The sequence below is a fragment of the Alosa alosa genome, chromosome 11 (assembly GCF_017589495.1).
Source record: "Alosa alosa isolate M-15738 ecotype Scorff River chromosome 11, AALO_Geno_1.1, whole genome shotgun sequence".
Taxonomy (NCBI): domain Eukaryota; kingdom Metazoa; phylum Chordata; class Actinopteri; order Clupeiformes; family Clupeidae; genus Alosa; species Alosa alosa.
This window is the reverse complement of record NC_063199.1, coordinates 27528372-27589319: the sequence shown is the minus strand read 5'-3', so window position 1 is coordinate 27589319 and position 60948 is coordinate 27528372. Positions and strand designations below refer to the sequence as shown.

Genomic DNA, 60948 nt, shown 5'->3' with positions numbered 1-60948 from the left:
TAACAGTGTCTGTCTCGGTCGTGACGCATCTGCCATCAGTCCTTCGGCTTCCTCTTAGGGCGAGGAGAAACAGTACATGAGGGGAACTAACCCACCATGACCCCTTCGGTGCGCACGTCAATGTCCTGTTCAAACCGCTATATCAGCAAGGGGTCAACAAACATATAAAATTGATTGTTGTTTTTTTCCCCCCTTTAAATCTTGTATTAAAATAACAAGAGAAAATGTTTTCATTATTTAAAAAGAACACAAAAGCAAAGCCGACCGTGAAGTGCTTCAACAGCACTAAAAGATACATTTAGACTGAATAAAAAATAAAAAAAGAGATTGATACGCCACAATATATTGGGCCTAGCAATGATGGCAGGTGTCAGGTTGAAGTAGCAAAGCTACACGAATCTTACAGAAAACAAGAGAAGGCAGGGACCCTAAACACTAAAGCTGGCTCAGTAGTCCCAACAGTTGTCATCTCCTGCCCAACCCACCCTGGCCCCGCCCATCCTTAACTCTGGAAGGCTTCTGCGATTCTACACACCAGCTTTGTGTGAATGCTAAGCCACCAGTCAACAAAGTACTTTACCAGCACAGGGCTAAGAATTCAAAGGAGAGAAAAGATAAAAGATAAAGAAAAAAAGACAAAAAAAAACAAACAGAGGACTCATAAATACAAGGTGGTCCCAGACCACCTTCTACACAATCGTTCTCTTAAATATGGGTGATATAGAGAAAACCGCATGTACACTGAAATCAATAACTGAAACTTGCAAAAGGAGAAGACAGCCCACTACTGTATCAGGGTGCAGAGCAGAGGCCCTGAAATGTCTGCTCAAAATTGTCAAAATTATATATATATATATATATATATATATATATATATATATATATATATATATATATATATATACACACACACTATATAAACACACAGTATATGAAAAGCAGAGATGTCTGGAAAAATATGTTCATTCAAGTTGATACAAATTTTAAGGGAGAGACAGTATTTTAAGATCAGAGAGAAAGAAAGAGATAGAGAGAAAGAAAGAAAGAAAGAAAGAGACAGAGATGGAGAATCAGAGTGAGAGAAGAAGAGAGGCACAATCTTTCACCCATCTCACAGAGGTTGTGATTCACCTGGTTGAGGACTGCCCACGCCCAAAATGAGAAGAGAAACTCTAAAAAGGTGGTACTGCATACGAAGCTTTGAAATGATAGAAGTGAGCTCTTGTAGATATCTCATGTTTTTGTTATGTACAGAGGGACACTTGGCAGGGTCCAAACATGAGTGGAATGTGGCTCAGACTATTCCAGCTCCCAGTAAGCTAAAAGGGACAGTGAGCAAGGTGACGCCTTTGGGTGAAAGAACGTAAAACAGATGTGAATGGAGCAACCTTGACACCGAGACTTCTTGAGGGCAAAAAATGTGTGTAGTCACAGTCTTTTGTCATTCTGCTTCTGAGTGAGTGAGAGGGGTGGGGGTGACCACGACCACTAAAGAAGTTACAAACTAACAAACGATAAACTTAAGCAAACCAGTATAGGAGGGGCAATCCTGAAAAGCATGGGCATGCCAACAGGAGATCATGGCTGAAAAAAGGGGTGAAACTGAGGCAAGCAATTAAAAGTGAATGAGAGAGAGGGAGAGAGAGAGAAAGAGAGAGTCACTGTTGTGGGCTGATGAACTTAAAAATGAGGGTTCGTTTAGAGCAATGTCAATACACAGAAAAGGTTCATGGTAAAATGAGGATCCAAGACAATCATGTCTTGATTGTAGTCACTCCCCGTCCCCCCTTCCCATGGTGGACATCAACAGAGGGGTCCAAAGGTCCTATCAAGATGTGCCAGCGCTCCCCCCACCCCAAATCCCCAATTCCCCTGTTCTTTCCTAACCGATAGCTGGCAGTGGCAGACACGTAGAGTGGCAATGAGGATGAAAGCTTGACGCGTTCAGATGTCAGAGGAAGAAACCTCGTGTCAGGGTGGTGTCGGAGGTTTGGTGTGGTCAGGTGTGGTGGCGGGGGGACGGGGGTGAGTACACGGGAGTTCACCAGGCCTCTGTGTAGCGAACGTCCACCTCCTTCAGGTTCGGAAGTTTGGCCTGCAAAGGACAAAACAAAACCTCACGTCACACATATCTGATGTTTTCAAAACGGCGTGACCAGCGCAAATGACATGAAATCGGCCTTTTTCCCCATTCTGATTTGGGCCGCTTTTACATGTGGTCCTACATCAGATACAGGTATGCTTTTTAGCAATGTGACAGCAGTCTGAATAGTTATATCGGAATTCATGCGACCTTTACGTCAATAACATCACCTTATAGGATCACTCGGTGGAAATGGAAGAGTGCTATGGAGGTAGTCAGTCAGACTAGTCAGTCAGGCTAGCTGCATGCTGTGCGTGTGTTTGGTGATGTTTTGTGCATGTGTGTCAGTTCAGTAAAAACAATGTGGATTTAAGCAAAAAATGAGCATTAAGACTTGTGGTGTGAACCTTGACTCATCGTCTTGTAGAGGTCTAGAGTCTTGTCTAGTCACACACACAGGTTTTGTTCTCACACACCAGGTTACACTCACCTTCAGGTCCTCATAAGTGTCAGCAGTTAGTTTGGTGCTGTTCATGTTGAGACTGCACAAGCTCTTCATGGCTAAAAGAAACACATGACCACCATATTCATGAGCACTGTACAGACCATAACTCCAAAGGCCTAACCGTGACAATAAAATGAGCATGTGAACACCAGTCTAGTGGAAGTCTGTGTTGGAACTCGTGTTTGAGGTTGTCTGTGGTAGAAAATACTTACAGCTCAGGGCCAGTAGGCCTGCATCAGTAACCGGTGTCTCACACAGATTCAGCACTTGCAGACATGCCAGGTGCTCTGACAACAACCGCAGTCCTGCATCCCCAAACTGAAAGACAAGAGAGGATCTAGATTGAATGGGCTACGGTAAATTTGGTTGAAAACAAAATGCAAAATTCTACAATATGAACCTGACAGCCGATTAGTAGTTATTGCTGCACGTCCTTGTCGTACGTAAGGGATAATGTATAGAACGCCGGTCATTATGGGGAAAATAAGTCCCGACAGGGCGAACCGGACCCCGACGTGCCAGCGGAGGGGTCTTATTTCGCCCTGAAGGGACTTATTTTCCCATAATGACCGGCGTTCTATATATTATCCCGCTTATTATATGGCTCCTTGCCAAAACGAAAAAATAAACTCCACGATATGTCTCTTTACACTTATTTGTTACCATTTCGTTGTGGCTTTTGCTGAGAAACAAATAGTTCGCAACACACGCTGAACTTGAATCAAACATTCTTTAGAACACAGCTGATCAACCGTCTGCTTTCACTTTTGAATGAAGTTCCAATGCAAGAAGTGACCGGAATACTTGCGGAGTGATATGATCAGCAGCACAAAACCCGTTGCCATTGACAGCGGTAATTATATATGTTTGCAGCGGTAATTACATGAATTTATTTTACCGTAGAACGTTGGGAAATCCCATTCAAGTCAATGGAGCGTTCTACTAGCATTGTGAAGAGCCATATAATAATGTACCTTAATAGTTTCCCTTTTTGCAAGTTGCCTTGGATTAAAAGCGTCAGCTAAATGACTAAATGTACAAGTGAATGGAGCACCCTGACAGCTCCATACCTGAGTGGACCAGAGGTTGAGCTGCTTGAGGGAGGGCAGCTTGATGAGCTGCTCAGCACAGGCACTGGTGACATTGGTGAAGGCCAGACTCAGGTTCTCCAGGTTCCCAAAGGAGCCCGAACTCAACAGACGGGCCAGATCAGCGTCCTGACAGGAGGGAAGGCAACGATGGAGGGGTGAATTAAAAACAAGCAAACACACAAACAAACAAACAATAGCAATGGTGCGGAAACAGGAAGAGAGAGAGGAGGGAGAGGAAGAGAGGGAGAGAGAGAACAGAAGAGAGGGAGAGAGATTCACAGGAAGATCAATCAACCAGAGCTTTTCAGGGACTGCTGTTAGCCATGTTACAAGGGACTGTATCCTAGCAACACCTCTCCCTGAGGGGAAGTCTACTTCAAAGCAACAATTAAAAGGGTCTGGAGATGGCTCTAATCATGCATTCACAAGTCGCAACAATAACGTGCGCACCGTCACAGGATTCAGCATGCACTGGGTGCACTACATCTGCTGTGTAATCAAATGAACCTCTTCATCCACACACTGTATGTAGGCTAAGCATATACATTTGACCTCACGCACACACCTACTGCCAAAAGAGAAAGAGAAAGAGTGGAGTCACTCACTGTGGACTTTGAGGGCAGTGTGAGACGAGTTGGACCTCCTTTTCTTTGCTGAGGAGGAAAAGAGAGGAAACAACAAAATGAAAAACAGAAGGAGAAACCATGAAAAAAATGGCGTCTGGAAAACAGTACTGCAATGTCATGATCAAACAGGAGGTGGTAGCAGAGAACGGGAAGAGTCTGAGGTCATTTAAGTGGGCCATGGTGAGCAGCCTCGCCGCAACATCCTGACGCAACACACAGCCCTTTCAGGCTGAGAGAATGCCTTTTGAGAATATAAAACAATGTTTCTGTGTGTAGCAGTAAGCAGAGCATGATCGGACATTTTCACAAGGCTCCGTCTGTGCCAAATACAGCTGTACTGATGTGCAGGAAGACTGACTTTTATTGAAGTCTTGTAAATCTTTTGCGTGTGTGTGTGTGTGTGTGTGTGTGTGTGTGTGTGTGAGACTCACCAGCTCCTTCAGCTCTCTCTGTCGGTCACATAGCTGCTCGTACATGCGCAGGCCAACCTGGGTGCTCTCCAGGGTGGAGATGATCTGCAGCTGTGTGTCCTTGTTCTCAATGATGTTGTACTCAAGCATCAAGCACAGGATCTGAGGAACGCATGCACACCCACATACACGCGCGCACACACACACACACACATGAGCACTGTGTATGACAAGCACCAAAAGCCTCCACAAATGTAATTTGTTTAAAAAAACAAACTCGTACAAATGTTTTCCTTCTATATAAGGCCTGAAGCAATAAACTAATTCTCAAAAGGACCCACAAAGTCAAATAAAACATGTCAGCAAAAGCCCCTCCTCACTCTTTGAGGTTTGTTCATATTACTATAAAGCTCACACCCAACTTAAGAACTCTTCCCCCAAAGAATCAGACTCAATTTTTTTTTTGTCTCCATCTTCAATAATGTTCGTGTCTGTTTCATTTTGACGTTTTATTCTGCATCAGAATGCAGCCATTTTTCTGCAAATGTCATCTAATTTTCTAACGCAAGAGGCTTCACACACACACACACACACACACACACACACACACACCCTCCACCATGGTCTGGTTGCCTCGCAGGGCCAGTAGCATGCAGGGTCCCAGCTTGTTCTCAGCCAGGGAGAGCAGGAACTTCTTGGTCTTATAGCAGGACCCCATGAGGATGTGCACCTGAGTATAACAGCCACATAGAGAGAGAGAGAAACGGAGAAAGAGAGACAGGACATCAGGGACCAGAGGGATGGGCAGAATCCCTAGCCAGAGCCCAAGAGGACTGCGCTGGAACTAGGCCAGCCATCCCACACTACGGCCCACGGGAGGGACTCAGAGGAACAGTCTCATGAATGCATTCTGGTCATTCATTAGGAAGATTCCTCAGATTCTCACTATGCACAAACACCAATACTGAGTACATTCCCTGGTTCCCTTTCCAAATATGTATTTATAAAGTCATATATAGAGAACATATTGAGTTTTCTTTGCATGCAGATAAAAACCAATGAAGACCCAACATCTTGAAGGGGAACATCTCCATATGATGATGTACATCACTGGAATGCCTCATTGTAAAAAACTTTATTGATTTAAAAAAAAAAATCAATGCTTCAATGCTTTTTAAAGCATTTTATGGGTCCCATAAGTTCTATAGACGGTCCCCACAAATACACACCATGCTGGCAAACAGCTCTCCGTCATCATCACAGGCCACACCGCCTGGACTGTACAGCTGGAACCAGCCATCTTTCCCCGAGCGAACGCTCAGGAGGCAGGAGTGAACCTGTAAAGCAAAACACACACACACACACACACTATTTTAGTATCCACCAAGAGGCATAGAGATATTGTCACATTTACCATACAATGTCCTCCAGATTTTTTGGCATAAAAAATCATCTTTGTCATTGAGAGATTTGATAAATGACCAAAGAGGACAAATCCAACCTTGAAGGGAAGCAAATGCATTCTGAGAAGAAGGAATCTCTCATAAAGAAATAAATACCCCTAGCAAATCTTATACAAATTGTAAGTTCATGTCATTTATCAACATGGAAAATACAAGACAATACGCTAAATTTAAATAAATGGAAAGTGTGTTGACCCAAGTCAGGAACTTGGTTAAAAATGCCCACATTTACAGTTAAAACAATAATTAAAAGGTTGTAATCAACTGGAAATTATGACAAACTTGCTTGGAAAAATACCCAAAAAGGCCCCCATGCACAGTCAGGAGGATGGTAAGGGCAAAAAAAAATCAGAATCACTAATGGAGAGTTCCAGAAAAGAGCATCATCTTGGGGTCACCAAGTCTCCAAAAAAATACCTCAGTGCTAATAGATTAATTAGAGGGCATGCAAGGTAAAAGGCCTTTCCTGTCATTTACTGGTAATTACAAATGTAAATGACAGGAGTTATTGAGTGCTGGAATGGACTTTGTCTGGAATTGTGTTCAATTGTCAGATGAAATGAAAATTGCACTCTTTGGCAAGAAACACTCTAGGAGTGTTTGGGATGCATTGAAGAATGACTTTACTGACAAGAATGCCATGCCTAATGAGAATTATGGTGGAGGGGTTTGTGGGGCTGTTTTTATTCCAAAGGCCCTGGGAACCTTGTTAAGGTGCGTGGTAGGACCTCACAGAACCTGAACATTTTCAATGAAAATCTGTCAATCTCTGCCAAGACATTAAAAAAGTGGGCCATGATTGGATCATTCATTAGATCAATGAACCAAAACACATGTCCAGATCAAAGCAAAAATGGTTTCGGCCTGAACAAAAGGATCTCCGGCTACAGTACGTCTATATTATTTTGGATTCCTTTCCTATTATGAAGTGGTTATTTCTTCCACCGTACCCATAGTTGCTGAGTGTACATGTCGTCATGATTTTCAAGAATCAGAATTACGCTCACTAATTCCACAGATTTTCAACAGTTTTCCCGGGGACCCCTGCATAGCCATTGTTAACTGACCTACAGTAGCAACAGTAGGGCAATTCCACGGAAAATTTACTTTTTGTCACATCCATGTGTCACACGCCAGTGAAATTCCTTGGCATTTGTATGATGTGAATGATAATTCATTTTTTGTGCATTTTTTCTCATGTACATTCTTCAGCCAAAAATAGCAAATGCTCAAATTTCATGTAATCATTCACATCATACCATCACATTTTATTGCCGTTTTAGATGTTACAAAAAACATAATTTTCCATGGAATTGCCCAGTAACAGGAATGTAGGACATGACAAAGGATATGGTCGTGCGATTTGCAGATTGATGGTGTAATGCAGACGCATTTCGCACTTTGCACGTTTCGATTTCGTTTTTCTGTTGACGTAGAACAAATTAGATTACGGAATTCATAACAAAACTGAAATGGGACTAATGTAGATGTAGCCTCAGTCCCCTGATCTTAACTCCATAGAAAAACAGTGGGGTGAGTAAAAGAGGTGAATGTTCACGTGAGGACCTAGGAATCTAGATGGAGAGATTTTGTAGAGAGGCATGGTCTCAAGTCCCTTGCCTTGTATCATAGAATATTACAAGCTGTTTTATTGGCAAATGGAGGCTTAAAGTATAACATGCAGGGGTGCCAATCATTTTTGTTAAAGATATTTATTTCTTTATGAAGTAATTTTGTTTCTCAGAATAAATTTGCTTCGCCATGAGGGTTGGATTTTCCCTCGGGTTCCCTCTTGTTCTGATTGTGAGATTACAATAAATTACCAAAATATGCTTTTATACCAGTTTTTTGACTACTTTAGCAGGGGTGCCAATAATTGTGGAGGGCACTGTACATGTGCTGCACCTATGAGGGAAAAAAAAAAACACACTAGCATGAACTCACCTCTTGTCGTGGGTCCTCTGCAAACCTCTGAATGACGTGTTTCAGCTCCCTGTTGACACAGGCAGCAAGTCAAACAGAGCAACACCAATACGACACCTGAACACACACACACACACACACACACTCTCTGCTGATTTCCCCGTTAATGTTAGTGAGGGATATACAGATGGAGGTCCAATGAAAGACACTTACTTTGTGAATTTGGCATGTGCAAGGGCCCTGTAGAGGAAACAGAGAAACTACAGGTGAGATTCAGGTGAGATTAAATACACAAACAATGGAATAAACGCCATGACGGGGGTAAATGCAGACACAACTGTGCGAGTCAAATAATTTGTTTGTGTGTTTGAGACTTTAGCTTCAGGCCAACATGTTGTGACAGCCCTGTGTGTGTGTGTGTGCCCGTGTTTATGTGCCACACAGCGCTGAGCTGGGCACGTCCATGTTGTTGTTGGAAGCAGGCGAGTTCCCACCAGTGGCAACACCTGAGAACAGGTGAGCCCTTAATGAGGCCTCGGCCTCAGCAGCCAATTAGAGGGGCCGCCCGGGGGCCAAGTGCCCCTCTCCCGGCCCCTCCCCCGCCCCTGCAACGGTCCCCATCTGCAGGACACATGCGTCAGCACACTCCCTCAAGAGCACTGGCAAGATGCATCACGTAGACGCTTGGACCACATGTATCGAAAAACACAAACACACACACACACACACAAACAAAACACACACACGTACAGGTGGGCATGCCACCGGTCTGCAAGAACAAGATGACATGGGTATGGAGGACACAACACTGAAGAGAGAAAAACTAATAACAAGGCAGAAAAGGAAAGGGGGTATGAAGACATTTGGAAGACAGTGGGGAGAGAGTGGTAGTTGCTGAAACCAAGGCAGTAAAAATAGGACAGAGCCAAGGTAGCGTGAGGGGGAGTGGGGGGGGGAGAGATGACGAGATGAAGAGACGAAAAGGAGGTGGAATAATTGCTGTGAAAATAGGACAGATGTAATGGAAGAAAAGGAGATGGAGAGAGGGATGGAGGGATGTGCACTTACTCTTTGGGGAAGGGGATGGGCTGCAGCAGACTAGCCAGGGCTGGTCTCCAGTCATCGTAGTCAGACCTGAGGAAAGAAAAACAAACTCTTAGCAAGTGACTGAGTGAAGGAGAAAAAAAAAAGAGAGGGGGGCTGAATGTGACTGTGTCTGAATGCAAATCCTGTTTAGTATTTACATGATGAATACATAAGAATTAAACACACACAGACCTACTGTTACACCAGAAGAACTAACTCAGAAATTACAATGTTGAGGTCAGAACAGAACTCAAGGGAGAACCGAACACTGAAATGAGACCCAGCTAAGGCCCTAGATATCAGGCAGAAACGGGCTTTAAGTAGGAGCAAGTTACAGCCTTATGACGCACCCAAATATTCCAAACAGATGTGACTCCGATGAGGCCACACTCAAACAAGCCGCAAGGACCCCACACACACACACACTAAGATTCCTCTCGTATCAAGCAAACAGCTGCTTACAGCTGTTCTGTGAAGCCTAAAGAAATCTATGTAAACACACAAATGCATACATACACATGCCGCACCACAACACACCACAGCACAGCATTGCAACAGATCACAGCTCTGTACACACGTCCCTCAGTATTTATAGGTCTGCTCGCCATCAGATAATCTGCTACGGTTTCCTGTTAATCACTGTTCTGAGGAAAAAAGGACTTCACTGTGACATTTACAGAGAAAGTGGAAACTTGGGGCAAGGGAAAGAAAACGAGTTGAACTCAAGAGTAGCGCTCAACTCAGTGCACAGTCATCTGGTCAGACAGACAGACAGACAGACAGACAGACAGACAGACAGACAGACAGACAGACAATCTGACATGGGTGGTGGGGGTTAGATGCACAGTGTCTTGAGGTTGAGGGCATCAGTGACACAGTAAAAAGGTATATAAACCCATAATCAAGCAGACACAGACAGACAGACAGACAGCTGAAAACAGAAACATTGGGTTCCAATTTTAAAATGATGATCAAAGTGCAGTCAGGCAATGACAAAACTGTCTTGCATATGAACTAAAGCTACCGTGTGATTTCTGGGAGCCTTGAGCTGACATACCGAAGTTTGCCCTTAATATCCAGCTCATGGTTTTAAATGAGCTAATAGAGACAGACAGACAGACAGACAGAAAGCTGAACCCAAACATACAGACAATACTCTTGTCACTTGGTTGCGGTTTTGAACATTTTCTGCGCGAAAACGAGGCTGAGGTGGAAAAGCCAATGTAGCGCTACATTCTATTCCAGGGTCACTTACAATTTAAGATGCTTTGATCACCATCCTGATGGCTTGGACGAAAAACCTTGAGTCTTTACCAGTAATGTTCACGATGATGGATGTCGAAAAGTGGACTAATAAAGTCAATCGGATCCTGATATCAGTATAAAAGGATATTAATAAGATAGCCCTCTATCAACCACATAAAAGGTAAGAGAGTAATTGGTGTGCCATCTCAGCTAAACCTCATGGTCCAACTATGGATGGACATCAATCAGCAGTGGATTGCCAAAATAAAGCTGGATTGCTCAAAATAAATGGACAGCTTTGGATGTCTGTGTCTTTGGGAGACGATGAAAAGATAGTTGTTGGTTGCATCGCTGGTAAGAACTACAGTCTGGTACACAGCAGTAAGCTATTACTCCCTTCACTCACAGCAACTTTCTCCCACCACAGCCTCATTGTTGTGCAGAAAATATTCAAAATGGCGACCATGTCGTGACATAAGCATATTGGGGGGGGGTCGCGTGGACAGACTCACAGCATCTTGAGGATGAGGGCGAAGCAGCCGAGTGTGCGGTCGGCCTGCGCGGGCAGCTGGATGGCCAGGGCGCTGAGCGCAGGGCTGACCATCAGGCAGTCGATGAGGTTGGGCTCGCTGTCCCCGCCAGCCGGGCCGCGTCGCAGCGCTGCGTTGGCCGCGTTGTTGCTCCGCTCCAGCTCCACCAGCACCTCGCTCGAGTTGGCGATGGGCGGAGCCGGGGGCAGGGGCAGGGGAGGTGGCGGAGGCGAGAGCGTGGGGGCCGGGGGCAAGAGAGCGCCCGGAGGAGGGGTGGGCGGCTCCTGTCGCAGCAGGCGCAGGGGCATCGGGGGCTTCCGCTCACTCTGGGGTTGGCAGCCGTTACGGATCTCCTTCAGGCTGGGGGAGTTGTCACGGCTACGGAGAATTAGATGGGGGGGGAGGGGGGGACATGAAATGACACTCTGCATAAACATCATTATAATCATCATTATAGGTCTCAGTTACACCTGAAAGAAGATGACTAATAAAGGTAACAGAGACCAATTACCTTTGACAATGCACCAGAGAGAGAGAGAGCAAAGAAGACTGCACTGCTGGAGATGGGAAATGGAGAGAGCAACAGAGGGAGACAAAAGGAGAGGAGGAGAGGACGAAAGAGAGACAGTCAAGGGGGAGAGAGAGAGAGAGAGAGAGAGAGAGAGAGAGAGAGAGAGAGAGAGAGAGAGAGAGAGAGAGACAGAGACAGAGAGTAAGAGACAAAAGCATAAAGAGGGGGAGAAAGAGACATGGATAGGGAAGGAGAGACAGAGGGAGAGGAGTAAGGAGGAGGAAGGAGAGAGCAAGAGAGGGGGAGGAAGGAGCGAGTGAGCGAAAGAGAGACTGATCCCCTGGGTCAGAGGTGACAAAGAGCCGAATGGAAACTATGAAATTAAGCCTCCCGCCACAGCGGGGTGGCAGAGACCCCCCAGGGCTGCAGACAGACGACAAAAACACTCTATCGCTCCACTCTGCGCCATGAGGTGCTCTCCGTGCGGCAAATGCTGCTCAGTACATAGAACCTTGAGCAACCTCCCAAAACCCAGAAGCGGCTAATTACGACCTTTGCGCAATATACACCCAAGTGAAGAGGAACGGAATTAGCACCAATTGGTGGACTGGGGCACATGTAGAGCTAGATAAATGAGCCTGAGGGCTGGTAGGTGACGTCTGTGTGTGTGTGTGTGCGTGTGTGTGTGCCTGTGCCTGTGTGTGTGTGTGTAGCCTAGCCTAGCCTAGCGGGGGAGAGATCTACTGTGAAGAGCTGGTTTCCTGAAGCCGGAGGTGGTGAAGGGGTAACGTGCTGAGGGGACTTTGAGGCGTGTGGTTGATAGGGTTGTGAACTTTATGGGTCGACAGAAGGAGAAGAGACTTAACTGACCAAAAGCACTGTACTGCGCAATTAAGAACTTCCTATTTTGCAATGGTTCTTGATTCAATGCTTATTGATATAAACACCCATAATTTATTACCAGCTGATGCATTTTGGTATGGACACCATACTCTGCTTATCACATAACCACTTGCCCATAATTTATATCAAAATGTCAAAGAATAATCAGATATTGAACAAACTGTCACAGCACGGTTTTCTTAATCTATGCCACGGCAGGGGGTTATAGGGATATGAAGTCTTCACTGGATCATTTTTACAGTTTTTCTCGATCGCTTTAATGCTTGCGTCAACTCTGACATCACACTGTCAAAACACAGGTCTAAACAGAATCACTCTGGCCACAATGACATGTTTCGCTTGCAAAAGACTAACACTCTCAAAACATTTAAAACACGCAGCAAAAGCTAATTTTGACTTCAAGCAACACAACTTGTAGTGAAATCACTGTTTGACTGTTTGTAGTCAATCATTACGCACTGCACAACAAAATGCAAAAGACTGTTCTCAAAATTAGGAGTTTCAGCCTTTTCTTTTTGAAGTTTGCCATTTCTTTTTCATTTTTGAATTAAAAAGAATTGCATTCATTCCTCGCTAGATGTAACTGCCATTGACATGTAAGACCTACAGTAAGCACCTAGACAAGACAAATGTCATTGAGCTACAACTTGTAATTTTTCAATGACATAGACCTAGACATGTCAGCTTTTGTACTGTTTTCTTCACCAAATAGGCAATACAGTACTTCCTCTAAATGTGCCTTAGATCCATACTTGCAAAATAGCAACACAGAACAGACATGGTATTTCTTATGGATAATGAACGATTGCTAATTGAAGAATTGTGCAAAGGAGATTCACACTGACATTACAAGTTAATTAGTTTGCAAGCAATATCTATTAGCTTCACAGAGTTAATCCAATGGAGTATGGAGTCTTTGTAAGAGAACTGTGTTAAATGATTTGAAAAAGGATGTGAAACATGAGTTAAACCAACGAAAATGTGTTCATTTACAAGAGATGACTTCTGCTCTGCTGAAAAGGTGAAGATCAAAATCAAGTGGATCCAAGTTTCATTAAGTGCATCAAAGCAATCGATAAAAAAAACTGTAATAATATGGTGAAGGATAACATGGCTCACCTGTTGATGAACTCTTCATAGCAGGAGTAAATGGCTGCCAAACACACAGCCACCAGATTGGGCAGAACGCGGGGGTGTGGGCACTGTCCTGTAGGTCCATGCATGCTGCAACACACACACACACACACACACACACAGTTATAGAAATTATCCGTTGGTGTTCAGAATCAGCCATGATCCCTGTTGCCCACTTTTTGCTGCTTTTATTGTAAACTGTAGTGAAACAGAGTGAATTGTGGGCATTGTGTGAGCATTTTGTAATGCTTGCTAATTTTTTTAATCAAAATAAAATGCTTACACATATCTTTGGCAAATGCAACAAAGGTGATGACCAACAGACTTTAAAAAGAGACAGAGATTCCATTAACGCTACATCCAGTAGATCCCTGGCTTTCTGTAGTCATAACTTACTTAAATGGGTATCTGATTTTTTTGTGGATTGCTGTACAATGTCCCTGTGCTTCACAAAAGCATTGTTAAGCAAAGTCAATGCTAAGGGAGAGAGAAATACAAAGCTAAAAAATGTGTGTGTGTTTAAGTGAAAAAGAGACAGATAAAGGGAGAGAGAGAAAGAGAGACAGAGAGAGAGTGTGTGAGTGTGTGAGTGGGTGAGTGTGTGTGTGAGTGAGTGAGTGAGTATAAAATCAAAGTCTCAATATCAGTTAATAGTGCTTGTGGTTCCAACAGCGCTTTGGGCTGGAAAGAGGGTAGAAGGGGCCGTGCTCTTCTGCAGAGCGCACTGACCTGTGGATGAACTTCTTCACCACTTCCATTCCTGCATTAAGCTCGTTCAGCGCCAGGATGTACTCCTGCGTGAACAACCGCAATCTGGGGCACTTTCCAAAGTCCTGGGGGGGGGGGGGAAGAGAGAGGAGGGGAGAGAGTGAGAAAGAAAGAAAGAAAGAAAGAAAGAAAGAAAGGGTGAGAGGGGGAGGTGAGGAAAATCAGGCAGAGAAGGGAGAGGGTGGGAGAGAAAGAGGGAGCAGGAAGGAGGAAGTGAAAGAAAGGAAGGAGGGATATAGAGGGAGAGTGGGTGAGAGTGTAACAGGTAACATAGCATACCAGAGGCCAAAATCAAACATTCACCACACTTTTAGACTGAAACAGATATTCACCTCCACATTAATGAAATGTACACAAACTCACCATGTTGTGTTTAAGGATTCTCTGCACCACAGGAGTGAACACTTCAATCACCACCATCGACCGAGGACGCTCACGACAGTGCTGGAAAACAAAGACACACACACACACACACACACACACACACACACACACAGGCAGGTTATTTTTAGCCTCAACTGAAAGCTCTTAGAAAAATTCCTCAGAACCCTCTGACGTCTACTCTTGAGTGAGTGAGTGAGTGAGTGTGTGTGTGTGTGTGTGTGTGCCAGTGAGTGTGTGTGTTACCTTGCAAAAGAATTCACACAGGTCAGGTGGTGGATGATTGTTCTCCAGGAGTGGAGCTATGGCCTGCAGAAAAACAAACACACACACATTGCATTATGACTGCTTTATTCAACTAATAAATACATCAAAATAAATTCTTTAATATAAACCCTTCACTCATTTATACACACACACACACACACACACACACACACACACTAGGTAACACACTCACTGGTGCACGCACACACACACACACAAACGGGAGAGTCATGAGCCACGTCTGATTCACTCACCACTATGATGTTCTCATGGTCCTGCGTGCTGAGGCTTGTGTTCTGAGACCGAAACAGTGACGAAACAAGAAAACACAAGGAGGGGTCAGTGTGGCCGTCTAGATCTCCAGACGAGAGGAGTCAATGCCACCCACTCTTGAGCCCTCCCTTCCTGTCCAGCGCATCACATCCTGTCTGCTTCTGCGCCATGCTAACTCATTTCCTGTCCATCTATAACACCTACATGCCCAAAAACATGCTATTTTCTCTGCTGGCTTCCCAACGGCTCAGACAACCTGGCAGAGCCTTCACCTCCTACCCTGCCTCATCTCTGGTCAGGCCGCAAAGCCACAATATGTAAAAGTGAAGGCCGAGTCCTTCGTAGCCAAGGCCTCACAGGGCCGCCCGTTTGAAGAGGATCCTTGCCTTCCGCTTTTCCCCCTCACTCTTCATCACTTGCTTTCTCCTTCTCTAATCCTTCTTGTGTCATGTGTTTTCTTGATGGAGACTCCAAACACTTGTCTCTCTCTCTCTTTCGGAGTTTCAAGTAAGCTATCCAGAAAGGATACCACCCCACATACTAATCTTTGCTGACAAAAAACAAGATCAGTAGTAACTCTCTCATTCAACTCCTGTCTTTCTCCCTCACTCACTCATGCCCATTGACCTACTTCAAAAGCTTTCTCAGTGTGAAAAAAATATCATAATACCATTAATTTCACCAAAGCATTTACAACGCGTGCGAAAACAACCATAACATTTACAATGCATGTAGAAACAAAGACTAGTGTTCTGAAAGACTCCTGCAGTGTTTCCCATACATTGACTTATTTGTGGCGGCCCATCACAATATCAACATTGACCACCACACAATGATTTTCCAGGTTGTACTAAATTGTGCTTAAATCTGGTCAGCATCATAACCACACTGTGCTAATTTGTTAAAAACTGTTGCATTCAAGTTAATTCTGCAAACCAACCACCACAAATGGAATTCAATTCTCTGGGAAACACTGTCCTGTCCTCTTACCTCAGCCAGCAGAGTGGAGATGATGTGTAGCGGCGCCTGGTGGATGGACTCGTCCTGCAGCGGGGAGGTGAGGGCCATGTCCACCAGCGCCCGGATCTCCTTTAGCACAACCTCCCACCGGCTCGGGTTGCTAAGGACCTTACGGTACTTGTAGATCTTTTTCTGGAGGAGGAAGAGGAGGAGTAGGAGGAGGAGAAAGGTGGGAGGGGTGGAGAAGAACAATGAAGGGGAAGGGGAGGAGGAAGGGGCGAAGGAAGAGAAGAACGACAAGAAGGAGCAGGGGGATGGGAAAAAGGAGCAGGAGGAGGTGGAGAAGAGCAATGAGGAGGATGAAGAAGAGGAGGAGAAAGAAGAGCAGGAACAAGAGAAGAACAAGAACAAGAAAGTAGAAGAGAAGGAGGAGGAGGAGGCAGACGGCATGTCAGCAGGGAAGGCCAGTTCAGACTAGCTGGCTTTATGCTACTCAGCTGATGAAACACTCATAATAAGCCTGGCAGTCCCCTGTAGGGTCAAGCCCAGAGACTCAGTCTAGACAGAGTCCTAACAATGAGGCTCTTCTAAGAGCCAGGTGGTCAGAGCTGGAGGAATTCTAGACCCAAGTGAAAGCGCTGTGTGGGAGCTTGCACTGGACCTTTGCTTTATTCATGTGAACCAGTGATGGGGCCACTCAGCCTCTAACCAACCAAATCTAGCTAAGCAAAAGGGGGTGATTGTATCCTTGAAAAGACTTCAGTAAGACACTTTACCACATTAAAAGGATCACATGAAGTTGAATGTCAAGACGTCTACAGGCATGGGATATTGTCCATCTCCAGCCATCTCCTTTCCTGTATGTCACTGGGTACTCACACATTCACCTTGCTAAATGTTGGAGAAAGCATTTGACACCCCAGAGAACTTAACTAGCTTGCTCAGAAACACAGCACCCCTGCCCCCACATACACACACACACAGACCAAGTCCTTATTAATACTTAAGTGAAAGTAACCTAGGAAGCCTACCTTCCACTGTAGAGAGTGAAACCACTGGTCTCGCAAGTAGCTGTTCGCTGCCTGTGATGGAGAGACAGACAGGGAGAAGAGTGAGGTGAGGGGAGGAGAGACAGGGAGGAGAGAGTAAGGGTAGGAGAGAGTGAGGTGAGAGGAGAGACAGGGAGAAATACAAAATAAGGAGAAAGAGAAAGACAGTGAGGATAAATATGAACTCATCCCAGTCTGGCTACATGACCTGGTACCGATGAGAGAATCTGTTCAAAACATCCACTCATTCACTCACTACATGCCGCATTCTCCAGTGAACACTAACTATATAGTGCTTATTCTCTATATCAGGTGTCTCCAACAGGTAGCTCGCGAGCCAGTAGCTCCCCACCTGTTTCTGAGTAGCTCTCAAAATAAGGTTCAAGGAAAATGTTTGCGAATTTGCTAACAAAGTCACTTGGTAAACCTGATAAAATTCCTATCAATTCAAATTCACAATCTACTACAAAGACAGAAGGTGAAGGAATTAAAAGGAGCGTTAAAATGCATACAAAACGTATTCAGCTGTTTTGGGTGGAGATCAGCTGTGTGAATACATGCTACTACTAATAGGTTACAAAAAAGGTTGGAGACCCCTGCTCTATATAGTGCACCATCAAGTAAATGAGTGGATGGAGTAGTAGATGGAGTAGATGGAGATGGATCAAGTGGATGGGGTGCTGCAAACACGGGGAGTGTTTGATAAGGACCAGGTACACGCGGCCTACCTGCAGCAGGACAGTCCCACCAGGGAAGCTCAGCTGGACGCAGTACTTGGGCGCGTTCTCCCAGGACAGGAGCTGCACATCCTCTATAGAGCTGTAGGACAGCACCGACTCCATGTATCCTGTGGGCTGTGAAAACAAGGGCAGGAGGTCATTCCAGGCCATCCACAATCATCAACCATTTCTCTAGAATGGGCTTTTTGCACATACAGCTCGTTTGATTCCGGTGGAGCCAGGTGTGTTTGAACCTGCCACTATTGTTTATGTAATTAGTGTCTACACAGACCCTGGTTGGGTGTTGCAGCAGGTTACGATAAAGAAGGATTTATACAAGTTAAAATGGTTATTATTGGACAAACGAGATATTCAGTAAGGAGCAGAATACAACAGAAGATGCCGTTACAACACAGCTAACGCTCCACCGGAAACAAAGCGGCCCCATTGAGAGCCTTTGGGGCAAGTAGCCCATTACTCTGTAGAAGAATGCCACATACAAGTGTCCAATGGGATTAAAAAAAAATAAAAGTTAAAATAAAACATTGAAACATTCAGTTCAGTTTGAAATCCTAATTTTTTTGTTGTCACATTGACTACACTGGAATTAAATTTTACTGAACAGTTCTAAATTAAACTAAAACTTAAATTCAATTGTATTGTTTAATTGCGTCTTGTTGAGCTGTGTTGACCTTAATGTTGTTATCCATGTGTGGTATACACTTAAACTGAAATATGGTGCTGATTGCGAAATCAGGCCCAATCACAGCATCTGCTGGCACAAGTTTAATGAAACAGGTACAGGGTATGTCGCCACTGGGGTAAATTTGTTGCTACTGATGCTAAGGATGCTAAGGATGACATCTCAGCAAAAACTACATGATCAAATGTAGGATGTCTATGTGCATTGGTCAGTTTTTTAAAAAAAAAACAGCTCTAGTGAGTATAGGAGATAGTATTGACAAGTAGGCTCAGTTGTCAACCGTCCTGCTGCCAACACCCCCAAAACACACACAGAAATAGGCACATACTGTACTTGTCACCAACTGCAAACATACACATCCACGGTCAGCATATTATCATGGCTCTCTCTCACTCATTCACACACACACACACACAGGTGCATATCCTTATTTGGCCTCTCCACCAGGAACCTTTGCACTATGTGATGACTCACCTTAACAATCTCTCTCTTCAACATACAGATGATAAAAATATGTCAAATAAATCACTATGTCAAAATGTCAGTCCTTTCATATTTCATTACATAAATCCTCTCAGTGTACAGTACACACGGAGATGCAAATATGATGCAGATAATATTTCTCTCTGGCCACCTGTAGTCTGCAGTGAGCCCACAACACTAATATTTAAACATTTATCAAGAGTGTATTTGTTAGTCTACTCTCTTTGGCATCACTAATAATGCAATGTCTGAGCGGGTGGGCGAGAGAGAGAGAGAGAGAGCGAGAGAAAGAGAAAGAGAGAGAGAAAGGGTAAGGGGGAAGGGTAGGAGGAAAGAAAGAAAGAGAGAGAGAGAGAAGAGAGAGAGAAAGAAAGAAAGAGAGAGAGAAAGAAAGAGAGAGAAAGGGTAAGGGGGAAGGGTAGGTGAGCTCGACAGGCTTCTGTTCTCTGGACACGGTCTTTGTTTCTGGTCACATGGTCTAAAATGTCGGCTCCATCCTGTGCTTCCAAACGCACCACTCCAAAGGAGGCTGTTCCCTTTTAAGTCTCCCCCTCCCTCTACTCCTCAGATACAGCTGTTCCACCTCCCCCCAGCGATCCGCATTCCAGCTCTGACTAGAGGTCTGCTGCTCATCACAGAGGCTGTGCAGCCCCACCGTCTTTTCACGAGTCATCCTTTCTGTCTCAAAGAACAAACAGACTGTCCCTTCCCTTTCTACAAGCATCTCTACTGCGCTGTTATAGGTTCATGTCGCTCTCTCTGGTGAAGAGCTGGGGAACATGTGGAGCTTCTGAGCAGACTAGTGTGGACACGGGAGTAACGCGGGAGTCCCTACTGTTCACTTACAGACCACAGTCACTCATTCTGTGGCTACAGCTACTTCTAATTACCAACAGCAATGCCACAGATACTGTGACTGAGACAGCTTACCAGTAGCTCTCCCCTACTCTGTTTCAAGGACACACGTACGCAGACAAGCATCAGACACACACACACGGGCCGCAGCTAACAGTTATTTTCATAGTTGATTAATCTGTCAATTATTTTCTTGTTTGATCAAGAAAAAAAAAACAAAGCCCAAGATTATGTTCTAAACTACGTTGTTTTGTCCACAGGTGAAATATATTTTGTTTACAACCATGGAGGAGTAAATTGAAAACATTCAAGTTTAAGAAGCTGAAATCAGAGACTTTTGAGGTTTTTTGAAGTTTACACAAACCAATTAACTGATTACCAAAATAGTGTCCGATTAATTTAATAGTTGCCAGCTAATCGATTAACTGTAACAGCCCTAAGACACACACACACACACACACACACTCAAGTAGCAAGACATGTACCAATACCAGGACTAATATGACCTCACAAACACACACACACACACACACACACAAAGGGGCCAGATGGAGAAGTACAGTAATCATGTTCATGAAAACGAGAGGAACATTCAGAGAGGAATTAAGTAAATATGTGACAAGATGGAGATGAACCATTGGAAACCATGTAAACAGGTTGTCATAGATACTATACCCTGCTTAGCAGCTTGCTTTGGAAAGACTACAGCTTCCATCCATCTCTGCAACAAGCCATTACGTACTTCTCCATCACTCTCTTTCTCTACCTCTTTCTGTTATTCTCATTCTCACTCTTTTTATTGGCCTCTGCATTCTATTGCTCTCTCTTTTCCCCCCTCTCTCTTTCGTTCACATAAAGGAGGAGCTGAATAGCACTTTTCTTTCCACATTGCTCGGTTGCTATGGAAACAAAAGAGATGAAATAGACATGTTGTTTCCAAGGCCATCCAGACGGCTTTAGTGGGGGTAGAAAAACACACACACACACACACACACACACACACACACACACACACACCTAGTGTCCAGCACAGAAACAAGGTTATCATCTGCAATATGAACGGATGCCAATAATCAATCAATTAACAAACAAGGCACCCTGCCTTCTGGGCTTCCTTCATAACAGGGACAACATCCTGACACGTGACCAGGGTGGAGCTTCTCCTCCACCCTCTCCACATGCTGGCGTCACATCAGCCTCTGCTGCTACCACTATCCAACACACGCCAGAGCAGAGGGACAGTTACCCTTTGCTCGGATTCAAACACAGTGTTTGCTATCAAACAAGAGACACACAGACACGGACACGGACACAGACACACACACACGCACGCACATATGGCTACAAAAAAGGCATGATGCTTTATCAGAAATGCACACACGTAATCTAAAAGAAACCCTCCCACACACACACACATGCATGCACACACACAGACAGGAAAGACGTAAACCACACACTAATGATAACATTTTCTGAACAGCTGTGTGAAACCCATCAGAAGTGACAGTAACACAGAGGGCCATCTCTCGTTCTTTCCCACAAGTCTCTCGACTCACTGCCTGTTTTGACCATTGCTTTGGCTTCACACTATAATTTGTATCTATCCATGTGTCTTAATTCCAGCCTCTGTTCTCTCTTCTGTGCATCTCTATTTAGCCAACAAAAAATCTTGTTGCAAAACAAAAAATGTTTACAGAAGTAATAATCAGTCCCCTCTTTACAGGGAGTATTTCATAAGTGATAATCAATCAGCTTTATGGGTAATATGGATACTTTAGACCTCAAGTTATTTACCTAAATTCCTAACCAAGACATCTGTCAAATAATAAACTTAAGAGTACGACACGTAACATATTTATACCAAAGTTACAACATCCTCTGCATCGCCCTCACCATAGTCACTCCATGATTCTATCACAAGCTTTTAGGATCCGATAGCCAATCATGTTCCAAAAGCAAAACTCTGTCACAAATGGCTTGATCTAAGGACCAAACAAGTGCTTACTAGAGACAGCTCATCACCATATTGTCAGCTACAACAGATAGCATTATCATAGTAGCCTTCCAAAAAGTTAGAAGCACATTTACGACACCGATAAATAGCAAAAGACACTACACTTGACATTTGATATGATACTGAGCACTCATCTCCCAGCCTCAGCTTGTTACATAAGGTCAGTTTTTATTGCAGGAACTCAAGGGTAGTTTTCAGGGGATTCACACCTTTGTGTGCGTCTCCTCTGCAGGAACCACTCCATGATGATCAAAACTTTCAAGACCTTTTACAGGGGGCAAAATAAGTCTCTGCTCAGGGAATTCTTTTGAGCAGCACTGAAACTGCTGTGTGGGTCCTGCAGTGATGTGAGACATAAACGAGTCGTAAACAACGTGTATGGAAGACAACAAATGCCATTTTTAAAATCTAGCAAGGTAGAGAAATTAAAGGTTGTATCAGTGATAGTGGGGATACGTCACTTCTGTTGATGTTCAAACAAAACAGAGAGCTAGCTCCCCCTCCCTCCCGTGCAATTGAAACCCTCCTGAACACGCATCTTGTCAGTTATTGGTTGAAACGCTTTATTTTGCCTTTGAGTGGTTGCCAACCCTTGTTGGTAGCAATTGTTTTTGTGTACAGATCTCGGAGCCTAGGCTGCCTACATAGATGCGTTTTTTTGACGGCCTGCTTATGGGGCAGGCAGCTAGCGTATCGTTAAGAAAGATCAGATGAATGATCATTTATGTTTGGGCCTTTTTTTGGGCCTGAAATCGCTGATACAACCTTTAATTTTAGCTTAAAACCACAACAGATACTTTCAGCCTTAAAGGTGGATAATTTAGGGACAAAGCAGTGTGGCGTATCAGTGGGATGATATTATCTGCTGCAGCTACCTTGCCATTTTAGTCAATCTAATTAGCGTTGTGATCGCGGAGCAAAGGTTGTATCAGTACCGGTACATCCTGTAAGCACTGGAGACACAACTGCTGAAAGGGCTAAATAACAGGGGATTCCTGTACATGTCCTCATTACCTGGGTAGTGTGCCGAGTTCTTGCAATGGATACCCGGCCACAGAGTCCTCATAATCAACACAGACAGGGGTTCCATTCCAAAAGGATGATCTGTGTATGTGCATGTGTATATGTTTGTAAGTTTTATACAGAGAGCAAAGCCTCTGGCTTAGCCCCGATCTTATCGGTCAAAGTGTTTTCATGAGTGTCTTGAATCTGGGTGGAAGCCCAGCGCTGGCGTTGGGTTCTGGCTGACCCGGTGCCATTGGTTTCAATGGCGGTGTAACTGACTAGAGCAGAGCCGAAGCGGCTGTCTGAGCTGAGTCAACAAGTTACTGGGAAGTCTGGTTCTCTAAACTGTCAGTGAATTGAGCGTCATGGTTACAGGCCGTCTTGTGTATTAACAAACTTACGACTATACACGTCAGGGGCTTGAAGAGGAAGCTAAACCGCATGCTCCATCAAGGTCTTCAAATAAACTTTAAACACACACATTGTTTAAAAGCTTCTGACACTGTCAAAAGATAAATGGTTCACTTAAAGCACACATACATTTCTAGGTGTAGAGTGAAAAAGAGATGGGTTTATGAAGTTTGAAAGAGGGTCTGCAAACTAATAGGGATTCCTAATCGTCCATGTTGTTCTTTTTTCTGTATTTATGTGTCCAATGTCCAACTTAGAAGAATGACACTCATCTCACCTTTCTAAAGGCCCCTTCATACTGTAGGGACTGTTTGCAGTTCCTAGAACATACAGTTCCTAGAACACCTTTTTTCGAGCATTCTGACAGCATGGAACTGGGGATTAAAGAGTTCCTCTTAATGCAATTCCTAAATTATTTGAGCTTCTAATTTTGGGTAAGGTCTTTGTATAGGAACCATGACTGATGTGCATGCCAAGGCAGCAGAAGCACCAATTATATATAAAAAAAAGTTAAATAAAAAAAAAAAAAAAAAAAAGAAAATCAGCTTCTGTTTAAATTTGCTTAACATAAAAACTGCATGAGAAGGCTGCAGAGACTGACTACGGTACAGCAACAAATGCCTTCTGGGCAGATGAGAAGAAATATTATTAACAATTTTACCATGAGTACCTGATACCATGAGTTTCTAGTTTGTCAATAAACTTCAGTAGCTACTAGCTAGTAACTAAATAGCAATGCTGTCGGTTTCATTACTTTATGTCCATGTAATAAGTAGGCTACTAATGTTAGATCTAAGAGTCCCTACTGTGTGCAAATGCAAACAGAAAAAAAGCCCTAGGAACTGTGTAGTTCTAGGGGTAGCCACTCCAGTTAGTAGTTAGTACTGTATTTTTACAAATGTGGTGTCTGAATGTGCCCTCAAAGACTTTTATTTGTAAGATTCTCAGGTCTACTGTAAGTTTTACCTCAATGACGTGCTAGCAGACCTAAAGGCAAACTTCCCTTTCGAAACCTTCATCTTCCTTTGTCTCTCACATGCATGACAAGTTGGGGAAACAGGATTACTCACACACAGTTTGGAGAGTGAGAAGAACACGGTCATCTGAAATGACGAGTATCCCCCACTAGAAATGTAACAAGTCCAGTGTTGTTTACATCATAATATATTAGAATTTCAATTAACAACTCATTTAAGTCATTATTAGTCTTTTTCCCCCATGTCAACAGTAGGGCTGTCACTTTTGTGAAAAAATCCAGTGCGATTTTTGAGACATAAGTGTTCATTGAATCGATTGTAAAATCGATTTTTTATGTCTAAAGACGTTTCCATTTTCAACTTATAGGCCAATCCACAAACAACTAACAGGCATTAGGGCCACGTAAAAGAGGGCTTGTAGACGCAAGCCAGCAATATTTCTGAGGATTTATTGGCGTTAAGTTTAGAAGCACAATGACAAACAGAAGTGCAACATTCTCGAAACCAGTAAGCAGAGTGGACTGCCATTACATCAGTGACATAACTGCAGGCTTCAACGTAGCTGTGTCTGTGTTTACGATTAGAAATGTCAAACAAATTTAGCCACGAGAACTTCGACTGCACAGTTTATGTAGCCTACCGCTTTGTTCTTCTCCATAGTTTGATATACCAAAAATCCGAAGTAGGCTACTTCCACATCGAACTCCTCAAGTTATTAGGGCCCATCACTCGTCTCTCTACATGTCGCACAGTTTGATCGCGTTGTCCTCCATTTTTTGGCAAAACCACGAGCAGCACAGCAGTTGATTGAAACAGCTGTTCCCGGTGCTAAAATTGGTGGGAATTTTCTTTTTTAGCTTTAAATGTTTACTGCACTTGAATTCTTTTTATATTCTTATATTCTTGTTTGTGAATTTTGTTACATCTATCTTTTTTTTGTTTATTTCGTTTAAAATGAATAGTGTAAATATTTGGTTAAAATCGATTCCCTATTTTAGTTTTCGAAACTTGTGTTGTTTGGTCCAATCGATTGTGCAATCGATTTTCGAACGTAAAGTGACAGCCCTAGTCAACAGTTTGGTTGCATGCAAGATGTTACTCACATATAAAGCTGTATGGATTAAGTGTGTTTTGAGCTACAAACTAAATGACATTCTGTACTGTGGTGAAACACTGGGACTACTTCAAGAATCTTCAGAGAGTTCTGCTGTTCACTGGGTGTTTGACCAGTATCACTATCACGGAGTAATCATTCTATGTTGTTTACCTTTTAATTATTACTTCTTAAACACTTTTAAACGATTGCCCTTTTATACTTACAAGGCAAGTATTACCTTGTGTGTTTTCTTTTTTATTATTTACTTTTTAAACTATTCTTTGACTTCTATGCTTTTATTATTACTGTTTGCTTTTGTTTATGTAAGGCATAATGAATTAACTCTGTGTATGAAATGTGCTATACAAATAAACTTAACTTGACTTATCAATGTGCAAATGTAGAGAATGACCAATTGGGTACGAGTCTGCATTTTTTGGCTTGACAATTACTCAACACAGTTGGCGCTGATGTACAGTCAGCCGTTTGGGACTTTTCTACGTCATGAGATGGACAGCACACCTTCCTGGGCCCCCACCCATGAGCAGAGTCTCATTTAAATGCTTCACTTAAAAGATTCTCTATACAAAAGATTGGCAGAAGGCCAGTGTTTCTTACCATAGCTTGTAGCCATGGCAACATCTCAAAGCTTGCACATACATGCACCAGTGCTGAGTACCACAGTTACTGACATGCAACTAGTGCTCCATCCAAAAGACTTGGATACAAATGTGAAATGGCGGCCAAAGAAAGAAAATATACCCTAAGGATATCCAAACACCTCAATGTGTTGTTAACCTTATTCCACTAAAATACTTTGGTGCTCATGTTACCAGTTGACAAAGACTAATTTTAAACTAGCTTAGGCATGAGCCATAGGTGGCAGTAAATCAATACAGGCCTCCTTGTGGTTTGCCACCAGGTGCCTCATCCTCACTTTGTGATCTTCAGCTTAGGCAGAGTGCTATTTTGGAGAGAAAATGACATGTGTAGAAAGAAACCCGTAAGACATCTAATATCTTTGGTAGCAAGGGATAATCACAGTCAAGACTACATAATCATTGTGACATTGTCAAGGATGTGCACGGTCAGTGCTTGTTAGGGGCAATAATTTCAAGAAACCTTTGTTTTTAATGTTTGGATTAAACCCTTGTGTGGGCAGCGTTAAAGGCATTAATGGTGTTCTTTAGTAGCTCCCAGTCTAACAGGGGAGCTACATCAGGCACGTAACTGAAGAGCTCCGTTTGCAACGCGTATGGTGCAGCACTTCGCTTCCACTATAATCAATGGAAGTAGCTACACCAGACGTATTAGAGGCGTGTACGTTTCGAAAAAATAGACCAGTCTTCTAAATTGTTTTATGCGTCGCAAATGGAGCGCTTCTGAAGTCTTCAATTACACGCCCGGCGCAGCCCCCCTGTAAGTTGCAACAAACCTGTCGAATTAGCAAGCTAATATGAACAGTCTTTACGTTGCATAACACCAAAATGGTTGGTGCACATGTAACCCAAAATTATTATCCGATTAAAAAAAATATTCTGCCTGGTTATTTATTTGAGAGACATTTTTGTAGCTCTGGCAAATATCTAGACTACCTTAACTATATAATTAAATGTGACAATAAAAGAGAACACTAAACATAAAGCACATGAACAGCATCTGTCTCATACTTCAACATAAACTGTGTTTGGCTCTTAACCAGGAACACAAATACCGTTTCCCTACAGTCCACAGAACATGAGCGATCAGAGAGGATCTTCCATCCAGTCTGGCACTGGTCAAACCTGTTCCCCTGGGTCACGGGGAAGTGGATGTCATTCCCACTGACAGGAAAACTGATAATGCAATCCCACAATCCTCTGCAGTTAGTGTGACATATCAGCAACAGTAGCTGTGGCAGCAACAACATGCTGATGAGAAAACAGACATAGGTGGGTTCTTCTTCCTGTGAACGTTAGTGGGGAGGGGGGGCTTCCCAGAGAGGAAAGGGGAGGTACTGACCATCTCCTGTCAGAGTGAACATGACTCAGAAGCTCCAAACACACCTAGTCTATGTCCACCCTCAGCCTGCAGATAACCTATGGGATAAGTAACCAACATGTACATATTACCTTTGTGATTTCCAAGTGATTAATAAAGACTAAAAAGTAAGCATACTGTGGACATGATCATTTTAAAACATACACACAGCTACATAATCATTCTTAGGGGGAAGGGGAAAAAAGTTGCTATGGTGGTAATGGCAGTGACAGGTTCAACACCGTGGTACTTCTAATATTGTGGTATGGTGGTGGTGATTTTTTTTTGTTGCAGCCCTAGTCTACTTCATGTCTCCATTCACCCTCACAGTGTTCTGAAGTCCGAAAAGACCTTCTTCTGTGACCTCAGAGTGTGTGATGTGATTATCTGAGTGTGTGTGTGTGTGTGTGTGTGTGTTAATTGCAAGAACTCACATGAAGCCACATATCACCAGGGCTGCATGTTTATAAACCATCTTAGAACGAATTTGAACTTGTGACCAATACATCTTTAAAACACCTGACTGGTCACCAGTCGTGCTGGATGACTGATCATGAGAGACTTTCTTGACCAAGATTACACAACAACACATTTTCAAAACCAGGAGTGTAAAAAAAACAAAAACATTTCAATTATTCAAAGGAAAGATGATTGATTCCTTGTGCTATTGGTTGGAGGCTTCCCACAGTAGCCAATCAACACACAAGCCAAATTCATACTATACAACATGATACAGGATACAACAGTAATGCACAACTCACAGTCGCAACTTGCGCGGTAGGCTGCACTGTACAGTAGACTTATGTACCAAGTATCAAGACGTATGCATCAAGAACTGTTTAAAGCTGCACGATTAGAGACACTTTTAAGTGACATACTCCATCTCAGATGAAGTGCTTTTTAGCGCCACTACTGGCCAGGAGTTCACTGTTGGTGCCAAAAAGAGACGGGACGTTAACCAAGTAAGCCACAGACCACACACATCTCATTATAAAACAATTTACACAGCAATACTTCACATTGTCAAGACTAATTCATGTACTATCCTTCCATAAGAAAACTTTTTAGGCTCCCTGAAACCTTAATGTGAATTCCTAGGGGGAAATGCTATGGGGGGTATAATCCATTTTCCCCCCCAACGTTTACCTGGACACTGACCATACACATTCATCAGCACACCACATGCATTGACTCAGTGATGGGACTGAAGAGTTTGCCCTGGCTCTGCTAATGCAAAGCTCTGCCCGCTGTGCCTCGGGAGGCTGCTCTCAGGGAAAGTCCTGTCTTTGGTAAACTAATAATGCAACAACCACAAATGCAGGCAGCCATGACACAAGCCAATGCATACTTTTGTCAGCTGATGCAGTGGTCCAACCACCCCCTGGCTGGACATCCCTCAGCTTGATGGTTACACAAGCTGCGGTCTTGGCCGTCCAAGCCTCTTCTACTTAATCTCTCCACTCAGTCTTTTCATCCACTTGTCCATTTGACAATCTCTCTCTGTCCATCTCTACTGCAGTCTTTCCTTTTGATCCTCTTCCCCGGTGGACTTCAAAACCAGTCTAAATCTGGCCAACTCCCCAACTATTTCACTGCCTCAGCAGTGCTTGTTCACAATATGTGAAAAACTCAAGACAATTCCAGTTTGTGGATGTTTGGTGTGGGCTAAGTGGCGCTAGCATGGAGTACATTGTTGGTTGGTTCCAAACTAAAAATGATTACCAAATAAGCCACAGCCCACAGTATCATTTTACAACTATTTGCAAGACAATACTCAACATTTACAGTACACACACACCTATACTGCCCCCCCCCACACACACACACACAAGCATGATCATACTTTAAACACATATGACAAGTTAAGCTCAGGTGGCATTAAAAGTGATTCACAACAAAACAGTGTATTTAGCAGGTTTCATGACAACACAGGAGAGAATTGTTTGACATTTGGACTCTAACTACAGCAGACACTATTCCCTGAGTGTCAAAGAGGCAGTCTGAGGATCTTAATTGGGCACAAAAAACACACACAATCATTACTAGTTTATATGAGTCTATATAACAATTTCAGTTATCTATTGACTAATAGTACTGTACAATCCCTAGTTTTACACATTGGTTGAGCTATGTTTCCAAGACCTCCAACCACTTCATGGATAAATGGGTTTTAACTCAAGCTTCAGCTCCAACTGAAAATGAGGAAACCACATGTCAGACGCACTTCCTAATCACAGGTTGCAGGCACTAGGCTGTGTTTCTAGCATGACACAAACGAAGAGTCTATTTTTACTTTCTGTATTGCGCATAATTTGTTACCCCCCCCTTCATTCTCTCTCTCTCTCTCTCTCTCTCTCACACACACCTCCCTTCCTCCAACTTCTCCCAATCTCCTCAACCAGGCAGAACCTAGTTTGGGCCTCACCTAGATGGATGACCTAGTTCTGAGCAGTCTTGGCCCGGGCTCATAGACTGTGAGGGGATCGGACCTCTGCAGAGGGCTTCAATGCAGGCTACTTACTCATGTGCACCTCACTTGACTTTATCAACAAACTCAACCACTACAGTCCATGCAACACCTGTGAGGATGTAAAATGCAACTGCAGTCATCACCCCCAGGACATTTTATAGCCTTCAATCTCCACACCGGCATACAGACACACACGCAACTTTGACCCACTTGGCTTACACAAATAAAACAAATAATCAATGCAAATGATTTTAGAGGTTAACACACATAAAAGTCAGCAACAACCCTCTAATCGTTGCTGCACGTTGTCACGCTAAAGAAAAGCAGATCCCAAGGTCCAATCAGAGTGCACTTTTGGAAGTCTGCCGGCTCGGGAGGGCCGAGGGGGAGGTTCAGAGGGGGTTTTGGCTCTCGCTCTCCTCCGTCTCACTACGCCTCTCTGTTCCAGGGCTCCACGGGCCTCAATCAAGGCCCACAGATCATAGACGGCCTACAGGAACCCGTCATGCAAGAACTGCCATGAAGTCTCAGATGCTAATTGGTCTCAGACGCTAATTAGCCAACAAATTATTAGCAGGATTATCGGGGGCAATATGGTTGCCTCACCTGTTGCTACGATGTGATATTCTTCTTCTCCATCTCTGAACACAAGCCCGGAAGAACACTCCCACAAGACTAGCTAATTTACTTTTGCCAGTACTGGTGAGGAAAAAAAAAAATGCCTCCGGGCACTCATACTTACATGGAAAGCTTTGATGTCTGTTTGTGTTGAGGGCATCAGGAAATACTTGTGTTGATTCCATCTTACGCAAATACACCTCTCCCCCTCCCCAAACACACCAACACATATGACAAAACCATGATGATTAGAGAGAAAGGGTGAGTCACCTCTTTTATATCATCAATGAGATCACTTCTGTGCCATGCCAGCAGCGTTTACCCAAAAACAACAGTCAGAAAAGGCTGGTGTCTAGGTAGGAGGGTCAACAAGTGATAAAACCCTTGCTAACCCAGCGCAAATATCTGCTTAATTTTTACAAACTGGAGGGGCTGTACCAATAAAACAGGGCCATTAATGAATTGGTAAGGGCCTCAGTGCTAAGAAAATGAAAGAAAGAAAAAACCAAGAAAGAGAAAGGAAAGTGCGTAGACGTTTGGCATACTTGCACACTTTTTAAGGTCAACCTGTCAACTTGAGAGAGAAGATGAAGAGGAGAGAGAGAGAGAGAGAGAGAGAGAGAGAGAGAGAGAGAGAGAGAGAGAGAGAAGAGAGAGAGAGAGAGAGAGAGAGAGAGAGAGAGAGAGAGAGAGAGAGAGAGAGAGAGAGAGAGAGAGAGAGAGAGAGAGAGAGAGAGATGTACATGAATATTTAAACCTGATAAACCATGAATATTTAAACCATGTATAAACATGATGTAAAAGACACCATTTCTCAATTGACCAGGTCTTATGACAAATGAACTTCAAGGAGACTTTGGTTGTGTGTCGGATATAACCCCTCTCATATCATACATCACAAAACAGTATCGACACTACAAGTGTTGAGAAAAACACTGGTGTTTCAGACAGAACAGCCCCTTAACTGTAGTAAAACAATCAGCATTAGCCATGCCTGGCTGCCTTGTAGTCTATATACTACACAAAATGACCAGATGAAGGTGTTTAAAACATACTGTTCTTTTAGATCATTATTAACAATCACTTTATCACAGGTCTGCAACTGTCCTAACGCCAACAGCATAAGGAGCACATTAAATAAGAGCTGTATGATAATATGACCTAGGGCTGAAAAAATGAATCGATTGAACAATTAGTTGTAAACTATTAAATGAATAGGCAACTATTTTGGTAAGCGTTAAACAATGTGTTTTTTTTTAACGGAAACTGCCTACTTAAAAATGTAATAGTCACTGCTTTACATACTGCTTCACATACTCTTGTATGACAGTAAACAAAATGTCTTTTGGTGTGTGGACTAAACAAGGCATTTGAGGTCATATTCTTGGGCTTTGGGAAACATTCTTTGATATTTTATTGATTAAACAACTACTCGATTAATCAAGAAAATATTAGTCAGATTAATAAACTCTTGCAGCCCTAATATGATGCTAGTCTGTCCCACGTGGTTCAGCTTTTGTTTACATGAGGTTAAGACTTTACATGAGGTTAAGACTTCTGCTTCATAATCAGAGAATATCTTCTGTCTACTGTTTAGTCAGACTTTGACTCTGGCAACATCCAAATCCATTATATGCACCCTATGCAGATACCTATACTATATCAACTGTATTTTTAACCTCTGGCCCAAATCTTTTGTTCATTTTAAATTGAATATTTATTAATGAAATAAATAACTGATAGGCCCATAGCTTTAGCATTTACACATTAAAAACTTCTCAGGGTCTACAAAGCAACCTATAGAGTGTGTATTTTATTTCAAATGAGGTTAAATCTAAAAATCATACTGCAGATGTTACAAGGTCTATGTAATGTGGCTATGTGACTGCTTTAGCTAGGAGGGACACATGTGCTGAGAGACACACTATCTCCTACTTTCTTTTCGGCGATTATGATCAAAACAATACAAACATGCTGAATGAGGTAGTCATGACCAGGAACAATAGCCAGCAGAGTGCTGCGAGGGACACAGGAAAAGAGGGCCCACACCAAAGGACAGTAAACACCCACCCAAACGAACAAAAGGGCCAATCCCATTCACATATGACTACTATCTCGCCAAGTTCTCAAGCAAATGGTGTCATTTAGACCTTTCTTGCTCTTCACATGACACAGGGTCAGATTTGTTTTCTGCACTGCACAATGTGCAGGGTTGTTTTATTCTTGTCCATGTTGCCTATTTATCAGCTTGGAACAAGAAAAATAAGAGCTGCTGGGCCTAAAATAAATTCATTTCATTTATTGCCATCATACTTTCATGTGGATTAGATATCAACTGTAGATTTAAGCCTAGTGGATTTTGAGGCAACAAGTTACTATAGCCTAGTCCAATAAAAAAGTCAATCATATTTTGGAGACTTAGTGCATATCAGATGACTACTATGTTAATAAAACAGGGGTTATCATATTTGATCAATGGCCAGCATCTGTCCGTAGGCCTACGCCTACCTGATCAGAACAATTTACATTTTGCTTTGCATGACAGAAGTCTACATGACAAAGATACAGACCTAAAAACATTGAACTGATAGGCGTTAAGGTAGACCTAAAATATAGGTATTGTGTGGTCGACCGTGCATAGCCTACCAATACAGCAGGCCCAATCCACTATCATATCTAACCAACACAGAAAATGTCTTCCAGTGGGCTGCTGCGAAAGAATTGAAGCTAAATTCGTTTAAATGAAAGCACGATAAGGACGACAGAGATAAGGTCTACACGTTGATCTCGCGTCGACGGTCGGGCCTACTTCACACGTAACGTTACTTTTCGCAACAGTAATAGCTAAATGTAGCATTCTGAAGTTTGGGGTTTGTCTATCGGTTAAGACATGCAGTGGAAAATACATCAAATCTACAGCAATGGTAGCCTACTTATTGACAGTCGCTCACATCCTAAACAATTCACAGCATACACACAGCACCACATACAGACTGGATCTGTGCGTCCAGTAGGTCTGACGTGTAGGAGAAGTGATTGTTGCGGACTGAGGAAAAACACAAAGCAACACTGTAGCCATCATATCAGCTGACAAAATGGAATATGGATCTGAAGAGACGAGGAGGGAACAATGGAATCTTTGCTGTACAATTCAAATTACGTCAGACACTGTTAACCCGTATGAGTGACAAAGGCCTGAACAGAAAAGCACATTAGAAAACAGGCTTAATAATGTAGAGTTGATGTGTTACAACATGGCCATCGTTCCTGAAAGAGAAACACTCACCGTTGCGGAGACTAGACTGCTCTCTGTCAAGGTGAGGTGGTGCGGCTCCCATCTTCTTAAAAATTTCGACGTGAGGATCTTGCTTAGGAAAGTGCGAGGGTGTTTAATCACGCACACCTGGATGTCTCCCTCCTGAAGCAGTTTGTAACGCATCCCACTACTGCAGTGAAGGGTCCTCCGACATGGCCCGGCGGCCAGCTTATTATTATTACCCTCTGGCGGTGGCGGCGTAGACATCTCTCCCAGTAAAGGCTTGCTTTCCTCGGACTGATAGAACTGATTGTTGTGTAGCTCGTTACCTCCACCGCTACCGTTAAAATCCATATTTAAGCGTCTGAATCACCCTACCGAGGGTTGCCAGTATGTTATAGGTAAAAAATAAGAATTTAACGTTAAAACCAGAACGGTCGAATAAGGACTTAATGGCAGGCTACGGCGATTCGACCTCGATTGTTTTATGAGTGGTGCGGGCGAAAAAAAGACGCGGAGGAGAGACCGACAGAAGAGCCATTAAAGAATACTTCAGAGGCCTCTCAGAGCGAGAAAAGGTGAGAGGTTTCACAGGGTTATTGTCTTCCTATCGTCCCTCACAATTCTCGCTGAAATGTCTTTCCTCTCCCCCCACACACGAGCTATTCAATATGTTCGGGCCATTGCCAAATCCATTTTGCCACTCTTCGCAATAGCATAATCCATAAACATTCACCATGTAAACATAGCTATCCTGGTTATAATCCGACGGCGGCGAAATTCTTCGTTGATTTTTGTTCATTAGCAGCTCGTCGACATGGTTCCCTTTTCTGTCTTTCCCCCTATCTTCACGAAGGAACCAAGCATTTCGATAGGGCCATTTGGATTGGTCCTGACTCGTTCATGTGATACCAAAGTGACGTCAATGGGGAGGCGAACGGATGCGCTGTGCGTCTCTGCTCTACTGTCTGCTCCTGTGATAGGGTGCCGTTTCCTTCGCATGAAAATGGAGAGGGCGCACCATCAATTTGGCCAGTCTTTCTCAACACGTTGATAAAGGGGGGAGGGGAGGGTTTTTTGATTACAGGGTTTCTCATGCTAGCCTATTTATCCCGCCTTTATCACATTACGTTTTTTTTGTAACTTAAAGAGAATGTACTAGGCTACCCTATGGACTAGGTGCTCAACAGGCTTCAGTGGCCTAGGCCTACTGTGAACGGAACGGTTCGATGTTTTAACATATCTTTAACCTTTTCACGTTCTCTATTAGGCTTTTTTCCAAAAGTAGTTTGAGTTTTAAACATATAGGTCTAGGCTACATTTTGGCTAATACGTATACTGGCAACATATGTTCCCTCTTAACTTTTAGGCTAAAACAAATCTTACATCATCTCACGATTTATTTTCGAAAAAACAAAACAAAAAAAACAATGATCATTTAGGTCCACTCTGTGGGGTAGCCTAGGCCTACTTAGCCTACTGTAAAAATAATCTGCACTAGCCTATCCTTTTAAGATAGATGTAATTTTCTTTGTTAGGCCTAAACCACTCAGGATTACATTTTACATTTACATCTATTCATTTAGCAGACGCTTCTATCCAAAGACTTAAGTCAATTATTTCAAAGGCCATTGTCCCCAGAGCAACTTGGGGTTAAATGCCTTGCTCAAGGACACAACGGTGGAAGCCGGGAATTGAACCCACAATTATTTCAGGCTACAGCTCATTACCGTTACCACCGCCCTTCTTTCTTGGGGAATTGGCACGCTTATTGATGAACGAAACTAAGTTCTTGAGAACCGGAGGATGATGATTACATGCATTGCTTATTAAAAGTGCTGACGCAATAGGGATCTCATCTCACCGAAAAACTAAGGGGGCATTCCCGAAGCCTTCTGTGGGGTAGGTACAGAACTTTCAAACAGGACGGACTGAAAGTCATGCCCACACTGCCAATCTGTTAGAAATGTGGCCTGGCAGCAGGCGCACGGCCATGCAAATTCAGGTCCGCGCAGGCATTTTTACTAGTGCGGGTACTTAAAACACAGGAGGGCTTTTTTTTATCACTTGTATTTATCGATCTGTGAGGGAGCCAAGCAAGGCTATGAGCTCAGGCTCCACACAGCAGACAGTTGGTAACCTATAAGTGTACTCATTATGACCAATTACATCAGCTCTTTTAGAGAGGGGAAGTGAGCTTGATTGGTCCCCTGAGCCAGAGTGTCATCCCTAGCACTGCGTCCTAACAGGTCTCCTGTTGACGGTCTTTACTGAGTTCTTCTTTTTCCAGGAGCATGCGGCTCCTCCCGGGAAGGGAGATGCATTGCGCACGAAAAGAAGTCAGGGGTGACTAATATGGATGAACAATTTTAATTTGTGGCTAGATGAAAAAATAACTCCTCTTCAAATGTTACCATTCCAAGTACATTAATAAATAATAATAATTCCAGTGTATCAGATATAAGAAATGAAAAATAATGAGTTTTATATTAACAAAACCTTAAATATAAAAACCACAACTATGTACGAGAATGAATTAATTGCACATACATACACACACACAGCCACAGGCAAACACACTAGCCTACTCTATTTAGCCTACACTCCTTGCTTGGCATGGGAAGAATGTTGCTTTGAGAGGCCGAGACTGTAAGTGTGGCTGTGGTTGTGTTTGCTTTTGATGTGATTCACTGTTGATCTGGCTCACCATGACTTCAAATGAATCAGCCTAACCTAAGCCCCAGTCTCCATATGACTTATATTTCCTCTGCGACATATCTGTATCAGGCAGGTTTCTTCCTCTCTCTCCTGATCAACACACCGCTTGCTGACATTTCAGTAGCCATGTGACCACAGCAGCACAAGGACCAGGAAACCCTCACATCATCTGACTGTGGTAGAGAGGAGGGCAGGCTTGAGAGAGAGAGAGAGAGAGAGAGAGAATGGCATTGTCTTTGGGTCCCCTAATTTCTGACAGTCAGAAGAAAAAAAAAAGAAAAACAAAAGGAACAAAGTTTCAACATTGAATCTGGGCAATGCCACCTATTCATCTGACGCCAACCCATAACCCCTCCCACATACACAAACACATACACCCCATCACACCCTCTCCAGCATTGCTCAACCTGACCACAACATTGCATGGTGACGCGGGACATATTGTTGTGATCAGGCCTGCGACGCTTTGGTTACAAACCTCAACCAAAAAGCCTTGGGTTGCAAAATACAGAAGCTTGGGAAAAGAATGAAGAAAAAAAAATACAAAAAAATATGTCTTTCTCCTCATAGCCCATATTTAGTTACAGCATGGCCTGGCTTATCCTGCCCATTCTGCTTTTTACCAAAAGGCAGTGGTCATTGTGGAGGCGTGTGTGTACACACTGCTTGTCTTATCAGTCTTTCTATGTATATGTGTGTGTGTGTGTGTTTTATTTAATACCAGGCAGTGGATCATGTGTTCAGCTAAAGCAAGGCTGATCCAAAAACATGGAGTGAACTGTGGTTCACATGGTTCCCATGGTTACTTTTATGGCTAGTTTATGGCTAGATACTACGAGTTCAAAATTATGATGTATCTCAAATGAGTACTTTTTTCACACACGGGTAGGGGCACCAGAACAGGGGAGGGGAGCTATGATTCCAACATGCCCTGCACTGGCAGGGCCACCCCTAGAACATAATGATCCTCATTATTGTTATTATGGAGGTGGGGTCTACACTGTTATATGCTTTCATTAGGCCCAACATTTCTAGTAGTGACACTGCACACAGGATATGTCAGGATACGAGGTGTGGATCACCCTGCCCGAGCCAACAGCTCCTGGAAAGGACACAATAATTGCCAATGGGCTTCAAAGTGTTTTTTCTTTCAGTCTAGAGCAGGAGAATAGAAAAGCATGGCTTCTTAGCAGCATCTGACTTCTTTGCTCATCCTCCTGGTAAAGTCATAAGACCTAGTTTAATGAAGTCGAATTGAGAGCGAGGCTCAGTTTAAACAAATTAACTCCATCCTGATTATCAAGGGTAATCCTGTTGTGTTAATCCCACACCTCCGCTGTGCTGTGCTTTTCTGTGCAGCGGCCATACACACACACACCCGCACACACATACGACAATATAAAGTCGGAGAAGGAAACATTTATCAGATGATCTCAGCATGTTACTTCCTCCTTCATACTGTGTGGTGTTGAGAGAAATAAAATGAAACAATGACGAATGGCAGTTTCACATTTAGCCTGCCAGTCTGCAGTTTTTCACCCTTTTATAGTTGCTGGGTGAGATGTAAACAGTTGCAAAATATGGCTGACTTGCCCCATGCAAGTAACTCACTAACTTCACACTAGTTGATTACACAAGTTTAAACACCAATCAATCAAAATGGTCACTTTGGAGGCAGTGCAATATGCATTTGTTTTGTAAATTGAGCCCGTATGTAGGCCAATCCTGGCAGCTACACTACCTCTGAGAATTGTCTGGGTTGTTGGTTCTGTGGTACCAAAGTGGTAACTGTGGATGGAAGCACACAAAGATATGTTTGGGCGTCTTCATTCTCAGCCCAGTGGTCATTCACAGCAGTCATTTTTTCGTAAAAACAACAAAAAACAAAACAAAAAAAAATCTCTGATCTAAGTGAGCTGGTTGGATTTTACTGGACCTCAGCTAAGCTGGACAGAGTGTGTGTGTAGGACACACAGAGATGAGAAGACAAATCTGTCTCCACTTTATAGTCAATGATATTGATTAGAGAGTAACTAGTTGAGCCATAAGGAAATAGGTGTGTGTGTGTGTAGGACACAGAGATGTGGAGATAACGTTGTCTGCATTTTATACTCTGTGTTATTGATTACAGAATTACTATTAGAGAGTAACTAGTTGAGCCATAAGGAAATAGGTGTGTGTGTGTAGGACACACAGAGATGAGAAGACAAATCTGTCTCCACTTTATAGTCAATGATATTGATTAGAGAGTAACTAGTTGAGCCATAAGGAAATAGGTGTGTGTGTGTAGGACACACAGAGATGAGAAGACAAATCTGTCTCCACTTTATAGTCAATGATATTGATTAGAGAGTAACTAGTTGAGCCATAAGGAAATAGGTGTGTGTGTGTAGGACACACAGAGATGAGAAGACAAATCTGTCTCCACTTTATAGTCAATGATATTGATTAGAGAGTAACTAGTTGAGCCATAAGGAAATAGGTGTGTGTGTGTAGGACACACAGAGATGAGAAGACAAATCTGTCTCCACTTTATAGTCAATGATATTGATTAGAGAGTAACTAGTTGAGCCATAAGGAAATAGGTGTGTGTGTGTAGGACACACAGAGATGAGAAGACAAATCTGTCTCCACTTTATCTGCGTGAGTGTGTGTGTGTGTGTGTGTGTGTGTGTGTGTGTGTGTGTCTGTGTCTTCAATTAGAATAGACAGCAGCAGCTGAAACTCGCATAGAACAAATGGGGTCAACAGATGCCAAACCCGTCCGCACTGACTGGAAAGCCAGTTCAAGGGTCACCCACAAAATACTTCCAGAGGGTTAAGATTGAGACTGGTAACTGCATCTATTTCCGACTTGTTGTGTGCAGGATACTTGGAAACAACGTAAACAGCCCCCAGAATATTAAGACATAGTGCCTTCACAGTGCGATTTCTACTATTGCATGTTCTGTTCACATATTTCCATACTACATAAAAGGAAAATCTGTCCCTTTTCAAAACAAGTTGTGAATAACCATGTGTTGCATATGCACACATGTACATTCAGAATTTAAAGTCTAGTTTGGCATCTACTTTTCTAAATAATGCAACTACAACTGCTTTTTTTGGAAACAAAAAGTGATCATTGCTGGTTTCAAATTATCCCATCCCCATACATTTCCCCTTCTTAAAAAAAAAATCTTCTATCTTGGGTTGAGCCACACTTGAGTGGCATAATTTTGTCATCTCTTCCCGAAATGATCTGTTCTTCCCCAGCCTTTCTTAAGCCCTGTCAGAAGTCAGCATGCACCAGTCCCTGATAATTGCACCCGTAACCCACAATGAACCATGGGGTACCATGAATATAGCAGAGAAGCCCAACCCTTGTTTTGCTGTGGTTACGTAGCAAGCCATTTCTTTTTTTCCAATGCAAATACCCAAACCTTCCTGGACTAAAAGTCGACGTGGAAGATATTCAGATTCCGTGCCAAAACTATTACCAACCCGCCGATTAGCAAGCACCCAACGACCCAGCATTGCAACACTACTCATAAACATTTTAGGTCTCCCACTGGTCACAAGTGAACTTAACTTACTTTCCCACTCCCAATCACATTCCAAAATCCCTATCCCGAAAATTGCCCGTTTTCAAAGCAATGACACACTATACTAGCAATACCACACTATACTTGCATCATTTCCGACTGATGTTATACAGAGTGGGTGGTGGTGGGGGTGAGTGAGTAATTGATGGTGATGATGGTGGTGGTGCGCCACTTTTCCTATGGTGAACTGCTTGTTAGGGAACGCGGATCCGGAACAGGCCCTGCTTGAGCTGCAGGCGGAACAGCTTGCAGTTGGCGAAACGCAGCGAGGCACAGCCTGTCTTACAGAGGTCAGAGGTCACCATCGCCTTGGTGCGATGCCAAGTGCCCGTGCTGCGGCGAAACTCCCGCACGTAGTCATACGCAGTCCCTGCGACACAACATACACACACAGACACACAGACAGAGAGAGAGAGAAAGGCAGACACAGACACAGAGTTTCCATTAGGCCTGCTCAACTTGTTCACAATGTATATTTATGGCACAGGAGAGATTGAGTGACATTTAGCGCCCGCTCTCGTCATCTCCAGCACACTGTAAGCAGAGCAGACCAGCGTTGAACTAAACAAACATGGAATATTTTCGGCAGCCAAATGTCAAGAGCGAGAGATAAAATTAAGCTACGCAAAACCCAGGGATATTTTAAGTAAGTGGGGGAGTCAAAAAATCCCCTGACGAAAAATGTGTCCCTCCGCACGGTGCTCAAAGGGGTGGGATGACGTTGGATGGGCTTGGCGAGCTACGACTCACTTGTGTCTGTTGTGTTGTATGTAACTACTCAGCACTATGGTGGATTCTCTGGGGGACAAGCCTGTGTTTGGTTTGGGCACTGGGTATTTCACAACATTCCTCTGATTTTTTTTAAAACCTCATTTAATAACTACCAGGCATGGTTCCTTTTGGTCATTGTTTGGTCATCTACGTATTCAGCATGAGAATTTTATTTATTTTTTTTGCAGGAAACATTAGTTAAATATAGAATTGTGTTGTGAATTTCCCTTGCCATGAAGGCCTCACAATAATAATGTCAAATAATTTCCGCACACACATACATGAGGTAAACAGTCAATACAATCACATTGCCACTAATACAAAGATCTACAGACATGTGGGGTGTTGTTGACATGCATCAAAATACCCCATATTTTTGAGGGAGTTGGAGGGGTAGGTACATCATATGCAGGGGTGAGGCTAAAAACGTTGGGCTATGTTATATGAGGACCCCCAGTTTATGCTCCCTTTTAAAACGGAAATACAGGAAATACAGGATACATTTGTTTCATACGTTGATCGTTTTCTTCCACATTCATAAGCTTGAAGTGAACAGACAAAAGAACGCAGTGAGCAGAAGGAGGCTCAGTCCGTTTCCCTATTATATCCGTTTTATCGCTAAGCATAGTTGAGGCTTTAGGGCGCTCTACATGACAACGGTGGAAACTGAGAGGTTTCGCAATTGCATTTTGCAAGAACTTTTTCAGGACCTGAACACAAGTATACTTATAAAAAACATATTCAAAAGTGGAAAATGCAACCCTTTAAGCTGTGAAGACAGGCGAAAATGGGTGGGTGGGTGGGTGGACACATTTCATTCTCTGTGAAGCTTCAGTTTGCACGCTGCCCTCCAAAAGCCTCCACCACATCCTCAGTGGCAATAAATAGAATATCTATTTTTGATTGTCAGACACATCATGGTTATCAGGAGGTCATTATTTATTGGAGACATCAGTAGTGTTTTTTAATGGGTTTGTTTAATGTAAAGACATAAATCCTATTTCACTCAAACCAATCAGGGCCTCTAACCTACGTCATAAACAAGATGCTACCCAACTTCTGGTTCAGGCAATAGTCATCTCACGACTCGACTACTGCAATGCCCTCCTGACAGGTCTCCCAGCCTGCGCAGTGAAACCACTTCAGATGATCCAGAACGCGGCGTGCCTGGTCTACAACCAACCCAAAAGGGCCGCGTTACCCGCTGCTCATCCAGCTACACTGGCTACCTATGGCGGCCCGCATCAAATTCAAGGCTCTAACAGCTTGCCTACAAAGTAGTCTCGGTTCTGCTCCCACCTACTTGAATGCCCTCATACAGACATACGCTACCTCCAGACCGCTGCGCTCCTCAGACAAACGACGTCTAGCTCTACCCCCGGTACGCTCAAGCCAATCCAAACTTTTCTCATCTGTTGTTCCTCGTTGGTGGAACACACTGCCAGTTTCTACAAGGGCAGGGACATCCTTCTCCATTTTCAAAAAACTCCTGAAGACCCAGCTCTTTAGAGACCATCTCCTCTCATAGCAACACTTACAACAAGTCTTACTGATCCTAGCACTCACCAGCCGTCTTAAACTGACAAGTAACTGTTAAAAACAGCACTCACTGATGCACTTATTCTTACTGTACTCTAATGTTTTTAAATTGTCCTAAAATTGTTGAGAATTGCTCTAAAACTTAAACTGTTTACCATGTTGTTAGTCGCTTTGGCTAAAAAAGCGTCAGCCAAATGTAATGTAATGTAATGTAATGTAATGTAATAAACAACTACAAGTACCCGGATGTGTGCCACGTTGGTGGAATAGGAGATCTTTGCTCTCTGTGCTCTGTATGGCAAAAAGGAGAGGCAATAAAGATCAACAAATAATACCGATCAGGTTTATTTAAATAGGACATTTTAAGTAAGTGGGGGAGTAAAAAAAAATCCAGACGAAAAATGTGTCCCTCCGCACGGTGCTCATAGGGGTGGGATGACGTTGGATAGGCTTGGCGAGCTACGACTCACTCGTGTCTGTTGTGTTGCAACTACTCTCCAAGATGCCCGCCCCCCCCAACATCAGGTGGAAAGACCTAATAAGTTGCAGCACAGGTTATGCAAGAAATGAGTGTGGATGCAAATCTTTTTTTAAAATGCAAAGGGAAAAAAAGCTCTTTCAAAAACCACTCCATTGCTGTGCAGACCACATCCCAATCTCAGCCCTAACTTACCAGTGTCCAGGTCTCCCACCACGTAGATGCTGGCCCCAATAGGAACGGCTCCGTACACAAAGGACGAACTGGTCTGGGCACAGAGACTCTGGTCATCCAGATACATCCACCTAAGAAGCAAGGGGCAGGGACGAGAGAGATGAGAGAGGTGAAAGGTGAGTTTTACTGTGTTTACACTAAGTGGTTTACTGATACTGCTGTTTCTAATTTCTTATTGTCTAAAATGAATTTACTGTAATAAATGAAAAAAAAAAAAATTGTTTTGATATTTATATTTATAATTTATTTTGAGTGCTTTAAATAGATGACATTTGCCAAAGCAAGATATTGTGTCAAAGGCATTTATCAAAGTGGATTTTGTAATACAAATAATAGATCACCACATCACTGGGGTAAATCTGTGTCATTATCATGGCTTATATTTCTTTTAAGCCCTAGTTTGCAATAGTATTAAGATATACTGTATAATGTATAATTGTATGACATCGTGTCACAATTGGAGCCAATATAAAATACACTGAGAGGAAAATACTGAAAAACACTTTCTTTTGTGGTATGTACTCTTCATTAGTCTTCGTTACTCAAGACCCACAATGTTGATGTCATGACATTTTGAGTCTGTTAAAGGCTCAAAGGTACAGTTTAGAACATGCCCCCATAATGCAGCTTGTAAGCACTTTGGCTGCTTTAGCCACTAGCCGGCTAACCCGCGTCAGACAGCACCGTTTTTTTTCTCGTTTTTTCTGACCAACAGTATTCCGTGAACATAAACTGATAAACTGAGCTCGATGTTAAAATTGGCCGGATTTCTCCTGTAAAGTAGATGACATCATCATTGTGGGTCTTGAGTAACAAAGACAAAGAGCCAGTGTTGAAAATAAGTTTTCAGTATCTTTTGAAATAACGTATTTAGACTTAGGGCCCTATCATGACATTCTAAAGTGCATCGTCACTCGTCAAAAGTCTATTCAAATTTAGTAGGATGTCCAGTTCACATTGGGAGGGGTTTCGTTATCAAAAGTGGAGCGCATGGCGCAACAAGGTGTTCCTAGGTTTTTTAATCAGTCATATGGGTGTGTTTGGGGCGTAACATCATTTTAAACCAATGAGAATGACATCGGTCATTCCCTTTAACGGCGCAAAGCGCGATTTGTCAAATAAATGATTACGCGTAATAAATCGGTATTTTGACATTCAACGGCGCATTTGAAGGAGGCTGCTTGCGAGACCGTATGAAATAGTCATTCTTAAACCATGCTTTACTAAAACCTAGCATAGCCTTCACGCATTTGCACTCATCTATTATTTGAACTCATTGGCAAAGTGAAACTAACTTCACCAAGGTGTCAATCAACGAAGACATATGCAGTTACTTTCACTATTGACTGACAATGGGTTACCATCGAAAACATAGGCTGGAAAAAGCAACACTTACCCTAATATTGCTCAAATGACTGAATAAAACAACATTTATCCTGCAGAGGAGTTGCTTATCTTGTGACAGTGCGTCTTCAGCTGTGCTCCATACGTGTCTCTCGCCTCTCCCCTAATCACTTTTAACCGTCATTACCAATTTGCAAATGATGGTGAATAACTACTCATCATGAGATGTACAGTATTTCGTAATATCTTTATTCTAATTATGTTTCCCATTGTAATCGTGCAATTTGTAATGCTTTGCATGGACGTGCACTGGTGTGCGTTCATGAATGATAGAAGGATGGTGCGTGCACCTTCCAATATGACTGTTGACATGCGCTCTTAAAATAGCATATGAACAACTCGCCATTGACTTCTGACCAGGTTTAGGTGGTGTACGATAGCGATTTTTAGACAACGCGCCAGGCCCCTCCCTAGGTTGTTAATTGCCACACCCCTGGGTGCAATGTTTAAAAAATAAACGTGCAAAATACCAAATTAAACTTTCCGCGGGTGAAAAATGAGTTTTACGCCATGCGCTGGTGCCCAAAATACAGCCCTTAGACTTATTTAGACTTTTGGCACAAACATTTGAAGGAACTTGTGATGGTGGCCACCTTTTCAGCTCGTCGTGGTAGAACTCAGATTTGCAGGTGGTCATCTGACTGGACTCTGGATTATCTGTGTCACGACTCCTCACACCACCAAAGACATACAGCTCCTGTCCCACGCCACAGGCCACAGAGCCAAACCTGAGAATACACACACACACACATTTTTTATATATATATATATATATATATATATATATATATATATATATATATATATATATATATATATATATATATATATATATATATAAACACACACACACACACACACACACACACACACACACATACACACTATAATTCATAATTCATAATAAATACACAGATACAGAGGCTGTTGTCCGTCTTGATCTCTCAACCACTGAATTCTGACAACATGGATGATCGGATGACATGGATGATTAAAAATGGGACCATTTTCAAAACAAACAAAGACTGCAGTGTAAATAAGGGTTCTGGTAGTTCCGATGTTATTCTGTACTAAAGGACAACTCTTCTGGTTCTTCATTCATCCCTAAAAGTCTATAAAAGTCCTCCATGATAACCTGAACAACCGCTTCTTTCCTTCAATGTGCTTTTAGGGTCTAAAACATTTTGTGTACAAACAATATCTAAAAAGGCCTCTCCAATTCCCATGGAGTTAGTTTGCACTCACAGATGTAAAGGGCATAGCTTTTAAATTAGGATATATTCACGTTACAAAGTTTACACACCCATGCTAAAGTTGACTAAAAAGAGGAATAAAAATCATCTTTTGGAAATTGATCTTCATGCCTTAATAAACAAAAATAGGACAAATCCAACCTTTAAGGACACCAATTTTCTTTGAGAATGAATAATGTATCGTAAATAAATAAATAAATGTTCTTCCTTAAAATACAGGAGCAATACATATACACACCCCTATGTTAAAGTGCCCAAATAATGAAAATATCCCTTTTTCTGGAATTTGGGGTATTAATTTGTGTCTGGTGCTTCCACACACATACAAACTTGAAAAAAAAAACCCCTCCATGCTGATTTGCGTGAGATACGGGTTTCTGAAAGTATCCTGCCTTCAGTCTCCGGTTGAGCTGATCAAAATTGGCAGGGCCGATTGTCATCGGCCGAAACATTTCAATATTCCCACCCACCACCCCCTCCCATCGGAGTTGGGGGCAATTGGGCCTCGGCATTTTTACGTTTGGGAACCTCTTGCCTAGCTTATGCTGCCAGAGACCCAGGCCATCCGGTAATAGGCAGCCAATTTCACAAATGCTTTTCAACTTTTAATTAGGCTACAGCAACTCTATATACCGACCCAAATAAAGTTTTACCCATTATTATTTAACATTGTTAGGCCATGTTACATTATACATGCAGGTGTCTGAATTGATTCTGCTATGGTTATTGTATTTAGCAGACGTTTCGGCTAAACTCCAAGAACTTGACTGTTAGGCCACTTTACTACGAAAATTCAAACAGAACTGCCGATGACGTTTGTCACACAAACATCCGGGTGTTAATTGAAGCTAACTACCTAGACAAGTTGCATTGTAAGTTAACTCTGGGGTAGCAAAGATCAAAGTGTGTTGTCTTCACGTCCCGAAGATCACAGGGTCCACTCGAAGGCAGAGGACAAAAGTGTGTAGAGCAAAACGTCTGCATTTACGATTTCTTTGTCCCCGCGAGAGTTTAACAGGTGCGATAATTCAAAATCCCATTTTCCCCTTTGAAAAAATCCCAAGATACCAGATCTCCTTATTTGGACAAAGATGGTAGCTTTTTTGTAGGCAAACTTCAGAGGTCTATTGACGTAAACATGGAATCAGTTCCGGAGTGGGGCGTGGCCAACAACAGCTCATTTGCTGCTGCTGCTGATAATGTGTAATCTGAGGGGATTTTTTTGCAAACAGCTTCAGGGACATGTTTTGTGCATGTTTTGTATTCCACATCAGTGTTGCACAGAGATTTGTCATATCTCTGTGGAGCACTGCTCCCTCCTCAGAGACGAGCTGTTTCTAATAATGATTAGTCTCACTCAGCGCGTCACAGAGAGCCACGCAAAACAACACCACTTCCTTTGTTTCCATTTACACATCTGCCAACAGGGAAGGGGTGTTGAAATGAGGACCTGAGTGAGGACTTGTTTCGTCATACGCATACCACGCATACAGGGCAATCCCATCATTACTAACATCACATCAATTCTCTGAATAGCTCTATTTCTTGTAAATAACCATTGCATTAGGTGCTGATGTATTGATTGTAAAAGCCAAACAGAAGAATATACTCCAATATAGCAAAATCAGCACTTCCCCAAAGGCTATGATTCTGTGTTTGTCATAGACTGATTCATGTGAAACTAAACCATATCCGATGCATAAAGGTTACAAAGTTTACAGACGTGTTAAAAAACACTGGATCTTTACGCACTGTTAGAATGTCACTGCAAGTCCACCACCATTTTTGTTTGATGACCTTGTATGGAATACTGTTCCTGTTCCTTAAGCCAGTATTTCCCAAACTTTTTTCTCTAGTGGCACTCTATTTACTATGAGAAAATCTTACAGCACACCACCATGACATTAATTATATAACAAAAGCTGCAATATAACAGGTTTATTGCTTTTCATTGCCTGATCCCACCCCTCATGCTGCCAAAAAACGAAACAAAAAAACGCTTGTATTTTGACACATAACGTTAATGTTAAGAATTGACTGAGCCTACTGCTCACCGCTTTAATTCTCTCATTTTTTCTTCAAGGTTCATGGTCAATCCTTCCTTTGAAAGTAAATATTTACCAGTTGCTATTCGGCTATACACAGAATGGCAGTCATTAGCGAACAATCTTTTGCTACTTCTGAATGCTGCCATGTTGTTGTGCAGCCCTATGTGAGGATAACCAGACTTTCTAATGTGGAGACACAGCACTCAAAAAATACTCCATAGAAATGCATGGGGCTAGTTTGTCACGCCAATATGGCCGTTGTCTACGCATATCCCACCCCTTCCTCGGCAAAACGTCGACATGTGAATACATTGAGCCAATCATGTGGTGTGATGTGAATACATTGAGCCAATCATATGGTGTGTTGTGAAGACATCGTGCCAATCATGTGTTGTGATCTCGCCGCTGGAGCAAGATTGGTGTCGTGAAGCCTTGCGCATGCGCATTTCTGCCGAAATGGATGCCCGACGAGTGCCCAAAAAGTGTTGTCAAATGCCCGCCGAGTGGAGGGACTTGCCTAAAAGGACTTTGGGATAACATACCCTGACCAATAAAAACAGTATCTATGGGTGCAAACGTGCAAAACAAAAATGTATCCAGATTTAAATGGTCAGGTGGATTTAGAAAGTAACGTCATTAAATGTGATGCGAAATGTGATGCGAACTATTATCATCAAGGACAATGAAAACTCAAATTTTTCTTTTCTGCGCAGCCCTCATGGCACACCAATGTACCACGGGACACAGTTTGGGAAATGCTGCCTTAGGGTGCTATCAGACAGGACTTGCTTTGCCGCTTGTAAAGCACGAGGTGCACTATATGTTTTCATAAAAACGAGAATGACGTTGGGCGTTTTTCCGCTTTGAGTCAAACTTTTTTCAATTAGACAAAATGCGAAGCGCAGCAGGCCCACAAAACGCGAGGCACTCTGGGCGCATAAGCAGCGCGCAAAGCGCTTACTGCAGGGGTGGGCAAACTTTTTGGCTCAAGGGCCGCATTGGGTTTTGAAAATTGGCCGGCGGGCCGCACAACATCCCCCCCCCCCCCAACGGCACACGATAAAAAAAAAAAATACATTTTTTATAGCCTATAATTTAGTATGAAAAGTATTTGTTTTAAAATATTAATTGCTTAAAAATACTGCTAATTTTATGCTGTTTAACAAATGTATAAATTGTGCACTGTCGCTTTAAGACAGTCGCTTTAATTCACGTTTATTTCACGTTTATTTCTCAATGATCTTCTGCCTGCTCCGCTATGGCTAGTGCTGTACCTACGGCTGGGCCCTCTCACAGTTTTTAAATGGTCAGTAGTGGGAACTACTGTTTCCTTCATGATTTCCTTTTAAAACTTTCTTATAAGAAGGAGATATCAATTATCAACAATCACAAGCCAGCTGGAACCTGTGGCTCTCTCTCCCTCTTGTGAGTGCAGACGCGTTCCCAATTAAATGGATTGCATAATGTTCACGTTAGATCTGCTGCAAAGGAGATAACTAAGAGTTAACTTAGTTTAACATGATGTTATCTCTATTTAACATGATGTTTTGACATTGACATTGTAAACGTTATCTAAGGAGAGTGAAAAGAAGTTTGCAGTAAAGCTAACCAACGTCGTCCCTATCGCAGGAAAAAAATAGCGAGCAGCCTGATAACTAAATGAAATGCTCGGCAGGCCGGATGAAAGTGCTTGGCGGGCCGGATCCGGCCCGCGGGCCGCAGTTTGCCCACCCCTGGCTTACTGCCAATAGCCTACGAAACAACATAAAAAAGACGCCCCTCACTGCAAAAAACGCGTCTTGTCTGATCACCTTCTTAAGCAGACATTGTGGAGTGTACCTTCTCTCTTTGAGGGGGCAGAGGGCAGTCCACTGTTGCATTTTAGGGTCGTAGCACTCCACTGAGTCGTACAGCTTGCCGTATGAGCCTCCACCCATGGCATAGATCTTCTTCCTCATGGTGGCGTAGCAGCCAATCTACAGACAACAGATCATCAGTACACACAACACCAGGAGAGTGTGAGTGATAGACCTGATGGCATGTATACAGTGTGTGTACAGCATGTCTGTGTGTCTGTGTCTGTGTGTGTGTGTGTGTGTGTGTATGTGTATGCATGCGTCTGTGTGTTTGTGTGTGTACATATGCAAGTATGCATGTGTCTGTGTTTTTGTGTGTGTTTGTCTAGAGAGATGAAGAGAGATAACAACGTGAGTGAGAGAGACACACCTTACGAACCATGGTCATATCAGGAAGTGTAGTCCAGGTGTTGAAGTGTGGATCATACACCTCCACGGTGAGCAGCTCACAATCCTCACTCTCTCCCCCTAGCACATATACCAACCCATCCAGTTCAACTATACCAAAGTGCTGACGAGCCTACAGACACACACACACACACACACACACACACACACACACACATGCACATTCATACACACACACACACACACAAGAAGTGAGTTTACATCTTAAAACAGCACATTACTGACACCTGGTGGAAAATGTGGCCACAGTTTCACATCTTACATTTAATAGAAAAATATAATGCATTTTGTCATACCATCATCTTTCCAATAAAATAAAAGGTAAAATTTATTTATACAGAGTTAAATATATATTTATATATTAACGGTATTAACGGCATATATCTTAACAGTAGTTATTAGTAGGTAAGGCCATCTACATAATGACATCTACAGATGGCAGCCATGTTGTGGGAGATTTCAGAATGTGCTGGACCTACTCCCTCTAGTGGGCAACTACTATAAATAAACAAAAAAGCACCAGATAGACAGTGTACCAAGCCAACCTCACAGCATCCATACATCAGCTCATCTATACCATACCCTTCTTGGGATGAGGTCTGCTACCGGTCTTAAAGTATGGTATGTGGTGTGGTCACCTGTGCCAGGGGGTATATTGCTATCGGTTTGATATGGGGTATGTTGCTATCGGTATGATATGGGGTATGTTGCTATCGGTATGATATGGGGTATGTTGCTATCGGTTTGATATGGGGTATGTTGTCAGCTGTATCATAGGGGGCGAATTGTTACCTTTTTTTATATAGGGTATATTGTCACCTGTTTTGTAGGGGGTATGTTGTTTGATATAGGCTATATTGTCACCTATTTGAATGGTGTATGTTGTTTCCCATGACATTACCTGTTTCATAGGGGGTATGGGACTCCAAGTGTTGAGTTCCGGGTCGTATTTCTCCCCACTGCTCAGCACGGTTTTGGTGTCATCCATCCCACCCACTGCAAACAGGTAGCCCTCTGATAACACACACACACACACACACACACACACACACACCACAGGAAAGAAAGTTACATTCCTCAAAACACTAGGCACAGGCTTGGTGACTGATACATTAGATTAGATGAGATTAGATTCAACTATTGTCATTGTGCAGAGTACAAGTACAAAGACAACAAAATGCAGTTTGTGTCTAACCAGAAGTGCAAGAAATGGGTGATGTCCACCTCCTTGTTATCCCTGTCAAGGTTGCCAAGGTCATGTACACCTCAACAGGCACAGGCAAGGAGGCATCAGGCGGGGACGGGACAGGGGGTGATGGGGGCTTATCATGTTGGAAAGATGTGTGTAAAAGGTTAAAGCTAAAGTTAACTGATATAACAGCCACTTTGATCCAAAGCAACACAGACTCGTAAAGGCGGGAATCGACTCCAGGTCGACCAATTGTCAGTTGGTAATGTTACCTCTGCTCCTTCACACCCATAAGAGTATAAATAATTTCTCAGGCAAGACAATACTTTAACTTTTTTGTTGGACATATACATATAGAACTGATTCTTTTTTTGAGTTGTCATCTTTCTATGTTGCTAGATTTTCAAGAAATGGAGTTCTGATTTCTGACATGAAGGTTTTTATGATGGTTAACGCCAGTATTCTAGAACAGACATAAACTGAACAACAACAACAACATTTACAGACCGTTGTAGGAAAATTTGGCCAGAGAGTGATTGAGGAATGGACTGATGGCTAAATGAGATTGAATTTACTAAACAAATCCAACGGACTTATAAGGTCACAGCTCAAAGCGTGGCCTGATGATTTGAAGTTTGTGAATGATGAAGTGGTGGTCTTGTCACGTTGAAGGAAGATTCTAGAACAGCCTGTGGCCATAGGCTGTGCCAAGTTCTCCAACCTGTCTTCAGGCGTATACTTCTGTCTCAAAGTGATGAAGTCATGTCTGACCCAGAGAGGCTTGATTAGCAGATTTAATGGACCTCCATTCATCTCCCAGGAACCAAAAGAAACAGCTGAGTTACTGAACATGGATTGAGCAGTCCTGGACTAAAATCTCTTTTTCAGTAGACATATTAATTTCGGTTCGACTAGTCTTAATCCATGTACAGGAAATGGGCCCAGAGAGTTAAGTAATGGCTGAAGGGGTGACTTCCATGAGATTAGCAGGCATTTTAGGTGCGGAGGAAATGCCTTTTCAAACCAGACACTTAAAAATGTAACTCAGAGCCTTGCAGGGGACTGGTTAAAGGTTCTTTCACACTAGCCAAACAAACGCCTACCTTACACTCTTATGGTCTACACTCTTATGGTGGCTGCCATGAGTTTGAGATAATGAGAGGAGTAATACATAATTTACACTGCACTAATGTTTTAAACAGTTTGAAAAAAAAAAAAAAAAAAAAAAAAAACTTATTATAGGTAAATACTTAGCGCTGTTTTTATAGGTAACTAGTTTTGTGTCATCTTATTCTGATGCCAAATGTTGACATGAAGGACAAGTAAACCCAGCAAAAAATGTAAACAACAAATGTTTATACAAGGCTTTTACGTCGCTAGCTTAGTAGTTTTAGACTGAAACGCCTGGCCATTGGTTTAAGCACACAATCATCAACTCCCACTGGCTACAGGATGTTGGAGTTTGATGATGTTCATTGGCATTTGTTAGGACAGTTTAAGGCTCATTTATGTGCAACGTTAGAAAATGCCGCGGATATAGACATCGTTCACTTCAAGGTTACAGATATGGACAAAATGCATCAATGGATCGATTTCATACGAAAAGTGAGCATAAATCAGGCTTTAGGTTGAACAGGGATGGACACAAACACTGTCACACAGCCTGATTTGAGTCAGAACAAGTGTATACATGCAGGGGTCAGGCGAGCTTCTATCGCATTAACTGAGTGTGTTACACGGTTTTGGTCGGACTAACACAATAATTTGAGTTTCTCGAGTGTCATGTAAACGCACTGACAGTCACTGACCTGCTGCGACCACTCCATGCCCAACGCGGCCCACGCTCATAGGCTCCAGGTCGATCCACACCTGCCGGTTGGGGTCGTACAGGGGGCACATGCCGCGCACCACTGGCAGAGGCTTCCGTGTGCTGTAAACAGGAAATAGGAAGCAGGAGTTACAGCAGCACCGGTTCCACAGCAGTGACTCACACATGTTCAGTTCACACACACAGGCATGTGTGCACGCACACACATACACACTTAAACGCGCACACATACACTTAAGCACACACACACTGTCTCTCTCTCTCTCACACACACACAAAACACGCTTACTGTATGTGTAGGCTATATGTACATATATATTTATTCAAGTATTCTTTAACAAAGTACATGAGCACATACAGCCAAGCACACACACACTAATGCTTTTACATGCATGCTCTCATTCATGTTTCCATAGTAGCACTCATTTTGGACAGTTGCCCAGCCAGACACCCTTGGCATACACCCTCTGACCTTTCTCTCTCTTCCTTTGTTCTTTTGATCATTAAAATCAGATATTCTTCCAAAACATCATGTTCTCTGCTTTCTCCCAAATCCCACTGCATTGCCCTCAGTTGCTGAAGGCAAAAAATACTGTTGCATCCCCGTCATGCATGGCACAAATCCTAAGCCCTGCCATCGAGGCATCTTGTCATTTTGAATCATTAGCACATTGAGTTCACAGCTACTCAAGAGACCTTCACCTTGACCTTGAGGAGCTGGTCACTGAGGACATTACTGCATCAACCGCACACAGGTCCAAAGGCCTTTCATTGAGGCATCCTATTTTTATCAAGGTTATCAGGACTGGTTATCCCCGTCCTGTCGAGTGTGGGGTACTTAGCACACAGAGTGATGCATGTTCATCACTGTACACGTCATATCCTCTGGGTGGAGGGAGCAAGCTCATAACAAAAGCAGCTCAATAGTTGTGTAACTGCTGCACCATTGCACAATGTGTTCAGTGCACAGTTTACTTTACTTGCATCTTATGTTGAGATATTTTTCCCAGCTGTGTGATATACAAATATATAAACAAGAGCTGAAACAAAAAACCAAGGCAGTAGCAACCAGTGGTGTATAGATAAATATCACATTTTTCATTGTACAGGAAGTCGTGTTTGTTTATGTTTAGATTTAGATTTAAATTTATTAGCAGACGCCTTTGTCCAAAACAATGTACATTATATTTTAACCAAGGACCAAACGAAACACACCAGAGAGGTAGCTCACCCCTCCCTTCAGTATTTCTACAGAAACTCCACTTTTTTACAGTGTACTGACGAAATGAGCAACTAGCGGTTGTGAGATGATTGCTGAATGTGACAAAAAATGCTTGAATAGCTTGAAATTGCATACAACCGCTGACTGCACCTTTAGTTGTGCAATTGTCAGAAAGAACGACAGCAAGATAGAGCAAGCTTCAGTTTAAGTTTGGATTGCAGACTCTCTGGAAACATTCCCTTTGTGGGAAGCCAGAGCATGTGACTGTAAATGTCATGGTGTGACTTACTGTTTGTAATTCAGTAACATAACAATCGTGACACAATGAGGCCTTTATGTGACTTGATAAATGACGCAAGCCGAACTTCTGACAATAGATTTCACTCCAAACTTCTTTATGTGTGTGTGTGTATGTGTTTGTGTCTGTGTGTATGTGAGACTGTGAGCACATGTGTGGTTATGAGTAAAAGAGAGCAGCAGAATTCACAGAAGACATTTGGCTGTATGTGGAGGTCTATTTGTGTGTGAGTGAGACAGCACGAGAGAGAGCATGCGAATTTCAAAGAAATACAACTATGCACAGATGTGTGTGTGTGTGTGTGTATGTGTGTTTCTGTGTACTCACCCCCTGTCCTCTCCTCCTACAGTAACTATGCACTCAGAGTAGCCCCGCGGTTTGAAAGCGGCGAGCATGGCTTCCCCCTGCTGGCTGTTCCCTGCCAGTGCGTCACTGCAGCACTCCCCGATCACCTCCCTCATTAGGGGGTCAGCCATCATCTGATCTCGTAGGTACCCTGCATCCAGCCCCTGCACCCACACCGACGACATCACTTCCTTCATGTGGACCTGCAAGAAAGAAGGGGGTGGGGGTGTGGGGGTGTGAAGGGGCAGAGAGGAACACTATCAGAACAAGAGCAATCAGGGGACTACAGACCGTTGTCACTATGTGAGAGAGACAGACAGACAGACAGACAGACAGACAGACGGCCGGCCGGGCAGACTATCGGGGACAGGAGTAAAGAATGCTTGACTGGCAGTTGTCTTTAGATTAAGATCTTTAAACTCCCTTGGGTTCAGTTCTGATTCACATGTGTAGTGTTCTCGTGTTTTACTGACATCCTTGAAGACCTGTCCTGCTTGTCTTCTGACTTGTGCACAACTGAGGGTAGGCAAGAAAAGTTTCAAATGTGAACATCTTTGTAAAGTTTCCACAACTTTCAATGAGCCTTACAGAAAAATCCACATTAACATTAACTTTTAGACATACTTCAAACATAAAACCCCCACAAAACCAGCTTTACATACTATCAGTTTAGCCCATTAGTTTAGCTTCTAATTCATGCTATAACTCAGCCAATCAGGAAGATGTTTACAGGTGTATCTTTATGTTCTGTTATGTGTATGTTTTTCTTTGAACTGGCTGCCCAGGGATGCAGTTTGAGGTGTAAGTGTCCATCATAAAGCCACCTGTCTGACTGGGAAGGCTGGCCTTAATTGAAGTCAGGCTAAATTAACTTCAGATGAAAGAAAAGGGTGGGAGCGTGTGTGCGTGGTCACAGGTGTGCAGCTTATGCAGTGAAATACCTGAGGGCTGAGTGCTTGCCATCTCAGGTGTCGTGTGTGTGTGTGTGTGTGTGTGTGTGTGTGTGTGTGTGTGAAGAACAGCTTTACTGTGTGTGAGCCTGACTCTCTGTATGTGAATGTCAGCCTTTGCCCTAGGCAGGGATCAAGCCCACTGTCTTGGCATTTAAAGTACCGTCACACCATTTTTCACACAGGCTCAAAAGTCAGGTTTACTGTGCCGCCAACCCTGAAGTGTGCAGTTTATATACTGTAGGCAACATCTACACACAGAGTAACTAAACCACTGTCTTCACCTACAAAAGCGGAGAAACCACAGACACTGTATCCTTCAACACAATTATTGTGAAATTCAACCACAAGCAGAACATCCAGCTTTTTAATATGTTGTATTTTGGTGCACTCCAAAGATAAGCCACTGTGGTAACTTGGGCATACAGTATGCCACATCAAATGATTAAGACACGGTCTGAGGGCCTTCAGAGGGAATAGCATTTCCCTCCCTATAAAGCCCATTATTCTCTTGTGTGCTGTTCTCAACTTATCCAGATCCTGCTGTTCAGCTCCATAAGAGCATACAGTATGAGGGAAAATTGTTACAATGCATGTCTGATGACAAGTGTATAAACTACACACTGAGATGCAATAATAGGCCATAAATGACCACGTCTGAGTAAGACTGTGGTAACTACCAAAAGCTTAGTTTTCTTTTTATGGAAGATCACTGTCCCAGCATTGGGTCAATGGTACAGGTCCAAGTATAGTATAAGTATATATACTCAATTTTCCGTGAGGGAAATTTGGTCTCTGCTTTTATCCCAATCCGTGAATTAGTGAAACACACACAGCACACAGTGTACACACAGTGAGGTGAAGCACACACTAATCCCGGCGCAGTGAGCTGCCTGCATCAACAGCTGGCTTTCGGGGGAGCAGTGAGGGGTTAGGTGCCTTGCTCAAGGGCACTTCAGCCGTGCCTACTGATCGGAGTTCGAACCGGCAACCCTCCGGTTACAGGTCCGAAGTGCTAACCAGTGGGCCACGGCTACCCTCCGGTTACAGGTCCAAAGCTCATTCATCAATCTTGTCACTTGGAGATATAATTATAAGGAATCCATGGCCATGTCTAAGTTAACCCTTTTAGCTTGGTATTTTGTCATTGAGGGTAACAACTTGGTAACTACAAGACCCTTCACTGAGGTATAATGTTATTAGGTATAATGTTATTACCCAAAGGCCTTTCACCGAGGCATTAAAGAAGACCGTTTTTAAGGAGCTATGTGTAATTCTGTAAGATCCCTGTTGTCTTGAACACAGTCACACAGCATTCTTCCACTGACCTGCATTGTATTTAATTCAGTGCTACAACAGGTCAAAAGTGGTATTACAAGAGAACAGGCCCGCCCAGCGCCATCAGGTTTGCATGTTAACTTTTAGTCAGTGGATATCTGGGCAACATAGAGCATAGGTGTTTTTGACTTTACATCAAAACGGTTGTTTCTTCGGGAGTGTGCCTATGTTCCCACAGCCTAACCCTAAGCCTAAGACTAAGACTAAGACTAATTTTCAGTGAAAAAAAAAAAATCTTAGAAATGTGCAAACACAGGGCTGTGGGAACATAGGGCTGACCCCATTTCTTCACATTTTATTGCCATTTCTATTTTTGAATGTTTCAAACTTTAAAAACTACACATAGCACTTTTGAGGGTAGCGTGACTTTAATAGCACGGTTAGAGCATCGGCGGCCTCCAAGCACTGGTGGTCTTACCCGCCTGGCCTCCAGGTCGTGCTTCAGCCAGCGCACCACAGCCTCCAGCACATGCTTCTCGTTGCCCACGTTGAGCTTCTCCATGGCCAGTAGCTCGCACAGGCGCTCGGGGGGCAGCTCACGGAATTCCTCGCTGGCGGCTACGTCGCGGAAGTGCGTCTGCAGGTACTCGGTGGCGACGTGGTGAACGTGATGCAGGCAATAGTGCAGCGCGAACAGCCGGATGCCCACGCAGTTCTCCGCCGCGATGCAGCTCTCCAGGAACTGGCAGCACAGCCCCTTTAGGTCGGTCAGCAGCAGCAGGTCGGCCGCCTGCACCATGTCCTGGATGGTCTCCTCGCTCAGAGACACCTGTGGTGGAGGTGGTGGAGACAGAGGACCATTGGGACAAAGACTTTTAACACCATGTGAACTGAGAGGTAAGTGTGGACAAAATCACAAATGTAAGTGTTTAGAGTAAAGATCACTCTGTAAGTGTAATGTAAGTTTGTGGAATTTCATTTCTGTGATACAGCAAAAACAACCCAGAACAACGATGCAAATCTACAAGTGTATACATAAGAGTAGACGCCTACTCTTACTAGTTGTAAAACACTGCAAGTGACTAGAACAAGGAGTAACACGTCTCGACAAGCCCTGACACACATGGACACACACACACACACACCTCGCCAGTGAAAATGTAATCCAGAATCTGCTTCATGATGGGGCTAGACACACCCTGAAGCTCAATCCGGTACACCGAACCATCTTCTTTAGGTGGATTGTAGTTCAGCTTGGTCCTACACACAGAAAGAACCAGTCAGCATTCCAGTGAATTTCCAGTCACCATTTCAATCCAGTCACGATGGACTTGAACAAGTTTCTTACATTTCAACTGGTAGTGCCATACTGATATATTATACATTGTATTTAAACAGCAGTAAAGTGTACATTACACTCAAATATGTATGGTCCCATCGGAATGGTGAGAATTTGCATTCACAGATTAGAATTTGCATACAGATGCAACAGCCTGCAGCCAGTGGAGAACCTGGTCACATTCTTTGAATCACGTCTGAATTGGACAAAATGCAATCTCTGCGCCATCTCTCAACACTCACTCACATTAAACATACGCCCTTTCTAGGACATACCTTATGTATGGACTGGCGGCTGCAAGTATGTTTTTCTGGACAGGAATTTCTTCGTCGTCGATTACCAAAACTGCATCTTGAAAACACTGCTCTAACTGGAAGGATCGAAGGGCCGTCAGAATCTTCCGGGAATGCTGTGGGTCTGATACCACCGAGCCGACACGCCTTGATTCGGGAGTACTTGACATTGTGCAATTCAACTTGTCACTGACACTGTCAAGTTAGCTGTCATACAAGTGTCCTGTTTAACTTTACAGTGAATACACAACTCTATAGACGTGGTCCCCTCGCGTGCAAACTAAATGTTAATATTACCATAGCCTTAAACTACTGAAATGCCACCTTTGTGTGTCACTGTGGGAAGCTGGATAGCGAGCTAGAACGATGAGCTAGCGACAGCTAATTGCCAAAAGCTAGAAAGTAAACATTAACTATTGTCTTGTCACATACCACATTGAGTGTTGAAATACAGGCTAACGCATCGCGCACTGCTACCTGATCGCTACAAGTTCGATTAAGCTATTTGATTGGTCCAGAATATATACTGCAAATGGCTTTCATGGTCCCAGACAAGAATCGACAGAGACATCCCGTGTTCCAGTTTGGCTAAAAAGCATGTTGGCTGGTGAGGATTGCTTACGTCACTGAATTTTAATAAAGCTCTGGCTCTGCCTTTACTGTCTATGGGCTCTGCCCACCTAGAGCTCCAGATGTTGTCATTCGCACATTCGTCATTTTCACGAAGATTACCTACCTGTGTCATGCCATGGGCTGGCCATACATAACATGGTCGATTGATGGTCGATATTTTGGAGAACACCAGAATATTTGGTGAGAACTCAAAAAGCTGTCAAACAAGACAACATGGAGTGTAGCGATTTTGGGTCAACAACACACTACAAATAGAATATCAAGGAATATAAATCGCTTCTGAAGTAGCCTAAGCTGGTCGATGGCGCTTATTGCAAGTGTTTGTTACCAACAGTTGGAGTTAGAGTGGGTTGTTCGGAGAGCAGCAAGAGAGCATGACTTTTGTATGTTCTTGTTACAGATCAATATTGCGCAAGGCAACGCAGATTCTCCAAAGTAGGCTATGTGGTCTGTGTGAACCCCTGGTGTGAACCACTGTAAGTCAGATTTACTGTAGCATAACTAGTTATGACAACCAGTTCAATACTTTTACATATAATGACTCAAACGAGGAAATATGGCCTATTTGTTTTATGGGGTAGGACATATTCAGCATGGGACCAGAGCATTTCGACCAACATAGTAATTGAAAATGTTAAAATCATAGCAGACAAGTAGCCTAGCCTACACAATCGGCTGCATGGATGTAGCAAAGCATTTTCTGTTTGTTCAAAATAGGTGGAAATTGCTTTTTATGATCCTCAAGATTGAGAGCTCCGCCCTATAATTACAGGTCATTGCATGAAAATAATTGCGTCTTGCCTTAGCAAAAAGTTAGCCTTCCAGACCAATTACTCCAGAAGTTACTAGGTCTACTTTATGTTTGTCCATACTAGATACCAACACGGCCACTTCACCTCTATCCTGCCTGCCACCAAGAAAGAGAATGTGACGGACGTCGGACGTCGACCACCCACCCAGAGCATAGACAGGTAGCAAAGTAATTGCAACAATGTTTTAAAATGTAAACTTCTCAACAGTCAACTGATGTGAGCAGCAAGCTCACCTTGACCTCTGTAGGGTAGCCTAGCAGTCTGGTATGAAAAAGTAGAACATGGGTGGATAGGCTACATCAAATTATGAGTTGAATTTCTGTTTAAAAATCCAATGAAAATGGAATTAGCCTAAGTGTTTTGATACTGGAAACACAGTAACATGCTAGAGGCTGATGAGGAAAGGTGTCTGCCAAGTCCTGATAATGAAGAAAATTAGATGGCCTATTAGTAAAGTAAAATAATAGCCTATATACTTGGAAATATAGGAAAAGTCAACATATGTGGAAAACAAATTTTACATCAGAGATCAAGATTAATTTTAATCTTTTTTTATTAAGATTAGGCAAAATAATATTGTGTCAATAGACCTACAGTGCCAGGACAATAGACCTACTTTTGATAGTAAATCTGA

General features: G+C 42.9%; 2 protein-coding genes and 1 long non-coding RNA gene across 3 annotated transcripts in view; 1 reads left to right on the top strand and 2 right to left on the bottom strand.

Annotated features, from left to right (window-relative positions):
• Positions 1 to 890: 890 nt before the first annotated feature.
• Positions 891 to 34731, bottom strand: LOC125303723 (c-Maf inducing protein). The gene is made up of 21 exons (XM_048257607.1): positions 33865 to 34731; positions 17937 to 18062; positions 17191 to 17241; positions 16190 to 16351; positions 15181 to 15222; positions 14906 to 14968; positions 14642 to 14722; positions 14240 to 14343; positions 13496 to 13600; positions 10945 to 11340; positions 9170 to 9235; positions 8315 to 8341; positions 8123 to 8171; positions 5945 to 6052; positions 5329 to 5445; positions 4737 to 4877; positions 4285 to 4332; positions 3659 to 3805; positions 2801 to 2906; positions 2574 to 2644; positions 891 to 2095 (listed from the first exon to the last, which is right to left on the bottom strand). Exons 1-21 carry the CDS (start codon positions 34186 to 34188, stop codon positions 2042 to 2044), a joined length of 2388 nt encoding a protein of 795 aa, XP_048113564.1. The 5' UTR covers positions 34189 to 34731; the 3' UTR covers positions 891 to 2041.
• A 4471-nt stretch (positions 34732 to 39202) lies between these two features.
• On the bottom strand, positions 39203 to 59814 carry gan (gigaxonin). The gene is made up of 11 exons (XM_048257604.1): positions 58852 to 59814; positions 58383 to 58497; positions 57716 to 58066; positions 54992 to 55212; positions 53125 to 53246; positions 51029 to 51141; positions 50090 to 50239; positions 49703 to 49839; positions 45156 to 45290; positions 43120 to 43229; positions 39203 to 40506 (listed from the first exon to the last, which is right to left on the bottom strand). The coding sequence occupies exons 1-11, from the start codon at positions 59037 to 59039 to the stop codon at positions 40331 to 40333; spliced, it is 1818 nt and encodes a 605-aa protein (XP_048113561.1). The 5' UTR covers positions 59040 to 59814; the 3' UTR covers positions 39203 to 40330.
• LOC125303721 overlaps positions 59605 to 60948 on the top strand; it is a 13563-nt gene continuing 12219 nt past the window's right edge. The window contains exons 1-3 of the long non-coding RNA XR_007195087.1: positions 59605 to 59682; positions 59903 to 59978; positions 60378 to 60473. This is a non-coding gene — a long non-coding RNA (uncharacterized LOC125303721). The remainder of the gene's footprint in view (positions 59683 to 59902; positions 59979 to 60377; positions 60474 to 60948) is intronic.

Bases quoted from the DNA above. Each gene is read 5' to 3' on its own strand.
- LOC125303723 (XM_048257607.1), bottom strand. From the start codon at position 34,188: ATGGATTTTAACGGTAGCGGTGGAGGTAACGAGCTACACAACAATCAG. The intron at 9,236-10,944 runs GTGAGTCTGTCC...TTCTTTCCTCAG, and splicing joins GCCCTCATCCTCAAGATGCT to GTCTGACTACGATGACTGGA. The intron at 2,096-2,573 runs GTGAGTGTAACC...TGTCCTTTGCAG, and splicing joins ACACTTATGAGGACCTGAAG to GCCAAACTTCCGAACCTGAA.
- gan (XM_048257604.1), bottom strand. From the start codon at position 59,039: ATGTCAAGTACTCCCGAATCAAGGCGTGTCGGCTCGGTGGTATCAGAC. The intron at 55,213-57,715 runs GTAAGACCACCA...TCTTTCTTGCAG, and splicing joins ACGACCTGGAGGCCAGGCGG to GTCCACATGAAGGAAGTGAT. The intron at 50,240-51,028 runs GTAATGTCATGG...GTGTGTCTGTAG, and splicing joins CCATACCCCCTATGAAACAG to GCTCGTCAGCACTTTGGTAT.